Here is a 72,089-nt window from a genome sequence, read left to right as displayed (position 1 = left end):
GCCTTCCCTGGAAACAGTGCCCTGAGTCTGGGCTTCTAGCCTCCTAAACTGTGAGGAGATAAGTTTCTGTTTGTTAAAGCCATCCACTTGTGGTATTTCTGTTATAGCAGCACTAGATAACTAAAACAGTATCTAAGTTTTATGTCAGAGGTTTTCCTCAAATATGTTTTTTGTCTATCTGTTCATAATCAAGAGTAACACACTAAAGCTGACTGGAAGCTCTATGTGAAAAGAGAAAGCATGTTGACTTTAGGCCTTGGGGTAGGGTGACTGGAAGGTTACTCCATTATGTCTAGTGTCACTGAGTCTAGACATTCAACATGTGGGAACAAAGATCAGAAAGTCTAACACCTCTGTAAACAACATTCAACCAATCCCTCTGCTGTGTAATAGCCTCTTCCATCTTCCATACTACCTGGGATCATTACATCCCGGGCCTTTCTGGAGTTCTGAAGGGTGCTTCACCTGCTTCTCATCCTCACCTACCTCTACAGGCACTTACGTTTCAGCTTCCTGTGCTACCTCAGTTGCTATTCCTCCATTTACTCTCCATCTTCCAAAGTTGTGTTTCTTCTTTTGTCTACTATCTTCTCTTCTCCATTTGTTTGTCGTTAGAGTTGATATATATATTTTTTTGTTTGAGTCCCTTACTGTCATTTTAAGGATGGAGCAGAGATAAATGCACATGTTCAGCCAGTCAGTTTTATGCAGAAGTCACCCCAAAAAACAAACAGAATAATCCAGTGACTCATGAGGTTAGTTAGATCCCTATTACTTGATAGATGCTATCAGAGGAAGAGAATGCTTTTTAGGAAAGTGATATAAGGGAATTAACACCTTCACTGGGAAATTGTAGTAGAGGACACCATTGCTCAACGCCAACACTCACTATGATACTTTGTTAAACAATTGTGTGTTCCTGAGTATGTGATGGAATATTCATTTATGTTCAGTTTCTTGCAAACAACAACATATAACGTGTTCACTAGAAGACTATGGTGTCTTACTTGTCATTTGATTTTTTTTTTGAGTATGTGATGGAATATTCATTTATGTTCAGTTTCTTGCAAACAACAACATATAACGTGTTCACTAGAAGACTATGGTGTCTTACTTGTCATTTGATTTTTATGATACTCAGATTATGGTAATACTTTCGGTTCTGAGTACTTTACAAATCTTCATCTAATATGATCAAACTTAAGACATATTGGAGCTATATAAGGTAGAATCATCCACCTTCCTTTTCCTGCTTCAAGTCACTTTATTTAAGACACTATGTTCTACCTGTGCTTGATATATTTTGAGCAACTGGAAGTTTCTATAGCAGTGACTAGGCAAGATGCTTAATTTCATATAGCCACAGCTTTGTCATTTGTAATAATAATATTTCTTACTCATAGGAATAATCTTATCATGAGGCATAAATATGCCTGGCACAGGGTAAGCTGCCCTAATAAAAGGCAGCTATTATTTTCAAGGAGTCCCTAAATGGTGCAGATGGCTAATGTGTTCAGCTGCTAACCAAAAGGTTGGAGGTTAGAGTTCACCCAGAGGCATATTGGAAGAAAGGCCTGCTGATCCATTGTAGTGGTTAGATGCCGTTGAGTCAGTTCCAACTCAGAGCAACCCTGTGTACAACAGAATGAAACGCTGCCTGGTCCTGTGCCATGCTCACAATTGTTGCTGTGTTTGAATTCACTGTTGCAGCCACTGTGTCAATCCATGTCAATCCATGTCATTGAGGGTCTTGGTGATTTACTTCAGAAAAACCAGTCGCACTGACACACATGGCGTCACCATGAGTCAGAGTCAACTCCATGTAACTTGTTAATTATTTTCAATATTATTTCAAGATCGATATACTAATGACATTAGAGCATTAGCACTAATGACATTTAAGTAGATGGATTTCCATATAGAAAAACAGTAGTTTTTTTTTTTTTTATGCCTACATACGCCATTGCTCTGATTGTGTAGTCCATATTTTGTCCTGACTCTCTTTACCCTGTTACTAATAAAACATTTATCAAATTAGAGGTAATTTGTTAGATTGTTTCTATTTTTCAAAGGAGTGAAGCATTCACTTAGAGACTATTCTTCAAGTAATTTACAAAAATACTTATAGGTCAATCGTAAAGAACTTCAAATGTATCTGTTGAAGTTCTATGTCTTTACTGCTTGAAATAAGAATCTTGTGAATTGAGGTGTAGAAAATTTCAGTTTTACATAGATTCTCATGTTAATATGAAATTTTATAATAGAATTCATAAAATTTCTAGGTTAAAAAAGATCTTATATGCCATCTTATCCTGCAATTTTTGAACTAGGGCTACTCCATTTCCCGTTACAACGTTCCCGCTAAGCACTTATTTGGTTTAAGTCTGAACACCACTACCTCCCAAGACCATTCTTAGACTATTCTGACTAGAAAAAAACTGTCTGTTTATGTTGAGCCAAAAAATTGCATCTTGGTTATTTCCATACATTAGATCAAGTTTTACACTTTGTGGCACATATATAATTACTCTTCTGAATGTCATTCTTTCAAATGTGTAAAGATAGTAGTAGTCTTTAAGTAGTAGTCTTGTATCCAGGTTAATTGTTCCCAGTTCATGCATATTTCCAGTATTAGAAGGCTCTGAATAGCCTTTCACTATCTTGTTTTCTGGGGACTTACTCCCACTTGACATAAACCTCCTAAAATCCATTCCTTAGGACAGATATAACACTCTGTAGTTGTCTGACTAGCATAAAGCTATTTCTATACCTTCCATCTTAGTAAACTACACTTTAAATATTCCAGGTAACTGTACATTAAAATCTTAATTAATCAATCATATGAAATAATACTAGTAAATGTTCTGTGACTCAGCTCCATGACTTTACCTAGGCCAAAATTTAGAAGGCCAAACACTTAGAAAAAGAAAGAAGTTGCAGGAGATCAGTGATTTTAGAACTGATCCTATAAAATTGCATCTCAAAGTAGCGTATTCCTGGAAAAAACAATCTAGAGAGATTATATTGTTGTTGTTAGGTGTCTTTCTGTCAGTTCCGACTTATACGTACAGCAGAACAAAACACTGCCCGGCCCTGCACCATCCTCACAATCGTTGTTATGCTTGCTTAAACCAATTGTTGCAGCCACTGTGTCAATCCGTCTCATCGAGGGTCTTCCTCTTTTCCACTGACTTTACCAAGCGTGATATCCTTCTCTAGGGACTGATTCCTCCTGATAACATGTCTAAAGTATGTGAGATGTAGTCTCATCATCCTTGCTTCTAGGGAGCATTCTGGTCATACTTCCTCCAAGACAGATTTGTTCATCCTTTTGGCAGTCTATAGTGTATTCAATATTCTCCATCAACACCACAATTCAAAAGCATCAATTCTTCTTCAGTCTTCCTTATTCATCCTCCAGCTTTCACATGCATATGAGGCGATTGAAAACACCATGGCTTGGGTCAGGTGCACCTTAGTCCTCAAGGTGACATCTTTGCTTTTCAACACTTTAAAAAGGTCTTTTGCACAGACTTGCCCAATGCAATGCATCTTTTGATTTCTTGCCTGCTGCTTCCATGGCTACTGATTGTGGATCCAAGTAAAATGAAATCCTTGGAAACTTCAGTCTTTTCTCTGTTTATCATGATGTTGCTTATTGGTCCAGTTGTGAGGGTTTTTGTTTCCTTTATGTTGAGATACAATCCATACTGAAGGCTGTGGTCCTTGATCTTCATCGGTAAGTGCTTCAAGTCCTGTTTACTTTCAGCAAGCAAGTTTGTGTCATCTGCATAATGTAGGTTGTTAATGAGTCTTCCTCCAATCCTGATGCCCTGTCCTTCTGCATATAATCCAGCTTCTCAGATTATTTGCTCAACATATGGATTGAATAAAAAAAAAAAAAGCCAAACCCATTGCCATCGAGTTGATTCCGACTCATAGCGACCCTGTAGGACAGAGTAGAACTGCCCCGTAGAGTTTCCAAGGAGCACCTGGTGGACTGAATAGGTGTGGTGAAATAACACAATCCTGATGCACATCTTTCCTGACTTTAAACCATGCAGTGTCCCCTTGTTCTGTTCGAATAACTGCCTCTTGATCAATGACAGCTTCCTCATGAGCATGATTAAGCATTCAGGAATTTCTGTTCTTTGCAATGTTATCCATAATTTGTTATGATCCACACAGTCAAATGGAAGAGAGCTATATCTATGCCTATTCCCAAGAAAGGTGATCCAACTGAATGTGGAAACTATCAAACAATATCATTAATATCACAGGCAAGTAAAATATTGCTGAAGATCATTCGAAAGCACCAGCAGCAGTATATTGACAGGGCACTGCCAGAAATTCAAGTCTGATTCAGAAGAGGATGTGGAACCAGGGGTATCATTGTTGATGTCAGATGGATCTTGGCTGAAAGCAGAGAATACCAGAAAGATGTTTACAGAGATTATACACACACACAATTCTAATAACAAACTTAGAAAATAATGGCTATAATATATATACTTCTTGGAAATTCACAATGTTTATTGCGTATTAAGTGCATTGAGCAAATTTGTTTAACTCAGTTAAAATTTATTTGACAATGAGATCCTTTAGAGGTATTCAGTATCTACTGATGTCTCAGAACTACTGTTCCACAGAAAACTGCAGAACACTGGAACACACAATACCTACATAACATAGACAGAGTGAGTAGATCATTTCAACCTTCCACCTACCTATTTATCTTTTTTTTTATTTAAGATCGTATTTACCTAAGCAAATACGCATCCACAGTTCAAAAAAACCAAACCCGTTGCCATTGAGTCGATTCCAACTCATAGCAACCCTATAGGATGGAGTAGAACTGCCCCATAAGGCTTCCAAGCAGTGGCTGGTGGATTCGAACTGCTGACCTTTTGGTTAGCTGCCAAACACTTAACCACTGTGCCACACAGGCCCCATGATCACACAAAATACTTTAATCCAGAACTGCCTTACTTGTCAGAAAGTTTTCTACAGCTCAGTTCAGAAACAGCACCAAAGCTTTTATATGCCTAGTATTTCCTTTCTTGGAAGGAACCCTGGTGGTTCAGTGGTTAAAAGCTCTGCTGCTAACTGAAAGGTCAAGGTTTCAAACCCACCAGCCACTCCACAGGAGAAAGATGTATCTGCTTCTGTAAAGATTTTCAGCCTTGGAAACCCTATGGGGAAGTTCTACTGTGTCCTATAAAAAAATAGGGTTACTATAAGTTGGAATTGCCTTGATGGGTTTGAATATTTTTGGTTATTTCCTTTCTTACTCATTCATAGAAAAAAGAAATTTTTTTTGATCTATTTTGTCTTTACGTATTTTGCATTATCACCATCCATTGTCATCAAGTCAATTCTGACGTATAACCCCTATAGAACAGAGAAGAACTGACCCATAGGGTTTCCAAGGAGTGACTGGTAATTTCAAACTACCAACCATTTGATTAGCAGCTGAGTTCTTAACCGCTGTGCCACAGGGTTCCAGTTACCATGTATGTATTATGTATAGGTGGTAAATGAATGCACGGAAATTGTGATTTTATAAACACATTTAAAAAGCTGGTTCTCTTCATATTTTTTGACAGAGAAAAGAAAAACAGATAGTGAAGATAACTTCTGTTTCAAACACATGAATTTGAATTCCTTTTAAACCAAACAAGTCACAATAGAGAGGAAAGACTAATTCACAGAATCCTGGAGGATTACACATAAAAACTGGAAGAAAGCCTACTTCCTTCACCCTCAAAACTCTGAAAATTTATTGCATTCCTTTCACATGTAGAAATTATATACATTTCCTTACCTCTCAAAAACAGACAGCCACAACCAATACATGCTCACAATGTCCCTGTTTATTTATGATACCTAACAGGCTAAAATGAAAAACACCGCACCCTGTATGTTGTGGATGGCTGATCTCTGATCTTTGCCCTGAAGAGAGTCCTTCCTTCAGCAAATTCCTCTAAAGACATTTCCATGACCTGCTGAGCAACCATATCATTCTATTTTAAAACACTTTGCTAAACTTGTTCATTTTTAATAAAGTGTAACTGTTTCCACTTTGGACTTTTGAAGGGTCAAGAGTTCTTCCCAGGTTCTTTCTGTTCTTATATCTAATTTTACATGAAAGTAAGACAAGTTAAATGGATGAAAGCAGTAAAATTCCATGGTACTCAGAGGAATAATGCTTCAGGCAAATTAAACTTAGAGGACAGTGTTGGACATATGGCAGTTGCTAATCAGAATTGTTTGGGTCAAGTAATCAGGTTGTGGATCTGATAGATTAGAATCTGTATTCGTGAAGGGAGGAGCCTTGCTTCTCTCATTCTTGTATCTCCATTACCTAGTTTTGAACAGAACAGGCACTTGGTAAATGTTTGTGGAACTGAATTGCCTGTGTCATAAAAGTAATTACAGTGCTGAATGACAGAAACATGCCAAAGATATGACTGAGGAATGTCAGGGATGCCTTGAGTTGAAAATCATAAAAGACATTAGGTCTCTTTTTTGAAATAATAGGTAGTCACATCATCCTACTAAAAATAGATTTGCCACTTATTCAACAGTATTGTAAAAGTGTTTTATATAGAGTTCTAAAAATGTTTTACACACAGTTTACATTTAATCCTCACAAAAACCCTAAAGATAAGTAATATCATTCCCATTTTCAGGTAGAGATGCTGAAATTTAGGTTAATTGTCTGGCCCATGGGTATACTTACTCCTAGAGAATCTTGGCATCAGGATTAAAGGAAGACCTGACAGACTCCTAAATCTAGAACTTTCTCAGAGCCTTGTGCTAATTCAATGTTTTCTTGTAGCATTGAGTAACATTTCTCTTATCGTGAATTAGACTATTTCCAAAAGGGCAGCATTTTCCAAACCATGACCCAAATCTGTCCACCTAATCATACAAACAGACAAATCCCAAACACTGGGCCAGGCTGCTCTGAATTACTCTCATGGAGAACTTCAGCTTCTGAGCAGAACTGAACACACAGAAAGGGTTCAGCAGCCACCAAGTGAGAAAGAGGCAGGAGGATTTCTTCAGAAATGAGCAAGCAGGCAATTTCTAGCTCAGAAAGTGCCTTTCTTTTTATCCTTATTTATCTTTTGTCTTCCTCACTGTATAGGTGTTAGATGGGTATAAGAATTCCTGGCTTCAGTCTAGCCATTTCTGTTAAGATAGTGAGGTATTTTTCTTTCCTAAGTAAACAACCTTTTTTGTGTTATATACTGACTTCATGATCAGTTCCATTTACAGCCTCTACGATCCTGTAAGCACACCAACAGAAAAGCAAGCCATTTATTAGTAAACATATACGTATTTTGTTCTAGAAGTAATTACCATATTTACATATTCATTAAAATTGCCACTGTACAAGAAAATGGAGACAGTAGCTAATGGCATAATTTTGACTTTGTGGATGACCAGTTTTGTATAAACAAAATGAGATCATTAACATTGCTTCTATACAAGTCTAAGGAAGAAAAATAAAGCACAGGCATATTTCTTTACAAAGTTTAAGAAAACGAACTAATGGTAATGTCAAAAATCAATGTTCCAAAAATGTAAATCAAAGAAAATATTCTAATTTTAATCCCTTATTTAAAAAAAAAAAAAAAAGAGCTGAAACTAAGGGAGAAAAAAGCAAATAGGCGAATCTCTGGCAAACTTAATAAAAGAGTATAAATAAACAAAAGCTAGACATTACTAATGAGCTACAGTGTATACAAACAATTATATAAGTGACCACTGTCCAACACATTCCAAATGTTTAAAAACTGAATTAAATTTAAATTTCTAGGAAAATACATATGACCAGTTTTTCAGAAAGTAGAAGAAACTCTGAAGAGACAAAATATTTTTAACTTAACAAAGACTAATCATAAAAATTTATTTTACTGGTAAGTTCAAACTATTAAAAATAACAGCAAATTTCATCACTACATGAATTTTGGCAGAGCATATGAAAATTACCAAATCCATATCTTAATGCTAGCCAACCCTACTACCAACACCTAACAAAAATATCACAAAAAAAGATAATTATTGACCCATCTTATACACAATAATAGACTTGAAAATCTTAAACAAAATTTAATCATACATTGATAGACCATTGAGCTCTGAAAAAAAAGAGGACCTTATCCCATGAAAGTGAGAATCATTTAATATTAGGAAAAATCTACTCATATGACATTTCAAATCAATAGTTAAATAAGAAAATACTGCAGCTCAATAGATAATGGAAAAATAATGGCTAATATGCAAAATCCATTCCTCCTCACACACACACAAAAGGCCTCTTTAAAAATTATGACTACAAGGAGATTTCATTTTAATTATTTTTTAATTACCAGAGGCTCACTATAAAAATTGAACAATGCGGAAGTCTATATATTAAGAAGTGAAAGTTCCATCCCTAACCCCAGCTGCATCGTCATTTATCACCTGCCAAGAAGTGAGCACCAGAGCAGATTGGTGTGTATCCTTCTAGAACATCAGCATGTAATGTAACAACAACAAAAGGTGAGCATGTGGAGATTGCATACATATGCTATAAAGTGTTTCATTTTTTAAATAAAACTCTCTCTGTCTACCCCCACACACACATACACACATAAACCTAGAGACAAAATATTATGAATTGCACATAAAAATACCTTAGAAATAATGCCACAGCATGGAAATGTCCTTGTGCATTGTTGACAGCAAGGGCAATTACTGGTTTGGCGGAAAAAGACATTTTAGGTGTTAAATGCTTATAAATAGCCTTTCAAAAAGTTTGTATCAATTTAAACTCCCACCTGTGGTATATGAGAATTTCCGTATTCCCCCAATTCACCAATATGAATTCAGTTTGGGGAGGCAGTAAATCATGGTAGTTAAGAGTGCAGCTACAGCAGCTATAGAGAGACTGCCTGGATTCAAATGCAGGTTCTACTACTTGAGAGCTGTGTAAACTTGGGCAAGTTAGTTAACCTCTCTGTGCCTCAGTTCCTCATCTGTAATGATGATTAAAAGATTACTCATAAAAAGTCCACTTCAAATTTAATTCCTTTGTTGTTGCTGTTGTTAGGTGCCGTCCAGCCCATTCTGACTCCTAGCAACCCTATGTATGAAAGAATGAAACACTGCCCAGGCCTGCACCATCCTCACGATCATCGTTATGCTTGAGCCTGTTGTTACAGCCAGTGTCAATCCATCTTGTTGAAAGTCTTCCTCCTTTTTGCTGACCCTCTACTTTACCAAACATGATGTCTTTCTCCATGGCCTGATCCCTCCTGACAAGACGTCCAAAGTATGTAAGACGTAGTCTCGCCATCCTTGCTTCTAAGGAACATTCTGGTTGTACTTCTTCCAACACAGATTTGTTCATTCTTCTGGCACTCCATGGTATATATATTATTCTTTGCCAACATCACAATTCAAAGGTGTCAATTCTTCTTCGGTCTTCCTTATTCATTGTCCAGCTTTCCGATGCATATGACAAACAATATAACAAACTGACAGATGTATAGAAGAGTTACTTTGTGGGGCATCTTTATGTTTTTAGGATATTAACTATTTGCCTATTTTGTATTTCTTTTTTTTCCCCCCCGTAAGTAATTTTTTGTAAGTAATTTGTACTTTATTTTTAATTTATGAGGTCATTTTCCTACTACCAATTTTATATGTTTTTATAGTTGTTTCCTTTTTCCCTGCATTGCTTCTGGGTTTCATGTTTTTCTTGAGAAGACCTAAGCATACCCTAAATTATGTATATATCTAAAGCTCTCATGTTTTATTCTAATTCTTTCATAATTTCATTTGTTACATTTAAGTCTTTAATCCATTTAGTATCTTTTGTGAGTGTGATATGAGGTAGAGGTGCTGATTTTCTTTTAGATTGATAGGTCATTATTTCAACTTGGTGTATTCAGTAGTCTGTATTTTCCTGTTAATTTGGAAAGCTAACGTTTCTCTCTCTATATATATGTATATATACAAAACCAAAAAAACAAACCCATTGCCATCGAGTCAATTCCAACTCATAGCAACCCTATAGCATAGAGTAGAACTGCCCCATATGGTTTCCAAGGAGTTCCTGGTGGATTCGAACTGCCAACCTTTTGCTCAGCACCCGTAGCTCTTACCCATTACACCACCAGTGTTTCCATATATACATATAAATATATAAGAAAATGTATCTATATACATATATAGGAGAAAATATATATTACAAGCACCCACACACCTGTGTATTTGCAGACTCTGTTTTCAGGAACACTAATATATTTGCCTTTTCCTGTACCAGTGCTGCATTTTCTAAATTATTATAATTTATATGCGTTGAATCCATGCAGAGCAAGTAGCCTCTTTCTGAAGTGTCTTAACTATGAATTGTATTTAAGCACTTACTCTGCCAGATGAACTTCAGAATCTGCTTGTCGGTTTACGTGAAGGTCCTCCTGGGATTTATATTTGTAATGCATTAAATTTATATATTATTTTAAGAAGAATTATCTTTGTAATTTTAAGTTTTTTCCATTAGGAATTAGTATGTCTTTCCACTAATAAATGCCTTTTTTCGAGGCACTGACCAAAGCTTTTGTGACCTTGTTTGTATAGATCATGCACATTCCTTGTTAAGTTTATTACTAGTTAGTATGTTCACTGTCATTAATGTGATCCATTTTCCATTTTCTAATTCATCATTATTGGAACATAGAAACTTGATTTATTTATATAGGTAGCTACTTATAAGTATCTATTTCAAAGTGGTAAATATCAAATGTAAAGCAGCATACCTAAGAGTGCAATACTAGGTGCTGTTTCAATTACCAAAAATAAATAAATAAATAACCTCTATAAGAATGAGAATTCCAGAACTTATCCATTGCTACGTGGATCTATGCTTAAATGTATAAAAGACTAGCTGACTAAATTTGAAACTTCAAATTCTAGAACACTTGTGTCCGTGCAGAAGAACTTGTATATAGACCAAGAAGCAGTTGTATGAACAGAACTAGGGGATATTATGTGGTTTAAAATAAGGAAAGATGTGCATTAGGGTTGTATCCTTTCACCATACTTACTCAATCTGTATGCTGAGCAAATTATCTGAGAAACTGGACTATATGAAGAAGAATGCAGCATCAGGATTGGAGAAAGACTCATTAACAACCTGCAATATGCAGATGCACAACCTTGCTTGCTGAAAGCGAAGAGGGCTTGAAGGGATTACTGATGAAGATCAAAGACTACAGTCTTCAGTATGGATTGCATTTTAACATAAAAAAATAACCAAAAATCTTCACAACTGGATCAATAAGCAACATCATGACAAAAGGAGAAAATATTGAAGTTGTCAAGGATTTCATTTTACCTGGATCCACAAGCAATGCACATGGAAGCAGCAGTTAAGAAATCAAAGGATGCATTGCATTGGGCAAATATGCTTCAAAAGACTTCTTTAAAATGTTAAAAAGCAAAGAGTTCACTTTGAGAACTAAGACCCAAGCTATGGTATTTTCATTCACATCATATGCATGCAAAAGCTGGGCAATGAATAAGGAAGGCTGAAGAAGAATTGATCCCTTTGAATTGTGTTGGTGAAGAATATTGAATATACCATGGACTCTCAGAAGAATGAACAAATCTGTCTTGGAGGAAGTACGGCCCGAATGCTCCTTAGAAGCAAGTATGACGAGACTGTGTCTTACATACTTTGGACATATTGTCAGGAAGGCATCAGTCCCTGTAGAGGGACATCATGCTTGGCAAAGTACAGAGTCAGCAGAAAAGAGGAAGACCCTCAATGAGGGGAATTGACACAGGAGCTGCAACAATGAGTTCGAGCATAACAATGATTGTGAGGATGGCACAGGACCAGGCCGTGTTTTGTTCTGTTGTGCATAGGGTCACAATGAGCCGGAACCAACCTGACTGCACCTAATGACAGCAACAACTGATATCACCATTACCATTTAGCTTTGTTCTACAAGTTCAGATCAAAACAAAAAAAACCTGAAATAGAAATAAGTAAAATTACAGGAACCAAGTGGGACCAACCCTTACTTTTCAGCAGGTTGTTCCTTGTCTAGTTCTCCAGACCAGAGATGAATAGGAGCAAAAATGCAGCTGCTGTTCTGCTTAACAACTGTCCTCTTGGTGGGCTCCATTTGCTCTGAGAAAGGAGCACTTTTTTCTAATTTTCAAAAAGGCTCTATCCATGCACCAAGCCACCCACTCATGTGGAGGTGTTGGCCTAGAAGAAGCACTTTTTTTTTTTTTTTTCTATTTTTGGACCTAAGTCACTTAGGAATGAGAAAACAAATTATTGTTATTTTCAGATGATATAAGTGTTAACCTAGAAAATCTAAAAGAATCAGATGAAAAGGTATTAGGATTAATAAAATAATTTAAAAAGCAATAGGAAAAAGACATATAGATATTTAGATTTCCATAGAGAGATATAGATATGACCATTAGCAAAAAGTTCAAGTACATAATTTTTAAAAGGTTATTCACAGTTGCACCCCAAAGTACCAGATTGCCAGGAATATATTTAAAAAAGAACATGAGGGACTTCAGGAAATAAAGTTGTATAACACTACTAAAAAATGTAAAAGAGGATTGAAATAAACAAAAATTAACAGCTTTCTTATTTATCTGAAAAAAATTTAGAATAATTTAATGGAAAAAAAATGGATTTTCATTCTGGTAACAAAAATAAAACAAACAAAGGGCATTTCTGAATGGCCAAGGCCAAAGGGTGCTTTGCAGACAGCGCTCCATCCTCTTCTGCTCCTCGGTTCTGGAGTCTCCCAACACCCACTGTTACAAATGGGAGCTGGGAAGGGGGAAAGATTTGGGGGTTAGTGCAGGGTCAGGAGAAGAAAAATGTCGATGAAGATAATGGTCTCTGAACTGGCCCCTTGAACTCAACTTGATGTCTTATGTTTAGAGAAATGAGAGCCAAAACTATTTTTCATGGCCAACTTAGTGAAAAGTCTGAGCAATGGAGACGGTCAGAAATCAGCCTCTGAGTCTCTGGGCACAAGTACTGCTGCCTTTGCGTCCTGGTGATAATGTGCAGCACACGAAGGAGATGAGGAGGCCATTCTCATGGTGTTTGCATGGTTGCCCATCTGGCACCAGCTGTCTGTGGACCAGAAATGCCAAGAGAATGTGGATATGGCACCCTCAGCAAAAAAAAAAAAAAAATTCCATTCAGTCTCCTCCGACTCATGGCAATTTCACATGTGCCAGAGTAGAACTGTGCTCCATAGGGTTTTCAGTGGTTGATTTTTCAGAAGTAGGTTGTCAGGTCTTTCTTCTGGGGCACCTTTGGGTGGACTCCAACATCCAACCTTTCAGTTAGCAGCCAAATGCGTTAACTGTTTGCACCACCCAGGACTCCACCTTCAGTAAGGACACTGCAATTTTGATAATGAGTAGAGAAGCAGTGGAGGAGGCTCTTCCAAGCAGCTTTACCAGCTCTGGCTAGTGACCATTGGAAGGAGGTGGAGGTGGCACCCTGGGCAAGGGCATTGGTCTGCCCATAAAGAGTAAAAAAGCAATGGAGGGAGGCTCAGTGAGAAGTTCCATAGCTTAGGAATGAGATCGGAGGGAGCCACAACAGGAAAGGGAGAGTGTTGATCCTTTTCTCGGCTTTGGTACCACTGACATTTCGGTCTGGACAATTCCTTGTTGATTTCGGAAGGGGAACAGCCCTGTGCATCTTAGGATATTGAACAACATCCCTGGCTTCTACCCACTAATGCCAATAGTGTACCCCCAGCCATGACAATTGAAAATGTCTCTAGACATTGCCAAGTGTCCCATAGAAAGGCACTGGGGGGTCTGGGGGGCTGGGATGAGTGTAAAGAAGAACCACTTCCCTCATGTGGATTGATTGACTAGGACCCACACTGCCCATGACAGACTGGGGTGTATACCCCTTGGGAGGCTCTCAGAAATAAATGAAGGAGAAGCTAAGAGGAATATTAATTTTTATCTATATACATTTAAGCATAGATCCACGTAGTGGATGAGTGTATGTACCTTCCCATGTTAATAATATTGTTTAGTGTGTTAGGGTCAATGATTTTTATTATTTGAAACATTTCTTTGAATTATTTTTATGCATTTCTATATTTTTCCGTTTCTACAAATGAGCTTTCACTACATATATTCATTCAACCATTTTTTTAGGCCCCTCCTGTGCCAGGTAGACTAATGAGGGCAGAGAATGGGGCTGAAAATTCAGGGAGAGGGAGTAGCGAAGCAGGAGATAGGCCATACACAATAAGCATGATAAACAACTCTACAATAATATGTTGGAGTGATAAATACCATTAATAAAGAAAGATAGAATAGAATAAGGAGAGGGTGATGTCCTTAATAAACAAAAGTTCTTTAAAAATACCAAGAGGGTGCAGAGTTTACGTGGAGGCACTCTGTCCTCCTTCATGGACAATCTGTCACCTAGTCTTCATTTCTTGAGTGCCATTGACCTTTCTTATACAATGACCTTTATGAGAATTAAGACCATCATGCTTCTTGTTGAGCCCCTAAAGACCTCATGAGCTGAATGGAGCCTTTCACTCTAGGACGATAATCTATCTCAAACAGCTTTATCAATAGCCCTTCCAGTCATTAGAATAGACACTGACATCTATTTCCCGAAACCCTTATAGTCCTTACGGCCATTTCATTACCTAAGGCACAGATTGGCTGGAAACTCCTGCCATGATAGCTGGAGCAAAGCTGCATAATGCCCTTCAGGAAGGCTGGAGCTCGGTGTCTGATCCGGGTTGGAACGGTTAACAATCCTGTGAGTTGTGGATGCCAGCTGGTTGCGACTTAACTTGCTGCGAACAGGGGTTATTAAATGACTCATTAAGGCCTGAGCCAAACACCAAATAAATGGATAATGTATTCAAATGGTTTGAAGGAGTGGAGCGGATGATGTGTTTGTTTCTATCTTAGTGATTAGGTAAATCAGTTCTTAGGTAAATAAGGCAGCTACAGTGTGGACCTGCTATAGGAAAAACAACAACATAAAAAAAACACAAAACACCTTCTTTGCAGTGGGTATAAGAGAAGTAGCAGTAATGATTCATTTAACCAAACCGTATCACACAGAATTAGATATTCCTTTTCATTACGGCAGCAAAAGTCATGGGGTTGGGGGAATTTTGGGTTTCACAAATTATTCCGTGATTACACTTTTATGGAGAATTGACAGAAAGTCCTTTTCAGATTCTCCCCAAAGAAATACTCAACTGAAAATATTTTAAAACATTTTCTATTGCTGCCAAATGGAAAAAAAAACCTGAGGTTTAACTTCATTGTTGCCCTTGCTGAAACTTTTTTTTATTTTTCAAGTGGTTTCAAGTGCATTTGCAAACCTCAGAAAGGCCAAGTCCAGTCTGTCAGTCTTGAATGTTTTGGAGTGTAGAGCAAGGTTCTCATAAGCATGAAGATGTCTTGTTTCTAGTAAACTCCATTTTTAAAAAACCCACTGACTTTACTTTGAAGACTTCACATCAGTCTCTGGAGGCAAACAGGGCAACAGTCCAGAATTTTCTCAGCCGTCAGCACAAAGGAGGCTGCACATCAGTAACAAGGAGAAACGGCAAACTTCAGCAAAAACAAAGACCTGTCCCGGTTTTAAAAGAAAGAAAGAAAAACAGGACATATGATCACCTTAGTCTGCTGCCAAGTATATGAAGTAGCTCCAAAAAGAATGTAATGTTCCATTGTAAATGAGCAACTATAATTACAGCTAGAAAATCTGGAGAGAGAAATTCCATAGCACTGAAGAGTGCTAATTGCAGATGGGTAGCGGAGTAGAGTATAATGCCTTTGAGTGAAGACATGCCTGGAGTAACAACCAACGTGCGATACTGTCAACATCATTCTCAGACTAAACCATTTTTTGTAAGCTCTGTAAGATGGGGTGCCACATAGCACTAGAAGTCAGGGCTGCCCAGGAGCCCGAGAGCAGAAAGAGAGCCTTACATGACTGTCGGATGTCTCTGAACTGGTGTATTCAGTTTGATTTCTCCTCTAATGGTTCCTGTTGACTTTAAAAGAAGAACAAATGGCTGTTTTCCAGGTGCACTGCCAGCACCTACCACAAAGGGTCAGGAAGCCTGTCCAGGGGGTATAGAACCAGGGAAGGATGGTCCTTGAACTTGTTCTGCAGATTTGGGGGATCTGTATGTTTTGGACTAGAATCAGTTTATTCATAAACTTCTCAAACGTATTAACCAATTAACAGGTAATAAAAATTACTGTATATTTCATATTTTTGTTACATTTTCCTTTTTGCTGTCTCTTTGTTCTTGTTCTCAGCAATGAAATTAATTTTAGTGGGGGTAAAGTTGGGAACCAGAGACTTCCCCAGTTGGTTCTAATTTAAAGAAGTAGGTTGCCAAGCAAGTTGGGAAGGATGTCATTTTCATTTTCACAGCCTTGGGTAAGGTGCAGCTTCAACAGCCATCTTTACAGCCTTTTTTTTTTTTTTTTTAGGGCCTGAATGTTTAAGTTTGATATGTTTCCCTCTTCATTCACAAAAGATAATCCATCACAATGGATATTGAAAATCCCCTTTAGCATGCTCTTTCTTTATTCTGTCCTGAAAGCTAAAAAGAAAACTCTACTATGAGACTTTTTTTTTATGCTACATTAAAACATACATAAGTGTTATCATGACTATTATTATTCTGAATTATGGAAGTGCTATGAGAGTTGGATGGTTTTAATTTATGTTCCTAAAGGGACAACCTTTTTAGAGTCCTTTATGCCTAAAGTGTCTCCATCTTATCACATACAAAACAATGACAAGAAGAAACTTGGCAATCTCTGAGCACTTAAACAAAAGTAACCAAAACATGGAGTCATGGCTCAGAAAAGTAAACCAGATCACTTAATCCCTTGAAATGGGCAGTCTAGAGTAGTCTTGGAAACTGTTGATAATCTCTAGTCTAATGACTTGAATCATTAATAGAACTGTTGACAAAATTAAGAAGGAGCATAAGTAAATACCAGGAGCCATGGCTCTGCCATAAGCAAACCATGAGGAATCTTAACAGAAAACTACTGTTGCTTTAATCCTCAAAAAGGCTGTTTGGTATACAAGGTCAATGCCAGTCAGAAAATAAGGGATTTTACTGATGCTGCCTCTGTTCAACTCATACAATTTTATTGCTAACTGAAGGTGATAAAGCAAGATGAAAAAGGACAGCAAAGATTAGTCAAAACCGTTTGTCAGGCAGTGGTTAAGAGCTCGGCTGCTAACCAAAAGGTTGGCAGTTTGAATTCACCAGTCACTCTTTGAAAACCTATGGGGCAGTTCTACTCTGCCCTATAGGGTCACTATGAGTCAAAATCGCCTCAATGGCAAGAGGCTTTTTAAATTCAAAATACATAAACCACCTGAGCTAAGGTATAGTCATTCAGGAAAAAAAAAAAAAGCAGGATTTTTTTTTAGGTACTTTTGTAACCACATTGGCATTTCTGATTCAAAGCAGTTTGCTTTAATTCAACACCTAAAAACTGAGGTGACTGCATGGGGCTATGTTATAAACCAGTGTCCTTTCTCTCCGGCCCTCATCTTCCAGAGATGTGTGGCAGGTCCCTCACAGGGTCAGGTCTGAAGTTTTTAGTGAGGCACCTGGTAGATGATGTTACCATTCACTACGACATGGACCTAAGAGGAGCACATAACTGGAGAGAGAGAATGATTGATTTTGAGTTACCACCGAGACATCTGTGCAGAGCTGTCTAGCAAGAAGTCAGCCATCTCTGATTCCATTCTTCCCATTATAACTTCTGTATTTGAGTCTCTTTCTTTAACTCTTCTTCCACGGCCCATCCTGAAAATGAACAAATTTCTTCACATTAATTTTGGGCATTCCAGGTACCCTATATTTTAAGTTAAACTATCTAGAACATAGCCTATAAAATTGGTGCAAATCTTTCTTTTTTTTTTTTTAACCTATGACACACTTAAAAATAAGAAACTTTATTTTACTTATTTATATTACATGGCTGCAATGTTTGTCTTTTAGAAAGTATTCTCTATATGATCTATTCACCAACCAATGAAAATGGCAACCTCAAGCTCATGAATTACCAACAGAAAAGTTCTATTAAATTGAAAATGACTATTTTTTTGAGATACAGGCATTAGGGCATCTGTTATTATTTTCTCTCTTGTGCCCTCTCTCTCTCTCTCTATGTATCTACATGTGTATGTATGTATTTATAAAACTAATGACATATAAATTTATTTTTATAAATTCTATTATTTTATGAAATCAATCACATGCATCTTAATACCATATTTATTAACTTTTAAAAAATACTAAGATGGAAAGAAAGATGTTTCTTTTAAAGTGGGCCTTCTTAAAATGCCAGCACCCTGCTGGCACAGTAGTTAAGAGTTCAGCTGCTAACCAAAAGGTTGGCAGTTCGAATCCACCAACCCCTCCTTAGAAGCCCTATGGGGCAGTTCTACCCTATCCTCTAGGGGCACTATGAGTTGGAATTGACGCAATGGCAACGGGGTTTAGCTTCTTAAAATGACAGATGAATTTAGATCGTAGTGCTGGGATATTGAAGGCAGCAGATTTGTATTGGGGTTGAGGTTGAGTTGAATTTTTTTTTAGTTAAAACTATTTTTATTTTATGACAAAATTCCTTATTGGGTTCAATGGAGTGACCTGCAATTTCACTCCCTAGATGAGAATAGCTCAACCTTTAAAATTAACTTACAAAATATGCAGCACAAAGCACTCTCTATAATATAAGCAAATTTGAGTTATAACAAAGGCTTCATTATGTAGGCTGATTTTAGAGGATTTTTAGCTGCAGGGGACATTAGAGATTTTGAGTACTTCTAAGCTGTGTTGCATCACTGTCCTCAAATTTAATTTTACAAGAATCATAGACCTGAAAGGAATTCACTAATTTTTTTTTCTTCCAATTAGAGTAGGACGCTGGTCCTTTGTTGTCGACATTTATATCTAATCATATGAATAGTTGATAAATACACCATTTCAGAGCACTGCAGAATGAATTACCTGCTGCTTCTCCCAGAATCTTACCTGGTCTTAGCACCACTTTCCAAAACACACAAGCTCCTTTTAGTACTGTTACATCACTGTAATATCCTGCAAGTTGCAAAGGCCTCTCTACCAATGCACACATTCCTATTTTATTTTGTGTCTTAGAAAGGGCCAGTGCTGTTGTACACACCAGAGAAACAAGATAAAAACCTTAAAGCTCTCCTAGGACACCTAGTGCATACCCTTCAAGGTGCACGATTTCCCGACCACCTCTCCGGGACCCTCTAGTCTCCCTATAAATTGTTCAGCTGTTGAGACTTCCATCCATTCCCTTGGGTCTCTACCTCTGGCTCCCTTATGTAGTTTAACACACTTTACTCTTCAAAAACTTCCCCTGACATTCAACCCAAATGTTCTTCAGTCTCACTCACAATAATACTCCCCAGGACTGACCTTTGTTAGAAGTACAATAAACCATCCCTTTCTCTCCCAAGTGCTAACACTCTTTACCCTCTGTGATCCCTCTCCTAACTCTTAGATATCAGTGAAAATATTAAAGTGTGCTCAGGATACACATTTCACAGCAGCTCAGCTATTTGATGATAACAGCTCTTAACCTTCAGAAACCAATTCGATCATTGATCCATTTGTTGAACAAATAGTTTTTGAGCACCTACTGTGTCCTCAGCATTGTGTTAAGCACCCAGCCTAAGGGATGAAGGCCCATCATCTACTTCATTTATATTATTTGAAATCCACTGTTGTCTCCCAGGTCACTGTTGTAACAGGCTCAACATGGATATCATTCTTTTTTTTTTTTGCTTAAAACTTGGTAATGTCTTCATGTACCAAGTATTACATCTCAAGTTATGAATGAAAATTAGGCCATTTTAACTCATCTGGTGCAGGGCTCATTCATTCTGAATATTTTATTCCAGAGGTCAGAAATGACTTTTGTTCTCTTGTCTGACTATAAAAGGCTGCATTCTTTACTCCCAACATATGAAGACCAATTGTTTAGTGAAAATTGCATTATGAGGGAACAGAAATTCAGAAGGAATTCTTTTTAAATCGCCATCCTAATTTCTCTGTCTTTATAATAATAGATGTAATTAAAGTCCTTAAAGTGTATTACTTAAACTAAATTTCTCAAAATGAAAAAAGCACACACACACACAAAATGACTCAATAAAAAGATGCCGTTCAGACACTTTCTTTGTCATTAGGTGCTGTGGAGTTGGTTCCTATGCATAGCAATCCTCTGTATAACAGAACAAAACACTCCCTGGTCCTGTGTCATCCCCACAACAGCAGCTATGTTAGAGCCCACTGTTGCAGTCACTGTGCCAATCCATCACATTGAGGGTCTTCCTCTTTTTGTTCACCCTCTGTTTTACCAAGCATGATGTCCTTCTCCAGGGATTGGTCCCTCCTGATAACATGCCCAAAGTAAGCGAGCTGAAGTCTCTATCCTAGCTTCTGAAGCACATTTACCAATGTATTGTTTTCACTTCTACTCCCAGATCCTTCATTTCATGACCTGTAGATTCACTTTAGGAAACGGGACTTTGATAACTCTCCTCTGAGTGTGAGTAGAACTTTTTCCAAGGTTAATCCCTTCAGTTTTGCTCTTGACCCCAAGCTTCCTTGTCTTCTATGACCCTGACCCATAATAACCCCTTCTCCTGTTGTTCTAACATTACTACAAAGATGTCTCATCAACATGACCAGAGCCAATCTCCTTATCTCCTGCTTTCCCAACCTGCTGCTCCCTTTATAGTCCTTTTGGGTTTAGTGGCAGTCCCACCTACCAAGTACATACATCAAAACATCTCCACTATCTTTAACTATTTTCTTCCCTCATTTTTATCATTATCAGGTTGTACAGAATATAACCTCCACATTTCTCTTAACTCATGGCAGCCGTTCAAGTTGAGCATTTAATTATATATTGCCTTGACCACTCCAGCTATTAGTAGAATTATAGTCAGGCAAACATGAATTCTATTTTATTTACCTACTTACCAGTTGCATATGCTTTGGCAAGTTAATTAATCTCATTAAACCTCAGTTTCTTTACTCATTAAATGGGGATACTAATACTCATCTCCAGAACTTCAGTGAAGATTGAGATGCCACGTGTAATTTCACTGGCCAGTTTTTCAGAAGTAGACTACCAGGTCCTTCTTCCTAGTCTCTCTTAGTATGGAAGGTCCAGTGAAGCCTGTCCACCATGGGTAACCCTGCTGGTATTTGAAATACCAATTGCATAGCTTCCAGCATCACAGCAACATGCAAGCTACCACAATATGGCAAATTGACAGACACGTGGTGTAAGCTCTAATTAAAATTAAGAAAGAAAGGAACAGAAAATTGGGAATCCCTATGTGGTGGAAAAGGTTAATGTGCTCGGCTGCTAACCAAAAGGTTGAAGGTTCCAGTCCACCCACAGGTGCCTCAGAAGGAAGGCCTGGTGATCTACTCCAAAAAATCAGTCACGAAAATCCATACGGAACCCAGTTCTGCTCTGACGTGTACATGGGGTCAGTATGAGTTGGAACTGACTTGATGGCAACTAATTAACAGATAATTATATCCATGATAAATGCTGTGAAGAAGAAGTACAGGAGTGATGGAATCTATAGCAAGGGAGACTGAGCTACTCTGGGAAGTTGGAAAGACTTCCCTAGGAAAAGAGTCAGGCTGGGAAATGTGCAGAAACTGACTGGGGTGGGTTAGGGTTTCAAGCAGAGGCGAACCGGTGAAAGGGCTGAGGCAGGGGGTGGGCCCCACGAGGGAGCCGGAGGGAAGCCCAGTGTAATCTTTGTCCCCAGGTTAGTGTAGACCTGGCTCTGCTCTGTGCCGCAATAGTCTTCCTCCACCTTTCTTGTCTGCCCCAATCCAATTTCCACCCAGCATCTCTGATGTTCCTCTTAGAACATCGAAGCCTTCCTTTGTAACAAGAAAAACATCCAAATTCCTTACCTATGCAGCCCTGCTCAATCTGGCTCTCCCTAGCTCACCAACCTTACCTCCTGTTGTACACCTTATGTACTGTGATCTATGTCCAGTCTCCAAGCATTGGCCTGTGCATTGCCCTCTGCCAAGAAGCAGGCTTTTTCCTGCCACATTTTGATGCACTATGTTTCTATAACTCAGCATAAGCACCACACCCTCAGAGAGACCTCCCAGACATCTCTATTCAAAGTAGTGCCCAAACTGTGTAGTTTAGCTCAGCCCCTTTTCCTTTCCCTCATCATGTTTACCACCCAAAACCAAAACAAACAAACAAACCCATTGCTGTCAAGTTGATTCTGACTCACAGCAACCCTATAGGACAGAGTAGAATCGCCCCATAGGGTTTCCAAGGGGTACCTGGTGGATTCTAACTACCAACCTTTTGGTTAGCAGCCATAGCTCTTAACCACTATGCCACCATGTTTTCCATGTTTACCACAGTTTATAATTATTTAATGCATTTGTTTTCTTGGAATTTTAACCGCTTCTCTCACTTACCCACTAGAATATATTCCCCATGAGAAGAGGCAAAAGGCGGTATTTGTTACAAAAAAAAAAAAGATTCTAGCCCATTGCATAGAACAGAGGAGGTACTCAATAAATACTTGTGGATAATTGAATGGAATTTGACTAGAAGGCATAGAGGCTGAAAAAGTGAGGATGACTCACATCATGCAGGGACTTTTGGGTCAGATTAGAGTTCTAGATTTATAATTTATTGATGGGTGTTTATTTATGAAAGGCAATCATATAAACTGGTAAAAAGGGTAAAGTATAAACTGATCTTTTCTCTCTCTCCTCCTTCTTGTCTACCAATCTATCTTCCTTTTTATGGCCAGTTTTCCCTCTAAAATAAAGACATAATAATGCACATTTACAGCTTAAAAACGTTTGATAGCTATATAACATCTGTGAGAAAATATCCAAAATCTTGGAAAGGCATCCAAGAGCTTCCATCACAGGTTTTCTGTTATCATGGCAACCACATGTCTTACCTTGTTGACCCATGCCTTGAGTTTTTCAAAAAAAGATCAGTACAAATCTCCAAGAAGAGCCTTCACCCATGATGCTTTTTCACTTGAAATGCCACCTTCCAACCCTATTCACTGCCTGCAAACCATTGTGCAATCTTCTAAGGCTAGGATACTTCTTTCCTAAAGCCTTTCTCAGTCCCCTGCATATTTAGCCCCTCCAAAGTACAATGCATTCTCTAATATTTACTTCACTTTTCTTGTAGTGTACTTAATTACTTGCATATCTGTTGGCTATAAATCTGTAAATCATTGTCTAGATTATAAACTACTTTTGTGCAGGTGCTATATCTTACTCATGTTTATACCATCCATAGTCATTAACACAGAGCCTTACATAGAGTAGATATGCAGGGAAATTTTTGGTTGATTGTAGTCTTGTCTGTATGCATTCATTCATTAAATTATCCAAAACTTGTTTATTGAGCACCTAAAATTGGCAGGCACTATGCTTGACATTAAGAATAGAAAGATGAATGTTACCCTACCCTCAAGAATTTCTTAGGCTAGTAGGTGACAAACATATGTATCAATCATGAAAATAGAGTATGGTAAGTGCGACAATACAGAAAGATGAGAAAGATATTAGACACAATGGAGGAACCACTACCTCCTAGGTATCACAGAGAAGGACTTAGCTCTTTCAAGACCCAGTTGTTTTCTGCTTTGAATTTTTTGTTGATACCATGTGTTTTCATTAATAGAAGCATGCTGAATCAAATGTATCTGAATTTTTGGTAGGTAGTAAGGACTGTTTTTCTTCTTGCCCCCTCCCATAAGCCTACCCTAGGGCCCAGTGGGACACATGTTGCCCCAATAATTCTTACCGCTCCCCCCCTGCAGAGTCCACTGGAACAAACATGTCCCAAAAAATTTTCTTCAAAATTTCTGATTTTCCAACCCAAAATTCAGACACCTCATAAAAGACCCTGTAAAAACAGTGATTTGTAGTACACACCCATTTCTTCAGATTCAAATAGCCATAGAAGCCCACCCCTGCAGCAGCATGCACTGTGAGAAAGCAGCTTCCTAATAAGCCTGAGGGGCAGAAAATGTAGGTGGGCAACCATATATCCCAATGGTTATTAAAGTGTTAGGGTTTTGTGAGGATCTTGAAAGGGTGAGTAGGAATCTGCTGAAAACATTAGGGATAAAGGAGCATTCCAGGCAGAAGAAATAGCACTTGCAAAGGCATGCAGGCAGAAAACAGCATAGCAGGTTTGGAAAATTCTAAGTGCTTTGATAGAACTAGACCACATGATAAAAGAAAAGGGATAAAACATGATCTGTAGAGACAGGTATGGTCAGGTAGCAGGTGGGCTTGTATACAAGCAGGGAGTTTTAACTTGTGTGAACAAGAAGAATCATAGAAGGGTTTTAGGCGTGGAAGTAAAATTATTATAATTCACACTTACTGAATGCAATAGCTGAATGTATAAAAAAAAAAATGTATAGACCAGGTTTTTCATATCTGGGTTCTAGTTATTCCTCAAACATCAGTAATTGTTCCTTGAAAAAATCAGTTTCATGGTTGAATAAGCTAGGAAATGTTAAAAACAGGTTTCCTTTACGTGTGGAAATACCTCTTCTTTTTAGGAGCGGGATACATTCATAACAGGCTGCAATGAAAAAGGAGTTCTCAGAAATCCCAACCTTACAGCAGAGGTTAGTAGTTCCATATTTTTTCCAACATAAAAGACAAAACAAAACAAAACAACAACCCAATTTCTTAATTGTAGGGCCTTTTAATAAACAAGCATACATATAACTTTCCAGAAAGAAGGCTTATTAAGGCAGTATTTCACCAACTTCATTTGACTATGAAACATTTTCAACTTGACTGTAAAACTGAATAGGTGGATGTGGTTGAGAAAAGAAGAAAGCCCGATCTGACAAAAATGTAAACTGGGCACAGACGATCAGTGGACATTTTGCCACCCAAAAAGCCCAGACAACTTACCCCTGTCCTTACATGGAGATGTTCTGTCATTGTTTGAAGCACACATACACCCTTAGGAGAAATCTGTGCACTATTTGAATTTATCCAAAGTAAAAAATTAGACAGCAAATTTTCTTCAAGGTTGGCTAATAAGTAAAACTAATTGAATCAGATAGAGGAAAGAAAAAAAAAGGACAAAGGAAAGAGGAAGGGAAGTCAAAGTATATAAAGCATTTAGAATACTGAAATACTGTTTACCATTTAGTTAACACTGGATTTGCACTATTTAAATAAATCAAGGGAAGAAGAACTGTTTAATAAAAATATTAAAAAAAAAAAACAGGAAGGAGGAAACACAACTTTTACGCTCTGCACTTTTTTGAAGCAAAGCAGCAGATGGCCTATTGCCTTCCTCTCCTAAAAAGACAGAAGAGTGGCATTGGAGACGGTTCCTTGCACCGTCCAGTGCTTGGTAGCATTGAAGCTGTTTTTGATGAATATCCACAGTGTCTGGAATGCAAAAATATTTCATTCATGGTTTTGTAGATTTTTACTAGTATGTAGGAAGATTAAAAGAGGGAAGGAAATGTTGGAATTTTAATGAGGTACCTCATCCCCCTCTATATGGAAGGAATTAACGTTGCATCACTAACCAGATTATATATTTCTATTGTAACTTGTCCTGACCTAAAAGCAACCATCTGAGTTATAATTCTTTCTGTCTCCTGTACACAAATTCGCTTGTTTTGGTTCATTAATCAAAACCACCTGGCAACATAAAACAAATTGGACAATTAAAGAAATGCTACAAACTCATATGCATTAAGATCGGAGCACATGTTACCTAAAGATGGTCCAGCCCCTCTGCCAGTGTGCTGGGGGAACCTGCCAGTGAGAATCAAACACCATGCTTCTAGCATCCATCATCACAACACCTAATCATGCAAGCAGCACTCAGCTTCTGCAGCGGGATCAAAGAAACTGTGCCAGATAGTTTCAGAAACTGGTCTATCACACAAAAATGATAATGTTAACATTATATGCATTTCTCTGTATACATACATATTTACCAATTTCAGAGCATATGTATGTCTCTAGTGCTTAAAGAGCAAGAAAAAAGCCACTCCTCTAGAATGGGCATTTAGATATTCATAACAAAGACATGAAGAAGATTCATATAATGTTATTTACAACTCCCGACACGTGATCAATTATTTGAAATATACTTAACAGAAAACATATTGCAAATAAAATGCCATGAAAGAAAACATGTTTTCGGAGTAACTACATTTGTTTTGCAAATCATGAATTCCCTTAAGATCTGGCCAAACGATGCCAAATTATGAACTAGACAGAATGGTAAGACTGACATTGTTTCCACAAATGCAATATTCTAGAAGAGAGCAAACAGGTTCCATGAAGCAGGTTTGTGTAAATCATGTCCAGCAGCAGGAAGGTAGGCAAAGCCTGGGATCAGAGGAATCAGGATGGCTGTACCTGTGACACAGATAAGGGGCTGGCTATCATCTCCCTAACATCAAATCTTATTTTACATAAAAACCGTGACATCAGGCTGTTTACTCTTAAGCTGCCACATCAACTGAGGTTATTATCTCAGACCTCCATGTCAGAATGCTTGTCATTTGAGAAATAGCAAAAAATACTTGCAGGTTTCTGTAATTGTCTCTTAGGTTCAAGCTATAGAGATGGAACCTTCCATTCTAAGTCAGAGCCCTACCTAGCCACATGTCTCACTATTGAAATAAGCGCAATAATCAAATTGTCTGGCCCTTCTTAATAATGTTGCAGAGGGTCAAGGCTACCTAGCGTCTCTTACTGTGCTAGAGACTCTGAGCTATTTTTATTAATGTTTCAAAACGTTTTTACTTCACTTACTTATTCATAAAATATGTGTCAGGACTAGGCTAGGCACCAGGACTACAATTGCCATTAAAAAACCATTGCCATCGAGTCAATTCCAGCTCATAAGGACCCCATAGAACAGGGTAGAACTGCCCCATAGGGTTACCCAGGCAAAAAATCTTTACAGGAGCAGACTGCCACATCTTTCTCCCACGGAGCAATTGGTAGGTTCGAACCTCCAACATTTCAGTTAGCAGCCGAGTGCTTTAACCACTGTGCCACCAGTGGGGAGGAAAAGAAACAGACTAAAATCACTGCGCTTATAGGCTTTGGGGAGGGAAGGGCTTGAGGTGGGGGTAGAAAGAGGGGAGCCCAGAAAATAGGCAAAATAAATAAACTACAAATATAATATGTGCGAATATGTGCGAAGTGATGAAAAATAAAGAAGTAGAAAGGTTAAGAAGTGTGGGGAGAGTTGTAACTTTAAATAGGACAGCCAGTGAAAAAAGCAAATGCAGGAGCCCTGAGGCTGGACCACATCGGTGTGTTCAATTACCAGCAAGAAGACTCAAGGGGCTGGAGCTGGCTGAGGGGACAGTAATAGGTGATGAGGTCAGAAAGGGGAGGGGGAAGAGGGGAGGGCAAACCTGGAAGCTTGTCCTCTGCCTGGCCACTTCATCACTCTGTACATTCCTTCTTCCCTCCTACAAAATTCACCTTGATTGATGCTCATGGACTTTAAAAGTCTGTGGTTCTGCTGGCCACTGTGTGGTCTTCGCTATTTATGTATTTTCTGGGTGTAGGAAAAAAAGTTATTGTGATCCTAAGTACATTTGGAAGCACTTTGAAGAGTGTAAAATGTAAATAAAATGTCACTTGTCACCCAGTCAAGAGTTGCAGTTTGCATCCTATCCTGAAATTGCCCTGATCAGGCATAGTAAATCATCCCTAGGTCACATAAAAGTCTACCCTGAAATAGCGATTTTAATCATCTGTGCTTTAATTTAAATCTTAATGTGATTATTAAAGTTAAATCCTTCACATTGTTATTGTACCTACATATCCATATAACCAGTTTCAATTCCCAAATATTTTCTCTTGAAATTGGAAAATGGCTGCTTGACGTGGAACATCACCAACAGGTGATTCAACCAGCTAGTTTGGTCGCTGGAGATAAGCAGTTGAAGTTGAGTCTTGCAACTACCACAGCTGTGGAAAATATCCTGTGTAAACAAGGTCACACAAGACCCACACTCTTCCGCCAATACACATGACCACAGTCAATCAGTCCAAGAGCCATTTCACTCTGGCCCTTTTCCAACCCAATGATGAATCTGTTTATCAAAATCACTCTCAGGTAAGTGTGGTAAGATGTTGACCTGAGTGTTCTTTAAACTATAAGAAATGGAACACTTTGTAACATATTTTCTAATTGGAAGTCATTTATCCTCTTAGCCAACCAAGAAGGTTTATAAACCAAATGCATGCTAAGAAATATTTTGAAAAGAACCAGTTAGGGCTTAGATAGAAAGCTTCAATGTAGTAGATTGTGGGATACTCCCAATTCTACCCAAAAAAGTTTTCAGAATTTAAAGTTTATAGTCATAGTTACTCAGTTAAAAAAAAAGAAAGAAGAGCAAAGCTAAAGTACTGGAAGAGGATGCAGTAAAACTCTAGGATTTCATCCAACTATTGCTTGGAAATGAAAATTCCCTAATGGGAATAGGTCTTTGAAATGGGACATCTGGGTTTTACTAAGTGGGTAATTAAAAGTTTGAAATCTTGCCTGGAAAATGGGAAAAAAGCTCAAATTACCAAGATAGGTGAGACATTCCCCACTGTCTTTATCGTAGGAATGGCAGGTGGCCAGGCCCCAACAAAGCAAGGCATATGTGTGAGGCATTAAACCACCCAAGGACAAAGGGGACTTTGGAATCTGACTTCCAGGGAACATAGGTCAGAAATCATATTATTCCTCCCACAGCTAATGAAACATCCTGTGTTCCAAGTCCAGCATGGAGCGACTAATGCTCAGCCAGGTAGATCATCATCCTAAGACAACCTCTGCTCTTTCACAACTCACGATCATGACTTGGGTGTTCCAGGGAAATGGCCAGGCATCAGTCCAGAATGAAAAGTCACCATTTACTTGTTCACCTGGGTCACCTCCAAAGCCTAGGATGAACATCCAAAACTAGTTAAACAGTTGCCATTGAGTTAACTCTGACTCTGGGTGACCCCATGTGTGTGAGGGTAGAACTATGCTCCATAGGGTTTTCAGTGGCTGATTTTTTGGAAGTAGATAGCCAGGCTTTTCTTCCAGGGTACCTCTGGGTAGACTCGAACAACCAACTTTTTTAGTAGCACTGTTTGTACCGCACAGGGACTCCAGATGAACCCTAGAGACTTCAAAATCATGTAGAGGCAGCCTGGCTGTTTCTTTCTGAGAAAAATATTATAGGTCAAAATGTTGAACCTAGATGAGAATAGTTTAAATAATAGAGACTTTGGGTGGCCTTCCCAAATCAGCTTATATAGGACTTCTCCCCATATTATATACAGTTTATTTAATTTTTCTGCAGCATCATTTCTGTTTAAAGAACACTGCACTATGCATTAGTGGGATTGAAGGATTAGCAAGAAAAGATATAAGAGAATGCTCAAGAAAAATTGTTCCCCTTCCACCAAGTTTCAGGATATGCCTCATAATAATGACGTCCTACTCAGCAGGTTATGCCAGCCATTGGAACAGTTCATGACATCATCTGACAGTTAACAGTAATATCTTTGGGGCCTTTGCTTCTTCCAGGAAGCTCTGGAGACTTGTGGTTCAAAGCCTGAAATATTTCACTCATTACAAATTTTATAAAATAGTAGGGAAAGTATAATATTATGATAGAAATGTGAACATTGGGCCATGTTAACAAAATGTTTAGTTAGTTAGTAAGTGTAAATTAGTTTAATTTGGCACTCAAAGTAAGAATTTCCTGAGGCTAGGCACTAATACATAACATTAGTGCTTCACAATTAGAATTCAGAAATGTTTAGCCTTTGTCCTAATGTTGGAAATCTTCTCTTAGAAAAAAAAAATATTTTAGAGAATCAAGTCTATTTCAGTTGCATAGTAAATTCAGGAAAGGTTTTATTCTGTTCACTATACATAATATACATAAAATATACATAAAAGACAATGCACACAGCCTGAAAGAGTAGATTAGGAAACAGGGCCAGAGGGATTTCCAAATTTGATCTTGTCCATTCTATAGTTAGTGACACTGAGTGACATGCTGAAGCTATTTGGGCTTCACTTTTTCCTTGTACAGGAAAAATCAGATGACTACTTTGTTTTACTAGGGTTAAAACAAAAAAAAATCTTGATTAAAAAATGCTCAATATTTTATACATAAAGCAGTTAAATGAACAAACCATATTACTAAGCTAAGGCCACGATACCCTCTTCAACCATCTGCCTGCCTGCTTCTGATGCCTAAATCCCCTGTTTTAGATGTCTAGATCCTGGAGATAGTTAGGCAAGACTGAACATCTCTTTCCTTGCTTTCAGGCCTATCAGAACACCCTAAACTTACCACTAGCTAAGGCAGGTCAGTTGATCTGGTGATTCATTGTACCATCTCTGGCCCAAGGACCCCAGGGTTATTTACATGGAGAACAGAACAATAGAAAGGTGACCTGTACATCTGTTTTCCAAATGCCTAGATCGGCTATGGATAAATGAAGAGAACCACGCATTCTGAGTATACTCGTCCACCACACTGTCGTGGAAGAGGACTCTGCCATAAACTATGCTTTCATCAGAAATGCCAGGGGCATAGAGTCCTGGAGCCCAGGTCCATTACCCCTACACCACCATCACTATGACCAAAAATCCAAAACCAAACACGCTGCCGTCGAGTAGATTCTGACTCATAGTGACCCTATAGGACAGAGTAGAATTGCTCCATAGGGTTTCCAGGGAGCAGTTGGTGGATTCGAACTACTGACCTTTTTGGTTAGCAGCTGAATGCTTAATCACTACCCACCCTTAACCCCATCACACGGTGTCCTTTCTGTCTGTCTTTAAGAACCTAGAGGATCACATGGCTTTAGATCAAGAGCAGAGAGGTTGGTGACACTTGATTTAGGGTGTTGGCTGGACCAAGATAATATTCCTGTTGTGTTCTGCTTTAACTCACCTGCCTCTATGCCACACTTTCCTTAAAGATAGCCTTAACTTGCACAGGGAGCAGAAAATGAGGATTTATACTTTCTAAAAGCCCTAATTTAAGAATCTTGGTCTCACATCCTAGCAACCACCAAACTGGGTATGTAGGTTAGGATACAGCCTTATTGTGCTGCTAGAATAAAGCACTGTGGACCATCAACGAAGTACTTTTTTTGGCTTATTCTGACTTTTTGTTTCAATAAATCAATATGTGTTTTTTCCATCCATCGACTCTTGCATAATCTCTCAGATTCTGGATTTCTTCAAAATCTCTATTGTTAAGATTATTAATTTTATAATAGAATAAAAACAGTGCTAGTTTTTTTTTTCTGTCTATTGAAGGTTGCAAAGATTAGATAATAGTGTTTATTTTTAAGAAAATCAACCAAAACACCACAACTTCTTAACAGATGCTAAAAATTAACCTAACTAGGTTCTGAACATGGCATCTTTAAATATGTCAACCAATAAGGTAATATGATACATGGGAAAATTGTGAAAAAAATCAGTAGTCATAAAAAGTAATTTCTTTCATAAAATTCAGCGCAGATATCTGGGTATTCTTTTGGTGTTTAAACCCCCCCCCCAAAAAAAACCTGCTGCCATCGAGTCAGTTCCAAGTCACAGTGACCCTACAGGACAGAGTAGAACTGCCCCACAGGGTTTCCAAGAAAAGGCTGCTGGATTCAAACTGCCGACCTTTTGTTCAGCAACCGAATTAAATCATAATATAGAATGCAAGGAAAGCACAAATACTCGTAAGTGGGTGTTTTTCCCCCAAACATGGCTGATATAACAACAAAATAAAATAATCGCGAAATGTCAAAGCATGAAATATATTCCTGTCTAAATGAGGGTAGCGTCTAGGTGGCCCCTGTAATCCTACTAAGCAATTCCTGGCGAGCCATGATTGTATTCAGCTTTCCCACAATTCTCGTATCAAACGCAAAGATATACACGCCAAAAACTAGATGTGGTTCTTTGTGAGTTTCCCACATAATTTGAAGCCCTCGAGGAAATTCTAAAGAAAGGCTAAAAAAAAAAAAAGCTAGAACCCGATTATTCCTAATTCACGAATGGGCGACTTTTACTTTTCACTGCTTTTATTCATGAGAAACTCCAGAAATAGCCGTGGCACTGCCTGGCTCGAGCTGCTGGCCGCCCGCCTAATGGAGAGAGCTGCCGCCATGTCTGTAAAAGACCCCCAAGAAATTGTCTCCAGGAGAGTTTGCCTAAATTCACAAATCCTCTCTTGTGCTTCTGTAAATATCAGGAAGAGGTAAACATGAAGAAGGAAAGTAAGTCACCTGCACAGTAAAAGCATGTTAATGAGAAAAAAACAGACTGGGATTAAGAAAAGTTTTAGCCTAAGTATCAAGGGGGAAAGAAAGAACTTAATAATAACAAACCCACTGGATTACAGTATGGAATGTTTTTAAGAGTATGGAAATAATGACCTCAAAACCATTTAAAACTGGATTTTTAGGAAAAAATACAGAAGAATTTCAAATAAACCAAGGCAACAACAGCTCCTAGAGAAAAAAGTTGGTATTATATTTATATTTTCATAATTTAGCATCTTCTAGAATATTATTTTAAACTAAAAATAGCTAATATTTATATAGTCGCAATGAGTCGACGGCAGGGTTTTTTAATTTATTTACCAGTCATTGTTCTCGGCACTTTAGATACATTGGTTCATTTTATCCTCAAAACAACCCTATGAACTCATGACTATTATTCTCTCTCTTTTATAGCTGAGGAGTCGTCTCTGGATTGCACAAACAGTTAAATGCCGGACTACTAATGGAAAGGTTCGACTACTAATTGAAAGGTTGGCAGTTTGAACCCACCCAGAGGCACCTCGGGAGACAGGTCTGGTGATCTGCTTCTGACAGTTCACAGCCTTGAAACCCTGTGGAGCAGTTCTACTCTGCACAAGTGGGGACGCCACGAGTTGGGATGGACTCAATAGCAACTAACAACTACAACAACAGATAATGAGACTGAGGCAATATAGCTAAGTACCTTATCCAAAATAACTTAGCTATTGAGCATGGAAGAAGGATTCAAATCAGGGTGTATGGCTCAGGCATTGGTATCCTTCATTGTCACACAACACCTCTTGTGTAGAGATTGGCATAACAAATATCTTGGTTTAAAACAGCAAGTTTACATAGCTAATTTATCCATCAGCAATTGTTATCCTACACGAGATCAGACTGAGGCAAAATTGTGAAATTTGTTGTTTTGTTCATACTCTTCATGACCGTCTTCTGAGCCTTGTCCCTCATGAGAGCCCTCCTCCCATAGCCCTTGACAACCAGGGGTCTTGTACTTTTTTCTACCTTTCCCCCTAACCAACCCTTCAGTCAGTTGTAAAAATGATTTAATAAACATATTTCAATAAAGAGCCAGTGGCCAGAACCTCCTAGGATATAGTTGGTACACAATAAATATTTGTTGAATAAGTATTGAATACTAAGCCATTGCCTCGCCCAAAAGTATCTCACTGGCTTTCTAAAAAACAAAACCAAAAACCCGCTGCCTTCAAGTCAATTCCAACTCATAGTGTCCCTATAGGACAGAGTAGAACTTGCCCATAGGGTTTCCAAAGAGCACCTCGCAGAGTCAAACCGCCGACCTTTGGTTAACAGCCGTCGTGCTTAACCGCTAAAACACCAGGGTTTCCTACTGGCTTTCTAAGCACCAGACATTCTAGGACCAGCAGCAAATAGGCTTAAAGCCTTCACAATGCTCCTTAAATCACTGCATAACAGAAATAAGAACTAACTTCAGAGTCAAGTTACGCAGTTTACAAAGCGAATCATCTCATTCAACTATATTCAAATCAGTTGTAATTATTAAAAAAGAGACAGGAAAGGGGCGTACATGGTTTTGTGGGTGATTACAACAAATGTTTAACGTGCTCTTTGAATTGGGGAGAGTAGAGGCAGCTTCCGGTACATGGGTGGGAAGTGAAGAGTGAGGAAAGACGATTCTACACCGGACTTTCAGCACCACGGCATTGCACAGAAACCCACAACCAGCTCAGCAGGGAACATCTGGCAGTTGCTTCCAAGCGAAGGAGAATCTTTCTTCCAATGAGAAAATAGTGATGAAGGATCATCTTGGACTGGGAATCAAATTGAATTTTTACAGTGCCAGCACTGGGCTTATTTTTAAAATATTCCCTCAACATTTGTACTCGGGTGTGGGGGCAGAAAGAGAGAAGCAGAAATGCAGTTCCTCAGAATTAAAAGCATATTGGAAAAATAGTTTCATTAAACATGTGCCTAATTTAAAATACTGAAGATTTATTAGGCGGAACCATATGAAGCTGCCGTCTTTGCAGGCTAAAAGTGGTCAAGTAGAGGCAATTTCATATGGTTCAACCTAAAAGAATGTAAGTGGCACCAATTAAACTCTGGTTGTAAATCACAACAATAACTAATATTTGTCAAGTTGCATTTGGTTTATAAAATGCAAGTATATGTCATTTGATACCTCATTAATAATATTCTCCTTTTTATAGAAGAGAAAATGGAGGCTCAGAGAGACCAAGTGACGTTCTCATGGTCAAGCAGCAGCAGTAAATGGCAAGTTTTCTGACTAATGAGATCTCCTTTCATTAGCCATACGTGCCTTCCCTAGAAAAGCTTTTCATTCAGCAAATGTTTTTGAACACTTACCATGTGCCATTCATGGTGCTAAAGATATTTTTTAATGTGGAAGAATCACACACTATTTCTTGTCTAACTGCTGGCCTTCAAGCAATTAACTTGGAAACCTTTAAGTATGTTTCCAATATGAGTTGAATTAGATCAAAATTGGGGGGTGCAGGTAGGAGAGGGTATATGAAAAATGACAAAGAGGAATTGCACACCTCATACTGAAATATATCTGTTTTTTTCAAGGAAATCAGTCTGTGAAGGAAAGAACTTTAGATATGGTAGCCAGCCAAGAAAGGGCAGGGAAAGCTTTAAACAAACACATCAAATCCTGCCACAGCCTGTAGTTGCTGCTGTTTGCCTTAGAGTGGTACACTACCTATACATAAGGCCTTCCCTGGGAAGGTAAAGCCAGGGTAGAAGCCATGGTTACAGCAGGGGGCGCTGGGCCTCAGACCAGCATTAGTGGCACTTGAACACTGTTTAGAAATGCAAATAAATCATCAGCCTCCCCTCCTCCCACCCCACCTACAGCATCGGAAACTCTTGGATGGAGCCCAGCAAGCAAGTTTTAAGGAGCCCTCCTGGTGATTCGGTGCATACAGATATTTGAGGGGAATCCCTGGAAGGTGCAAACAGTTACCTTACTGGGCTGCTAACTGAAAGTTTGGAGGTTTGAGTCCACCCAGAGGCACCTGTGAAGAAAGGCCTGGAGATCTACTTCTGAAAAATCAGCCTTTGAAAAACGTCTGGAACACAGTTCTGCTCTAACACACATGGGGTTGCTATGAGTCAGAGGACACTCAATGGCAACTGGTTACTAGTAAACTTTTGAAAAATGCTGTTTGGGGGAAAATGAGAGGTCATGCCATGGATTAAGAAGGTTAAAAGGACCCCTGGTGGTGAAACGAGTAAGTACTGGACTTCTAACCAAAAGGTTGGTAGTTTGAATCCACCCAGATACTCTGGGGGAGAAAGACCTGGTGATCTGCTCCAATAAAGATTATTGCCAAAAAAAAAAAAAAACCCTATGGGGCAGTTCTACTCTGTCACATGGGGCCACTATGAGTCGAAATTGACTTGATAGGATACAACAACAACAAGAAGGTTAAGGGCATGCAGGATGCCAAAAGGTAGCCAAAAAATCCAGGTGGCCCAGTTGGAAACACAAACCCTGTTAAATTTTCATATGGAAAAGTGACTTTTTCTGTCAGCTAAAAAAAAAAAAAATAGCTAACATTGGGTGAAATGAAAAGTAGGAATATGAATAATAGTAACAACTAACACCTACTGAGGGTTTACTCCTCGCCAGGTTATTGGCTAAGTACTTTACATAGATTATTTCATTCATTCCATAAACAACCCTGATAAGCAGCTATTTAACAGATAAAGAAACTGAAAGAGGTTAAAAGTTGATGGGTTAAATAACTTCGCATTTTCACGCAGCTAACAAGTAAAAAAAAAAAATTTTTTTTTTTTAACAAGTCGTGGAATTCAATTCAAAGTGAGGCAGTCTGATTCCACGAAGCCATCTACTGCATTTCACAGGACATCCTAACGCGTAATATCTTTCATTCCCACTATGAAAATATGTCCATTCTTCATACATTTTTCAATCAAAATACTGTAGCTCCCACAACAAGGTGAGCGGGAAGAAGCAGGTATGCTCTCTTTGCTGAGTTCCTCCCCAAACCAAATACGATGGATTTAGGGAAAAGCATCAATCAGAGAATAAAGCATTTATCGCCACCTAGTGGCTAAATGTCCCCTTTATTTCAAAGGGCCTTTTAGTTGTGCAAAGAGCACAGTAATGAAAACAACCTACTCCTGACAAATCACTACAAAGCTAGCAAACCCAGCTACAGAGCAGAGACACGGTTAGAAGTGAGCTTAGCTGTATTGCTCTTAGTCAAAGACCCTGTCCTGTGAGTTTTAAGTGCAACAGCCCATTTTGAAGGAGCATAAGAAAGGACACTCCTAGCTAGAAACCCTGCTAAACCTGAAGCAGCTCCTGCCTCAGGCACATCCCCCAAATCCCAAATCTCTCTGTGCTCTGCTTCCCCCATCTGTAAATGCAATGAATGGCATCTGACTTCTCTTGGCTGCTGGTAGGAATAACAAAGAGGGATAATACTTGTAAACAGGAAACGCTAATTATGTTTTATACAAGAAACCAAGTATATACTTGGTTAAATGAGAAACACCTTTCATTCTCTGCACAGCCTTCTGAGAAAAGTATAGGAGGGCAGGCGAAGAAATGGAACACGGGAAAATGAAACAATTTGCTTTAGTTCACTTAGTCACAGGAAGATCAAAATGACAGATATTATCAGGCTTAACCCGATTCTTGATCCAGAGCATTAAGAAATGGAGCTGTTCCCCCTGGCATATGCTCCAGTGGTTGTTCAGGGAAAAATTCAATTTTCTGTGGTTCCATGATCTTCCCCCAAACAGTTAAAACTCTGAAAACCCTGGCAGCATAGTGGTCAAGTGCTACAGCTGCTAACCGAAAGGTCAGCAGTTCAAATCCACCAGGTGCTCCTTGGAAACTCTATGGGGCAGTTCTACTCTGTCCCATAGGGTCGCTTTGAGTTGGAATCCACTAGATGGCAACAGGTTTGTTTCTTTTGTGTGTGTGTGTGTGTGTAGTTTCATGATCTTCTCCCAAACAGCTAAAACTCTAATCTGCTTTTCCAAGCCACTCACAGTGGCAGCATTTCTAAAAAGAAGGGAATAGAGGTTACAAAGCAATGGGGCTCCATATCTACCCAAGCTCCAGAGACACTGCAGTAAACAAAACAAAGCCTGTTTACTGAAATCCAGAGCTGTGTGCTATTTAGATGATCAATCTCTAAAAGAAGGGTGCGGTCCATTCTAAGTCCGTCAAGTATTTGACCAAAGACCTTTTCTTTCCTTCTCTGGTGGAGTCCCCAGTAGAAGTGGGATTCAGAGGGGCAGGTTTTGGGAAACTCTGGCCTACAGTGGGCGATGTATTTATCACAAACACTGCTTTCTTCATGCACAGCTTAAAATGATGTTCCCCAAGCAGGCCTTCTGGTCAAAATGGTAATTTTTGTAATCAGGATTTAAGATATTCAAGTCTTCAAAATTAAAGTATATCTGAGGAAAGCAAAATAGCCATCGTAAACTTCTAATTATAGGTAGCTCCTTCTCATTGGCTATCTCCACCAGCTCAGGACAAAGATCTCTTTCAGGCCTTTGCAGACAAGAGGGAATATTCTCTCACTCACCTCTTCGTCACCACATATGTTTGAGTCTCGGTGTTCTGTCCTCTTCCCCAGCCATTGTTCCGGTGGCCCCTCCTTTCCCTAAGGTCGGGTTCTAAGGTTCGTTCTGCCATTCAGCAATTAAGGATGCACTCCTCATAGACTGAGAATTCAAGGAAATGCAAGACACAGTCTTTCCCCCAAGGAGTTTAGATTCTTATCATCTTTGCCGCCGCTCTTACCTGCTCAGCTGCTCACCTTTATTCTCTGACCCTAAGAACTAGGATGATTAGTGGGTTTCTCCTGCCCACTGCAGCAGCACCCACAGAGCCCTCCCTTGGCTCTGCCCAGATTTTCCCATACTTTTCTGCCCCAGCTTTTCACAGAGCAGATTTAGGGCCGCTACCTGGAGCTGCACTAGGTAATTTCTCTTGCTTGTGTTTCCCATTGCATGTCTAGCACAGACTGCTCTAGAAATGGTAAAGACAGCTTCCACTTTTCAGTCTTTTGCATGAAAAAAAAAAAAGCATAAAACCCAAAAGGAAGATGAGAGTGCAAGAGAGCAAGAACAAGAGGGAACGAGAGAGAGGGACCCAGTCACGTGCATGCTATCAGTTTCCTCTTCAGCCTTTGGAAGCCAGGAAACAAAGGTGCCATCCCCCAGCACTCCTTTTCCCACAGGCACGGTCCTGCGCCACAGGGTGAGAGAGAAGGGTTGTTCCAGGCTGACTGCAGCTCTGGGCAGTGCCCTCCCAGCCTTCCCACAGCCCAGCTCAGGCGCCATAGGCCCACCTGGAGGCTTGCTCCAGAGACCCCCTTTCAGTAAGAGTTTACGCTTATCCTTGCAGCTCTCTCTCTCCCCTCTCAGACAGAATTTTCTTATTGCTCTAATTTGAGAAAAAATGTGCCTTTTTCAAAATCACACCCAGGAGAGAAGGAAGTAAATTCTATTCTTCCTTTCCTCCCTTATGAGCCGCCTGGTCCCATTTTCCCTGGGCTCCTAGGCTCGGCCTGCCCCAGAACAGGACTACCACTTATAACTACCACTTATAACCTCACTTCCAGGAGAAAAGAGGAGGCCCGGTAGGTCAACGAACCCACCTGCTGGCTCTACAGGAGAAAGACCTAGCAACCTGTTCTCGTATATATTACAGCCTAGAAAACCTTACATACACAGCAGTTTTACTCTGTCACGTGGAGTCACTAGAAGTTGAAATCAGCTCGAAGGCACCTAAAAACAATAGGAGAAATGGCAATGTCTAGAGCACAGACCAGAGGCCTGGTGTCTCAGTGGTTAAGAGCTTGTGCTAACCAGAAGGTCAGCAGTTCTAATCTACCAGTTGCTCCCTGGAAACCCGATGGGCAGTGCTACTCCTACAGGGTTGCCAGACACCTGCTGAAAGAGAGCCTCTTCGATGATTTCAGGGATAAGTCCAAGGGCTACCCTGCCTTCTGATGTATAAACTTTAGAAATGAAAGTTTATGAGTTGAGGACCTCTTTTACTTAGGTGTTGACTGAATAATTTGCTAAGCCCATTGAAAATATGAGATCAAAGGCTGCCTGAAAGTAAACCTTGTTATATAACACTTCAAGTGATAGATAAAGGAGAAGGGCAAACTATAGTTCCCAGGCCACAGGGGGCACAGAACCCCATTGCCAGAGGGCACAGAGGCTGATCTCTGACATGATCTGACATTGTGAATAATCACCAGCTGCCCCTTATAGGATTTGGCCCATCTCACACGGTTTTACGGGCCTGTTAGGCTAGTACGGAGTGCCAGGTTAGCACCTTGCTCTGCACGGATGCTGACTCCTGTCTAAATTCCAAAGGAAAATTCCAAGGGAAATGTCTGTTTGTTTCTTCTCCTAACAGAGTATATATTTCATGGGTGACGATAAAACACTCTCCAATGAATGACAATGTCTGCCTCCCCTCCAATCCCACCAGCTGAATGACATGCACATAGAAGACAGTTATTACTTGTGAAATAAAGGAAAGAAGGAACATCAGAGTGTAAAAACATACTTGAAAGAACTCCACCACCCCACCCCACCAGCCCAGGTCTCAAGTTCTACGTACAGGTGATACAGCATAGGATCAAGACCAAAAGCTCTGGAGTCTGTCTACCTGGGTACTGGTCTCACCTCTGCCCCTTACCAGCTCTGTGACTTTGGGAAATTTACATAACCTCTCTCTTCCTCAGATTCCTTCTCCGTAAAATTAAAATTCTTGTACTTACGTAATGTCTAAGTTGCTTTATTATTATTAAGCTTTTCAACCAGGCAGGCTACTTGAGGATATAGTCTGCTTGGACTAAACAATGTATCTCTTACTGTGCCTAGCAGAGGTCTATCTCCATGGTGAATTCTTGTGAGGATTTCATTTCTTCAGACTGAGTGTAGGTGAGCACTATGCTTTCAATGACCACTCAGTACTTAGTAGAAAGCAGAAGTCCACTGATCGAGGTTGTTGAAACTGCTTTGGCATATAACTATTATTTTCATTGACAAAGCAGTGCCCATGAAATGACTTTGAAAGAGCAGAGGTCATGGGTTTTACTACAAAAATTGTTATCATGGAGTTGTGGTCACATCTTTCTTTGCCTTCCCTGACCTTTCCTTTTACCTCAAACTCAGGAACTTGGTTCACACGGGTCATCCTAAAAAGTCTCATTGGGATAGTTTCCAAAACTCACGTGGTGTGATATATATATATACATAATTTCACTTTATTTTTCTCTAACAACTTTCTTTACCAGAAAGCCCCACTGATCCTTTAAGAGGCTAACTTCTTGTTTAATCAGAAGGCTTCAAATTCTGGCATTGCAATTACCCAAACTTTGGATTACTTCCTGAATTCTAACACTGCGAGTGTCTTGATAACCCATCACATATACCCAAAATGCACAGTGTGAGGAGAAAGAAGACACAGAAGGAGAGAAGCTCAGCATTATTATATTTCCTAATTAGTTGTTTCCTGGGCAATCTGATGGAGGAGGGCTGCTCCCTAATGCTGAATGTCACCCTCACCGCCTATTACTGGACGTTTTTCCTATGCATTTAAAACAGATGGATATGCGCAGGTATATAGAGTGAAATGCAAAGCGTCACATAATTAGATAACTAGAAAAGTGGGAACACAGGATCAGGATTGGCTCTGGGTGCTCGGCTGAGCTGTTTCAAACAGGCCACCATAGGATCCATTGAAGTGCGACAACCATCTCACCTTCAGCGTGGCTGGAAGGAATAAATTGGCCATGCACTGATTGAGGATGACCCAGGATCTCAGACTTCGTCAGTAAATAAATCCTGCTAGCCTGCATCCCTCCGTATTTGATACGAGTCTTTCCAGCTGCCCCTGATAGCTCAAGCGTAACTGTGGGAACAGACTGAGCAAAGATTCACTAATCAAAATTTGCTTAAGTCCAAGTCCAGCATCTGACTCGTTCTTCCCCTCCAGTGACTGATTCTACCTAATATTACTGCAAAATAATATTTGCTTTTGTTTCTTTTTATCTCTCATTGCTTTTAAATGTTTTTGCTTACATTTCTTATACAAGTTCACGAGATAACTGATTACCCCAGATCTATGAAGGGACTCCGTTTACTATTATTATAGCCATGTCATTCTTCCAAAGCTTCACTCTGGAATGTTATGACAAAATAGCAAGGACATAATTTTAACACACATAAAAATTATTACCATGCAGCTGTGCAAGTAATTCTTTCCTGTGCTGAGGTCCACAATCAATTCTGTTTCTGCAAACTACACAAAGAGAGCAATAATTTAACACCCTTTGATTTTTTTTTTTTTTTCCTTTTCCTGAAGCCTATTCAGGAGGTGGTTAAAGGCCTCAAAAACGTAAGCTTTGTGCCAAATATCTACAACAGCCCTTCTGCAAAAACTTGGATGAAATCATTAAGAAGCTGCTTAAGCAACCATTTGCCACAAACCAGATTGAGGGATTTGAAATGTGTACAAATATTTTTAAATAACACCCCAAAGGGGAAATTCATTCTAATAAGTGAGGGCTGCTGCAGCGTGGGCTGCCGGCTCTGCATCCTGGGAGTACATGTGAGTAAATATAAACAGGTTCCAGCATTTTTCATCTTCCCTAAGATATCTGAAAGAAATACTCTGATTTTAACTGTGACAAATCTGGGGCAGAGCCTTTTCTAATAAGACTCCGTAATCTTCACAGCACAATACTCTGTATGTGAGAGCAATCCCGTGACTCATAATTCCCCAGCAGTCAGTGTGCCAGGGTGAACTTCTGAGTCTCAGATAACATTACAGCTGTGGTTTATGCCCTGATTGATAACATAGTCAATGGAGGCAACCTGTCCCAGAGAAAGAATCCAAAAAGCTTTGCATAGTGTTTACGATACAGATAACCTCCTGGCTGACATCTGTGGAGGGAAACCTTTGATGGATGAAAGAGGCTATAAGATCCTGTGCACCCAGATAGCTCTGGTGAATTTCTCGTATATCACTCTTTAGACAATTATAGCACTTTAGTCATTCTATTTAGTCACAAATGCTTAACTGATTTTTATAGCAATATGCTTTGCAGAGAGTATTTGATAAATATAATGAAATCATTTTATGCTAGATCCTGGGGGACAGGCTGGGGAAATGCTGTTAAAAGACAGTATTTCTTTGTTATACATCGTATTAGGCTCTGTACTGTTACTGGAGCCTGAGTTTAATTGGACTGTTTAAGAGCTTCCCAGACCAATAATTTCTCTAATCCCTTGCTCCTCAAAGTGTGGCCCATGGACTAGTAGCATCAGCACCACCAGGGACCTCGTTAGAAATGCAGTATCTCAGGTTTCACCCGAGACCTACTAAAGCAGAATCTGAATTTTAACAAGATCCCCAAGTGTTTCTATCACATTAAAGCCTGAGAAAAATCAGTTGCTGCTGAATCAGCCTCAACACCTGGCAACCCCTTGTGTATCTGAGTAGAACTATGCTCCACAGGGTTCTCAAGGGCTGATTTTTCAGAAGTAGATCACCAGGCCTTTCTTCCAAGGCAACTCTGGGTGGATTCAAACTTCAGCCTTTCAGTTAGCAGCCTGGATGGTTATGGTTGTGTGTCAACCTGGTAAGGCCATGATTCTCAGTGGCTTGGCAGTTATAATGTAGTTTGGCACTCATATAGTGATGTAATTACCTCCATAATGAGATCTGATATAATGTAATCACTTCCATAATGAGGTCTGCTATGAGCAGCCAATCAGTTGAAAAGGAGTTTCCTTGGGGGTGTGGCCTGCATCCAATATAGGTGGACTTTCTGCCAAAGCTTGCTGGCTTTTGCTCACTCTGGATCCTGCAGTTGACTCCTGTTCATCTGACCTCCACTTCTTAGACTTCAACTAGCAGCTTACCTTTCAATCTTGGGATTCATCAGCCTTCACAGCCTATGTGGCAGCAGCCTGCCACCTTACCTGCCCATCTTGGGATTTGTCGGCCTCTTCAGCCTGTGAGCCAGTGGGCTGCTGTCTTACCTGCCTGGTTTCTCAGCCCTGGCAGGAGTCAGGGGTCAGGAGTCAGGAGTCAGGAGTCAGGAGTCAGGAGTCAGGAGAAGCTTCCACCCTGGCCCGTGGGCTTGGGACTTTCCAGCCTCTACAACCTCATGAGCCATTTCCTTGATATAAATCTCTCTATATATTTTTACGCTTCACTGGTTTTGCTTCTCTAAAGAACCCTGTCTAAGCCACAGTCTAATGCGTTAACCATTTGTACCAATCAGGGACTCCTAAATTGAGGAGCACTGCTCTATTTCACCTTAGAGCACTTTGCAGCCACGGGCGGAAGCAGTAAAGCAATACAACTAGATGGAATGGGGCCACCAAGTAGCCAGATTCTTCTACATCTCTTTCCTCTAGCATCCATTCTGTGGTAATTTAACATTGACCAGCAGCCTCAGACTGAACTTTAAACAACTTGGCTGAGTCCTGGATTATTTGAAAACTAGTAAATACACAGAGGGTTCATGCCTTGGGGGAAAGGCAAAAAGGAAAAGAAGACACTTAAAAAAGAATGTCCGCAGTGCATGCTGAAAATTCTTGCATTGACACAGAGCAGCTTCATTAGTGTGGTGTGTGCAGAACAGAACTCTGTATACCTGAAGCCTATCAGCTTGCCAGGGTAACTTTTCCTGCACTTATACCTTTAATCTATCATGATTGACTCCATTCCTAATAGGCTTCCCTAGTCTCTTAGAGAATAGTCCAACTAAAAGAATGAATTGCTCCACACAAAGGCTAATAAGAAATATTGGAAGCAAAGAGAAAGAAAGAAAGAAAATACTCCTTGGACTTTGACTCTCTGATGCACTTGTGAAGTTTGTGGTTATAGAGAACGCGAGATTAGTTACCATGTGTATCCTGTTTAGAGATTAATCATGACTTTGAGACCCTCTTAACCGATTGAACTGAACATTAACTTTCTGAGCTACAAAAGGAACTTCCCTCGACACCTTTAAAAGATCAATAACCAGTGTAAATAGCATGCTGCCTACCAGCAACCCCTAAAATCCAAGGTAGAGGGCCCTCTGCAGAATGCTGGAGACCAAATCAACAGGCACCAGGCAGCGGGGCTTTTCAGGAAGATGCCCCAAGAGAAAGAAACTTTTGCTAAAGAGGGAGTCTTTAGCCTCCAAGTGGCAGGTTTCTGGAAGCAGCAACTACTGGATTGTTCTGTCGCTGGCTAAAGGGACTGTTCAATTGGACTGTTTCCTTGTAACAGCAAGAGAACCCAGAACTTATTAGTTTTTGTGTTTTTCAGGAAATGAAAAATAATAGAACTGGATTACTTTATTTTTGAAGTCTCGGGTCAATCAAGAACAGCTCTGCGGTCCTATCACTCTTTTGCGTTCTATCAGGACAGCTGCCGGCCAAGCTGGATACAGCACAGTGCTTCCGTGAACAGATAGAAATGTCTGACATGAACGACAGGGCTTCAGTCTTTTCAAAGCTATTGTATTCGCATACAAAGATCCTTTAGCCAAACTAGGTCACAGGACCACAGGCGAACACCCCAAAAGAAATGTTGTAGCTTTTGTTTTTCCTCTAACATTGTCGTACTTGAAGAAATTGAATTAACACCTGTGGTACATCTATATGATGTTTACACTTTACAAGTGCTGTCGTATACACTATTGCGATTAATACTCAAAATATCTCTGGAAGAAGTGTATTACCATCCCCATGTTGTGGATGAAGAAATAGCAATTGAAAGAGACACTATGTGTGCTCAATAGAGGGAAGACAATGCTCTACTTGACTGAGAAAAAGACATGTCAACAGCCTCTCCCTAATCCCACAGAAAGAAATTCAAAACTTTGCAGAAAAATATGCAAAGAAGTGATTTGTAAATGAAGATTAATGCAAGCCTCCAGGCAGTGTCTTTTCTAGATAACACTACTGTGATGAAGTCTGTTCCCTGATTTTAAAATGCAGCTCCTCTCTCCACACTTTGGAGTTCTATTCATCTTTAAGAATTCATAATGTGTCCTTCCTCCTCCTTGAAGGCTTCCTTGCACGCCCCAGCCAAAAGTCCATACTCTTTCCTTTAAAACATGCACAATAGGAATTGCCTAGACATGAACCATCATGTAATGCACTTGTGAGATGGACAGTCATGTCCACAGCTTGCCTGCCTATTTCGTGTGAAGAATCCGTATCTTATGAATGGAAAATCAAAGCCTGGTATGAAATTCATGTACTTTGAATCCCCATGTCTTCTGTTCATAGCCATGAAGCCTTCTTCGGGCCTCTCTGACACTGCTCTATATCATGATGGCTTTAATTTATGTTAAAGAATTTTGGTTTATCAGCATGACAACATGTAACTGCTGTATAGTTTAAGTTTTTACTCTAGGTGTGGTCAGCTAACATGCTCTCAAGGATGCACAGTCCAAGGGTGGTCAGTTCCCATTCTAAACAAAAGACCACATTCCAGAGCTGCCACTGCATTTCCTATTGATGTCTTGATTCACAACAGACCCTTTGCTAGTTTGTACAAAAGACATCAAAAACAGTTTTTTCCCCCTTGATGAAACTAACTTTCTGTCAACTAGTATGATAGATGAAGAAGTTGTCTCTCATTGAAATTACAGGCAGTCAAGATTTGTGGATTGACCAAAATTGTTTAGAGTCCTACACATCATTGCATGAAGAGAGAGTATAAGAATTCATTGAGGTCTGTGCCCTCAAACCCTTGGACACAGCGTCTGAGGCTTAATTCCTAACTGGTTCTCGATCCAACTGTTGCTTTAGGGGCTTCCTGACCACTTGATGCCACTAGAAGGGCATAGAACCTTGCCTCAGTCAAAGGGAAAGGTTCATATAGGGCCCAGTCAGAGCTTCTGAAACATGGACTTTATTGAGCTTGTGGACCAAGTCATGTGCACTGTTTTGTGCCTGTTTAGATAATAAATGGGGGAGACATAGGTGGTAAGGGTAATGGTGGTTCGGTGGCATAATTCATGCCTCCCAGGCAAGAGACCCAGGTTCTATTCCTGACCAATGCATCTCATGTATAGTCTCTTAGTGGAGGGTTACCAGTTGCTATGATGCTGGACAGGTTTCAACGAACTAAGGGGGACTAAGAAGAAAGACCTAGTGATCCACTTTTGAAAACTATGGATTGCAAGGGTCTGATCCCGGGGATAGACCAGGACAAGGCAGTATTTTGTTCTGTTGTGCATGGCAGCTAACAATAGTAACAACAGACAATACATGTTTGTCTAATAAATGTCTATGTCCAATTCAAGCAGCCAACAACCACATAAAAAAAATGCTATCAATAGACGTTAAAAAAAAAAAAAAGACCCAGTTGCTGTCGAGTCTATTCTGACTCATTGCAACCCTATAGGACAGAGTAGTTTGATGACAAGGACCTTCCTCCAGAGCCAATACAGAAAGCCTTCCCCTGGGGCTGACACCCTGAATTTGGACTCTAGCCTACTAGACTGTGAGAAAATAAATTTCTCTTTGGTAAAGTCATCCACTTGTAGTATTTCTGTTATAGCAGCATTAGATGACTAAGACACCAAGAATGATGTCCTTCTTCAGGAACTGATCCCTCCTGATAACATGTCCAAAGTTTCTAAGGAGCAATCTGGCTGTACTTCTTCCAAGGCAGAATTTTTCTTTCTTTTGGCAATCCATGAAAACCTTATGAATAACCATTTGTATAGAAATTGTCAAATGGTAACTTAATTTTACTTAAATTTACTGCTCAAACTTTCATCAAAAACATAGTGAAATATTATTTAAAAATGTCTATGTCCAACAAATATGTGGCAAAACTTGATCTAAGACTTCTAGAAATACTAATTCTGCACCCTTATCCACCCAAATGGGTTTGGTTTTTTTGTGTTTTTTTTTTTTTGATCCACCCAAAAGAACATAAATATTTCATAACCCACTAGGCTTTGGTCAGTTTGCCCACTTTCTTATCTGCAAACAGTGATAGGAACACATGTCTTCCAGAGGCAGTGTGTAGATGCAACTCAGATAATGAATACAACCATTCAGCAGCTCATTCAACAGAGTCCTTTCACTCTCTTACTAGATGACTAAATTATAATTTACCATCTCTTCCCCAGAGTCCAATACCTTCTGCCCCAACTCACTCTCAGCTAATAAATTCCTTGATCCACTAAGAAAATGGAAGCAACACAAACCAACTTCTGCCCGTGCTACCACCACATCTACTCCCCCAGTTGCATTTGAACACCTGGGACCTGCTTACATCTCGTTACTCTGGTTACAGGTCCATGGTCCCACCCAGTGCCAGGCCCTCCCAGACCCCATCATCTCTCTTCTACACAGGTACTTCACTCCAACAATCACCCCACTGTCTCCTCAATCATCATTCCCATCAACATGTAATCATTACAAATTTTTTTATGTTATAATTTGGACTCCAAATAATAATAAACCTTCCCTTGATCTCACATTCAATTCAAGCTATAGCTCCTCTTCTGCTCTCATTTATAACAAGAATACTCGAAAGAGTTATCTATACTCCTTGTCTCTAACCTTTTACCTCTTGATCTTGAGATCATTCGATCAGGTTTGTATCCCTAGCACTCCACCAAATGGCTCTGGCAAAGGTCCTCAATGACAACCCAAATGCTAAATTATTAGTCCTTGTTGTATGAGAATTATCAAGAGAACTTGATACAGTGTGTCAGGCCACCATTCTCTCAAGACTGTCTTTCTATCTCATTGATTACTTGTCTCCATCTCCTTCACTGGTTCTTCCACATCTCCTGGACCTTCACATGTGAAAGTGGCCAGAACTCAGTCCTCACAACTGTTCCCTATCTTCACTTACTCCCTAGCTTGATTTCATCCCATCTCATAACCTAAATAGACATTGATATGCAGACAGTCCTCCCTAATTTATAACTGTAGCTAGAACTTCTCTCAAGGACTCCAAGCTCAATTCTTCCATCTACCTTGACATCTAGTCTTGGGTATCAAATACGGAGCTCATATGTACCAGGTCCAAAAACCAAACTCCTCATCGTCTTTCCTACCCTTATATCAGTACAAACCTGCACAGGCCAAAAAACGTGGAATCATCCTTGACATTTCTCTTTCCTCACATCATACAACCCATTCATCAGCAAATCCTGGTGGTTTTTACTTCAAAATCCTGCTTTTGTCCATGTTGATCACTATCACTGTATCATCAATTCTCTCCTAGGTTATTGAAACACCTTCTAACAAATTTTCTTACTTTCTCCCTGGCCTCCATAGAATCATTTCTGTACACAGGAGGTGAGGTAATTCTGTTAAAAGCTAAATCAGACCTTGTCAACACTTCTGGTCAAAAATCCAAGTCCTATTAGTGACCCCCGAGGCCCGTTACAGTGACCCTACCACCCCCTCACCTGGTGTCTCTGAATTCATGTCCCCTTACTCAGCCCTCTCCAATTGCACTTATAGTTCTCCTGGCAGCCCAAGCACACTCACCTCAGCATCTTTGTGCTGGCAGTGCCCACTGTCTGAAAATGTCTTCTCCCAGATTTCTTCATGGCTTTATTCCTCACTTTGTCAATGAAACCAGGTTCATACGTCACAAGATAAGTGAGGCGTTCCTTAACCCTCTTATTTAAAAAACACCTCTAAGCATTCCCCACCCCTCCCTCTGTTTCTCCAAATCCTTTGTTTTTATCTGGCATGCAATATACTTACTCACTTATTATTTCTGTCTCTCATTAGAATGTAAACCTTGTGGGGCTTCCCTGCTCTATCCCCAGAAGCTAGAATTGTGCCTGGTATATAGTAGATGCTCAGTAGACATTTATTGAGTGAATGAATAGCAACTATTTTGCAACTTTCATTGTTGTCATCATCATCATCTTCATTATCCCTTAAAACTCCATCCCAAGGTCTTCCACAAGAGAAGAATGTGACGAGTCACTGCTGACGGTGTACATGTCATGAGTGCACTGTGATCAACATAAATCTCTGCTTTCTTCCAAGTGCCCATAGATTTATAACCCCGTGATTTAGTAAGAATTTAGCCCAGAGTATACTTTCTAGCAATAAAAGATCTCCTTCTACCCACTTAGTACTTATTGAGGATGATGGGGATTATGAGGATTTTTGAGACATCTCAAGTACAATGGCCCACACTGAATATCACATGGAAAAAGTGGTCTTCTAGTCCTTTAGATAGTCTGTAATAGTTACTTGACCCTAAGAATAGTGAAACTCAATTTTTTGAGAAATAGTTAATATCCTGTTTATTCTGATTCCCTTTTGACTGACTCCTGCCATATCAACCCAATGTGAAAGATAACACAACCTTTTCACCATCTTTCAACATTGATCGTATTCAGAATTTCCTGGCTTACAGCCCTTTCGAGTCATATTATGCCATCCTCTGCATTTGTTTCATTTTCATAAATCCTATTTGTAAATTCTTTGTGATCCCAAATAACCATAAATCATTAAGTACATAATAATTGTAAATTGAAAATCTACATATGGGATTAGCTCAATTACTCATTTTGTGAATAATTCAAGTCCCCAAAGACACTCGTATTCCATTGCTGTGTTATTTATTCTGGAATTGTAAATACTGCAATCCTTTATTCATATGGGCTTCACCAATTTGGAACTTGAAGACATTTAGACCAAGGTGAAAGCTGAAGGTTATCTTTGATTAAGATGTTCTTCTTTATAGGTTGAATAGCTTAATCATGCAATCAAATATAAATGAGAAAAAAAAATTGAGAATAAACAATGTTACAGAACCCTTGGAAATATTAGAAGAAAGGTTTAAAAAAAAAAAAAAAAACCTTTAAATGTCCATTCAGATACTTTGGTACCATTTAGTAAAGTATCTGGAGCCCTGGTGGCACAGCAGTTAAAAGCTACGGCTGCTAACCAAAATGTTGGCAGCTCAAATCCACCAGCCGCTCCTTGGAAACCCTATGGGGCAGTTCTATTCTGTCTTATAGGGTCACTATGAGTCAGAATCGACTCGATGGCAATGGGTTAGTAAAGTATCCAACCTAATAGCAAGGTACTTTCAACTCGAATTCACTGGTTCCTTCAACTCTTTGATTTTATTAGTTTAGTCTATTAATACCTCTAGTAGGCACTAACCCTGTAGTTCATGCCGAGTTGTTATTGTTATTATTATTGGCTTAAAAGTAATAATCCTCATCGCTACTAAAATAAATTCTATAATTCGACTTGCTTGTAATTTCAGTCTTGCTTTTCCCCAGCTAGTCTGAATTAGTAATGTTTTAATATATAATACAGTATATTTTAGTATATAATAAATATAATGCTATCTGTGCATATGAAACATTTTAAGGAAAAATAACATTTTTTGAACAAAACAATTTAGGTGCATTCTACCTTTGGTAAGATTTTGTTTCCAATTTAAAGCAAGTGCGGTTTAGTGAATTTGCTTATATGACTTTGAGATATCAAACTGTTTGCCCAGTTAAAGAAATACAAAATTAATTACACTATAAAACTACATAAAAATAGTATATTCTATATTTTGCTGTAAGAATCACTAGCATGATGTATAAAGCCAACACTCAGTATGAATTTAACGAGGACATACTTTCAAAACTGACAGCTAATTTGGAAACACTGCTTTAACCTTTATGGGTTTGAAAAACAACAACAAAAAAAAAAGCTTTGTAAAACATTTCTCCTTATTGACACTGAATATTTAGAAAGTCAGTATTTAATGGATTGTGTATTATTTTCATTATTTGAAATACTTCAAAGAGCCATTAGACCAACAGATCAGATGAATTAAAATTACCTTAGCAGACACAATGTCAGTATGTGGGGAAAAATTTTTTTTTTTTTTTTTTTGCACCTGATGCTCAACAAACTATCAGTTTGCTTTTCCAGAAGGGAAGGGAATTTCAGTGACAGGAGCCCTCTGAAACCTTCTGTGTCTGTTTCTCTGAGATTCAAATATGGCCTTGTACATTCTCTCGGAGCCTGAAGGCTTGAAAGTCATCCAAAAGCCAGGGACCAATCTAAAGTAGATTGGCTTATACCCAGATTTAATGAAACTTCCTTAGAGGAAACTGATTTCCCTCATTATCCTTTATGCAGATAATATGTGGAATTAATTCTCCTTCACTAAGTTATCATTACATCGAGCAGACAAACATAGATATAACGTTATTAAAAGTAATGGAATGAGTTCATCCACTGTTAACTTTAATGGTTTGTATCCTCTCAAGTGGCCCAGAGAAATGCCTCCGTCTCATCTCTTTAGCAGATTAAAGGTCAAGGCTAAGGTTACCAAATTTTGTGCTCACTAGGGAAGGATCTGCTCTCTCTCAGGACTTAACTCTCTTGGAGGAGGCTGGGAGGAGCAGTCATAACTCTTCTAAACTTCTTCCCTACTGTGATGGTAGCAGTCACTGCTTTGTATTACCACAAATTTATTTTGCAATGCCATTGCAGAACACAATTTTATTCTTGCAATGAAATTATAAAGAGGTACACATGTGATATTTAACTTTAACTTTTGCTATAGATTTTTCCTTCCCGGACCTTGGAATTAGTATTTCTTTTTTAATATTCAACAGTCATACTTCCACACTTACTAATATTCTGAGTGAGTAAAGGCTGGGCAGGTAACACCTTTTCATTTTCAGCATCAATCTTGTTGTTCATTTTGTTGAAGTAAAACCTAATCAACTTTTCTTTGCTGGAAAAAAAAAAAAAAAGCTTCTTTTCTAAGCATCTCTCACCTGTATAAAAAAGAGAATTACAGAATGATAGGTGCAATGTATGTAAGGGACACATATACACATGCGTACACACATTCACACACATATATAACATAAAATATATTTTATAAACATATGTATGTGAAATATACTAACAGACTATCACAAAAACATGTACCTATGCCAATTTTATTTTCATTTACTCAACAAGCATTTATTGAACACCATTTTTGTTGTTGGTGTTAGGTGCCGTTGAGTCCATACCGACTCATAACGGCCCCATGTACAACAGAATGAAATACTGACTGGTCCTGTGCCATCCTCACAATTGTTGCTGTGTTTGAACCCCTACTATGTGTTAAAGGAGCCCTGGTGGCTCAACAGCTAAGTGCATGGCTGCTCCCGGAAAGGTTGGCAGTTCGAATCACCCAGTAACTCCATGGAGAAAGACGTGGTTGTCTATTCTCATAAAGATTACAGCCTAGAAAACCCTATGGGGCAGTTCTACTCTGTCATGTGGGTCGTTATGAGTCTAAATCAACTCGACGGCACCTAACAACAATAACTATGTGTTAGGCACTGTATTAAAGTTTAGAATATAAAGAAAAACAAGAAAGATTTTCTGACCTTAAGAAGTTAATGACGGAGGAAGGAAGGCAGATTTAAATAAATACAGTTAAACTATACATGCGAACGTCCCAACACAAAAAGAAGCTGTTGGCATAAAATAAAATTAAGAAGAAATACAAGGCTTCCAGCCAAGACATAATAATCGGGACCAGATTTACCCTTTAGTTTGAAACAACTAAAAAAAAAATCGTGAAACCGTGGTTGTCAAGACATAGAAACAAAGAGAAGTGATGATTCCCAAGAGAGAGGAAACAAAGTAAGCGTTACGCAGTCCCAGCTTACTGCCTAGAGAAAGGTTCTAGGTTGTGATGCAGAGAGCGGAATTCCAGGCAAAGCCTAATGAAATGCCAGAGTTGGGGAGACAGAGCTGGAAGTCTAGGGAAGTCCAAGTGCCTGGTGCGAAAGGTGCAAAATTCAGAATTCAAAATAAACTATTCAACAAATGGCGATGGAACAATCAGATATTCATACGCAGAAAAAAAAAAAAAAAAAAGAACTTTGAGCCAGGCCTCACAATATAGACCTACATTGGAAACCTAAAATTATAAAACTTCTAGAAGAAAATCTTTGTGACTTTGAGTTAGCCAGAGATTTCTTAGATAAAAAACCAAAGCAATATCCATTAAAAAAAGAAAGAAAAAAAAAATGATAAACTGGATTTCATTAAAATTAAAAAAAAAATAGACAAAAGACTATTAAGAGACTGAGAAGATATACCATAGACTGGGAGAAAATATTTGTGAATCATGTATCTGATAAAGGACTTGTAACAATCTAGAATATATAGTAATTCTCAAATTTGGATACTATGAAAACGAATAGCTAAACAACAACCACAAAAATCAGCAAAAAGTTTAAAAAGACACTTTACCAAAGACTATATATGGATGACAAATGGGCACATGAAAAGATGCGTTACATCATAGACCATTAGGGAAATACAAATTTAAACCACACTGAGCTGCCAGAATGCAATTAATGAGAATGTTGACATACTGTAGAAAATGTAACTAATGTCACTGAACAACTTGTGTAGAAATTGTCAAATAGGAACCTAATTTGCTGTGTAAACTTTCACCATAAATGCAATAAAATATCATTTAAAAAATTAAACCTCAGCGAGGTACCACCACACACCTCTTCTAATATCTAAAATTAAAGAGACTGATCACAGCAAATGTTGATGAGAATGTGGAGCAACCAAAGCTCTCATATGCTGCTGAAGGGAATGGAAAACTGGACAGGAACTTTGAAAAATAATTTGGCAGTGTGTTAAAGAGTTATACATGCATTTACCACATAAACCAGCCATTTTGCTTCTAAATATTTACCAAAAGAAATAAAAGCAAATGTTGCTAAAGAATGACTTGTACATGACTGTTTATAGCTACTTTATTTGTAAAACAACCCAAATGTCTATTAACAGGTGAAGGAATACACAAATTGTAGCATAGCCATAAAAGAGAATTGCACTCAGCAATAAAGGTAATGAACTGTTGATACATACAATAAAATAATGAAGTTGAATGAAAGAAGTCAGGCTAAAGAGTAAAGATGGGAAGGGTACATGCTGTATAAGTTCATTTATATAAAATTTCAGAAAATAGAAACTAATTTATACTGACAGGAAACAGATCAGTGGTTGCCTGGAAGGGAGGTGAGCCAGGGAAGGGAGGAGGGACATGAGGAAGCTTTTGGTGGTGATGGATACATTCATTATCTAATTACGGTGATGCCTTCACAGGTGTATACATGTTCAAACTTATCAACTTGTACACTTTAAACATGTGTAATTGATTGCATGTCAATTATACCTCAATGAAGCTGCTAAAAAATGAAAAGGAATCTCAAGGTTAGGCAAGGAGAAGTCTGCATTTGGTAAGCCCAGTACACTGAAAGAAAAGAAATATTTAAGAAGGAAGTGGCATTCAAAATACTAAAGGCCTCAGACATGTCATTCAGGGTATGTTGGAGGAGGTCAAGTAATTTGACATTTTTGTAGATACTGGTGATTTTTAGGGGCACATTTTAATCACAGTGATGTGAAGGCATGTTAAAGTTCACTTAAGGAGTGAACTTTATAGAAGGTTATAGAAGAAGAAACTATTGAATACTTTGATAAAGGATGAAAGAGATGGAAATAGGTAGTCCATGGCTTTGAAAGAGAAGTAGAGGTACGGGAAAGTTCTTTCTGGGATGTGAGATGTTTGAAGACTGAAGGGAAGGAGCCAATGAAAAAGAGAACAAGAAGACTAGAAGGTTTAAGAAAGGAAAGAGGAAAGAGATGAAGCAGAGCATTAAATGGACAGATTGGTAGAAAAGTAAGAGTGAAAGCAGATCATGACACCTTAGAAAAGAGGAAAAACTTCCCTTACATTGAGAAACAAAAGAAGAAATAAGAAATGAAAGATAGATAGGAGCATTGGGTAAATGTCTCAAAGGAAAGAATACTTTGTAATGAGGGCTTTCCATATAGTACTAGTTTCTATCTTCTGAGTAAAAAAGAAAGTCCAGGTAATTAGCTAAGTTGTGCTAGGAGCTTAAGAAGAGGGCTAGATTTAGAAAGTTGCTGTAGCACCATCTAGAGATAAGAAAAGTTTTCCAGGTGGCACTGAAGGTTTAACCAAGTTTAAAAACATAAATTCAATTAACAGAAAGATATGATTTTCTTTATCAATATTCCAGAGGCAACAAAAACCAAACCCAATGCCGTCGAGTCGATTCCGACTCATAGTGACCCTATAGGTAGAGTAGAACTGCCCCACAGAGTTTCCAAGGAGCGCCTGGCGGATTCGAACTGCGGACCCTTTGGTTAGCAGCCATAGCACTTAACCACTATGCCACCAGGATTTCCTCCAGAAGCAAAAACAGCAAAAATAAATGGTTAGTTTGGCCAAGAGTTGGAGGTTAGCCAAGTGGGTGCAGGCAAAGGTCAACAGGGAGAGGGAAGTGGCTGCTTCTTGAAGTGTATTTGAAATGGTCGGTTACAGTTGTGACACACCCGTCCATTCACTGAAAAAATATATTTATTTAGAATCCTGTAGATCTGTGTTGTGGAGCATGCAGGGATAATTATCTCCAGTGAAGGTTAGCAGTATATAATCAGTGGGAGAATCAACACATTTATTGATTCCTCTTCTTTGCTGTGGACATTAGGCTGCCATTGAATCACAGCATCTTAGAGCCAGAAGAGATTTTCAGGGTTATAAAGGTTGACACTATCATTTCATTGATGAGAAAACAAGCATAGAAAATCCAAGGATTTTTCCAAAGGGAATAAGAAGTAGAACAAGCCCTTCCTAACTCCCAGGATTTTATCCACTCAGCAACATTCTTTTTCAAACTTTCTGATCAACACTAAGAACATACCTAGCATACCTAGCAACACCAAGACAACTGCAATATTTTCAGAATATTAGGAGAGCACTGTTCTAAGAGCAGATTTGAAAATATACCAATTTTTAAATATACCCACTGTCTACAAGGTAGTTAAAGTGAGTAAATTTTAAACTTGAGGCAATACCAATATTAACAAAAAAAACCAAACCAAACCCATTGCCGTAGATTCCGACTCATAGCGACCCTATAGGACAGAGAAGAACTGCCCCGTAGAGTTTCCAAGGAGTGCCTGGTAGATTCTAACTGCTGACCCTTTGGTTAGCAGCCGCAGCACTTAACCACTGTAACACCAGGATTTCCACAAAATACCAATATTAGACAATACTTATTCTTAGCATATTCTAGCTCTAATATTGTTCTTACGTGTTTACAATGGAAAATTTAAGACTATTTCATATAATTCCATTTTTCTTGCCTAGTGTTTTTCAATTTCTAACTATGTTCCTAATTATAAGGCAAATGGTATATCAGGAGTTGGTTTAGATTAGATGTTTTGGGATTACAGCAACCGAGAAAAACAGGAGTTATCCCCTAATGAGAATATGAGATTCTAGGCCCTTTGAAAAGACTCTAAGTGAAGGACAATGCTTGATTTGTTCACTCCTGAACTATCCAGCACTCAGAATATTACCTGCCATATAGTCAATGCTTAATAACGCTTGTTGAACAAATTTGTGAAGTGAGACAGGTAGACACAATATAATAATGCTGCCTTTCTCTGTACGGTACATATATAATATATACTCACCTAGAGAATAAAGCCTAAACTCATTATCGTGATATGCATGGTGTTCAAAGGCAAGGCAAACTCAAGCTTGGTTCATCAAGGCACTGAAGCCTGCAAGGAAGGTATAACCTAGCAGCTGTTGGAACAGGCAAAAGGGAGCTACAACATTCAGTATGATTGAGACAGCTAAGAAGTAGATGGAAGATCCAAGGGCAGGAGAGGTCAGGAGTTTATTCTATGACTCAGTAGCAGCTTATTCTATGAACTCAGCCCCGACACACAGAATATCATCTGTGTGATATGGGCATCAAGGATGAACCAGGTGAAAACCTGGTATAGTGGGAAAAGCATAGAGTTTGGAGTCAAAGACACTGGGTTTGGATTTCAATTCTCTTATTAACCAGCAGTGTGAACTGAGCGGTTTGCTTGACCCACAACTACTCTGTACCCACCTTCTTGCAAAGGGTGCCAGTGAGTACCTAATTGTCAAAACTAGTAATACTTTTCATACTTCATGCAGCTTAAACTCTGCTCTCTTGCCATTTGAACACTCACTCCTCCAAGCTCCATGCTGCTGCCTGTTACCTTTTTCCTTCTAGACTCATTTTGAGTTTCCCTTGGAAATTCACATTGGTGTTCCCAAGGATTCTGTCATTAACTCTTTTTCCTTCTCACTCTCGTATGCTCTCTCTTGTCAATCTCGTCCACCATATTGCTGTAAATACTTTATCTGTAACTTTAGTTTAGATAGCCCTTTTGGACTCAGACCCATATATCCAACTTCCTTCTAAATATCTTCATATAAATATTTCTCAGTCACTTTAAGCTGAGAAACAGTATGGCCAAAACCAAGTCCATTGTCTTCTCTCTTTCCCCCTCTCCCACCATCACTTCCAACTACTCTTTCCGTTTATCTATCTATGTTGTTTAATGGCTCTGCCTGGTCACCCAAGCCAGGACTGGTCTTACGTACTTCCATCCTCTCACCATTACATATTCAAGCAATAATTTAATCTTAGGCTTGCTATCTGTTAAATATCTTCCATGTTTTCTCTTCTTCTCTATGTTCACTGCTGTCCAGGTCAGACTCACCTCCTCCTCATCGAGAACTCCTGTGAGTAAGACTTCTACCTGTCATGCTTTCTCCATCCGTTCCCCACTCTGCATCCACAGTGATCTCCTAAAAATGCAAATCTAATCTTGATACATTCCGACTTAAAACTCTTCAATATCTCCTTAGCTAGATGACTATATGTAACAGTTTGCCTCGGAGAGTGCCAGATTATGCCTTGAATTCTGGCATAATTATTAATAATGTGTCCTTACAATATATCACATTGTAATATGTAATCACTCTACCTGTACCCTAAAGGATAAAGTCCAAACTCATTATCATGATATGCAAAAAGTCTTCCATGGTCTGAATCTTATTGCCGCTTTAGTCTCATTTATGGCCACCCTTCCTATGTTCCGGTCATATTAAATTACTTGTCATTTCTACATGTGCTCAATTTTTTGCATATTTGTGGGGAAAGCCATTTCCCACCTGAGTCACAGAATAATCCCTATTTATTCCCTTCTGTGATGCTTTGCCTGAGCTCCAAGACATAGATAGCTAGGGAGTATGGCTTACTTCTGTTTTGTACATCTACTTCTTTTATCAACAGCCACCCCATCGTCTTTCTTTCTTTTAATTATACCAGTCTTGACTACAAAATTGTTATCTGTTAGATGTCAAGAGCTATGTCTTACTTACCTTCAGTTGCTTGGCACATAGAAAGTGCTTAAAGACTGTTGAAGAATGGATGATAGAATTAATGAACATGCTAGAAAGTGATAGTGGATAAGAGAAGGGGAAATGAACAGAAGAATCCCAAGGTCAAGGTAGTGAGTCAACAGGGCAACTTTTGTGGCTTTATTTCACCCCCCAAGTCTGAGCTTTAATCTCCCAATTCAAATTCCATTTATGTGTCAAAGTCTTTGGCTTTGAAATATTACCACCAGTAAAGCTGCCCTCTGGCACCACTGGATCTCACAACAGGAGGACAGGAATCAGCTGGCTATAGTATTTTTTCCCCCTAATTTATTTTTCAATTAGAACAGTAGGGAATTACCATTTAAATACTTCTCGTTTTGCTAGAAGCGTGCGACCTGGAATGAGTCAGTCTCAAATACAAGTAAATACCATCAATAGTTTGAATTAGGAAGCTTCACTCCAAACCACATAAAACTGCTTCTTTCCTCCAGGAGAAGCCCTTGGTTTTCTTTCCCAATGATTTTCATCTCATTATTTCAAAGTTTTATAGACCTGTCCCAGGAAGATCTTTGACTCCTTAAATATACTACCTGGACCAGTCTTTAGAGACACCTCGTCCTACCCCTTCATCAGATGAAAACTGAAGCCCAGAGAATGTAGATACCCAAGGTCACACTTCTGTTAAGCCAAGCCGCTCACCTGCTTCTTAGTTCCCTTCATCACGTCCATCATATTTAGAGGCAATTAAAATCAATACAATGAAGCAATGTGTATATTAAACCCTAGGCACTAAGTCTGCAATTTTTGGAATTTCTTCATCATTAATGCTCACAGTATTCCACTAGTCATTTTTCAAGAGGCTAGTTTGAAAGAGTCATTTCCTTTACCATGTGTATTCCTAACACACCTCCTTCTCCTGCTCCCACACTCAATCCTCTCTAAAAAGAGGCCCACTTTCTGCTTCATTCTCATTTTGAACTGAGAAACAACTCAAGAAATTTTATAGCCCTTTGGTCTATAAGACACTACACTTTATATGAAATAATCACCATTCTTTTAACCTCGCCACTCTGGAATCTACCGTCCTTTTCTCCCTTTAAGGAGATAATTATAGTAATGACCTTACCATCAGGTATTTCTTGGGAATTAATGATCAACTGAGGTTAATGGCTCACAGAATAGCCATGGTCCATCAACTCTACCCAGCCTGTCATTAATCCCCAGGAAATGCCCTGCTTCTCAATTGTTATTGCTTAATTTAGACTCACTTCATTCTCATCAAGCCTTACAATATTGCTACATCTACCAAGAAGCTTTGTGTTTTATTTTATTAGTCTATGTCCTAATGGTTCAGCAAGAATGGTTTCCCTAACTGGTGATCAAATAAAACTAGAATGCACCTTATTAAAAGTTTCTTTAAAAGCCGTTAAACATCCCCAGACATTTTAATATTATATGCATCTTATAAACATTTGACTTTTTAACTAACGAAATAGGATGGTGTATTGTTTCCTTAAGAGTACAGCTCCCAAGACTCCTTCCAATTCCCCTTAGTCCACTCCTTTCTTCACCGTACAAAACAAATCTAATCACTTTATTTATTTTTACAAGTTACTCTTCCAGGCTCAAAGTAGTCTAAAACACTAAATGGTGTCATACATTGTCTACAACACTAAATGTCACATATCCCTTACAAGCAGTTTCCAGACATTATACAGCTCACAGCACTGGGCTTGCTTACCTAGGATGCTACCTCTCATTCAAAAATGCACAAAGCTTCACTGGCCCTCTTTTTGGTTCATTTCCTTCTTCAGTTTGATGAATGGAGCTACCTTGGTGTTAAGGAAAATGGGAGTGTGGAAGGCATGGAGAGGCAAGGTCTAGGGGTATCATTTAACAAGGAAGAACTCTTTCATTGCCAAAGCAAATTTAAAAAAAGGTCCCCATGCGGAGAAAGGTGACATAGTGTCACCAAATAGCATTTAATAAAAATCAAGGGAAAGTATACATGTAAAGTCATATTTCCATAAGAGCACAAAGCTTAAGAAGGAAAAGCTTGGGGAAAAAAAAAAAATGTTCTTGTAAATTCCACGATAATTATTTTAATGCAAGCAAAATGCAATAACAAATATTGAGGGATTCAAAAACATGTGCAGTAGGGCATACATAGCCCTGGCTTTGGGTAATAGGGTTCACTGCAACTGAATCAGACTTTTATTTTACGTAACTGTGTTTCAAAGGGCATCAGTTGAGCTTTTATATTTCAAGAGCACCCAGGAGATATAAGTTTTAGTCTTAGATCTGCCACTCATTAGCTATATGACCTTTGACAAGTTATTTATTGTCTCTGGATCTCAGCTTTCTTGCCTGGAAAATAAGATACTGAGCTAGATAATGTCTTAAGCTCTTTCAATAATAATATTCTATAATTTTTTGAGTCCATATAATAATCAATTGTTATAATAGAATCTAATTCTATGTGACAGGTTTTTTTTCAAATTATTTATTTTCTTCTACTCCAGTCTCATGATTTACTTACATATTTATTTATTTGTCAAATATCAGAACACATATTATCAGCTAAGTGGACTATAATATACTGGAAACACCCCCCCCCCCCAAAAAAAAATTGCTGTTGAGTTGATAGAGTAGTATGGAAAAAAAAAAACTAGCATATGAAAACCAGTATGCAATTCCTGCCCCCAACCTAAGTAGCTTACAATACAGTGAGGGAAACAGAAAATGATATTAATAATGGCAAACGGAAATAAGTAAGACATGAACAGGGTGGATAACAAAGAATAAAAGAGAGTAGAAGCAGGGAAATACTTACTCAAAAGTGATGAAGGAAGACTTCTCTGAGAATATGACATTTGAGTAGAGACTAGAAGCAAAAGAAATTATTCTTTTGTATTTAAACCTTGGATACTACAGCCATTGGGCTAGAGAACAAGGAGAAGGTGAGATTGCGAAGGCAATAAGGCTAACTCAAGGCGGACCTCATAATTTATAGTAAGGAGTTCGGAATTTATTTGAGGTGGGATGGAAAGCTACTGAAGACTGATTGTTAATAAGAAAATTAATTTTCAACCATCTAAGGAAAAGGTAAAGTTTAATTTATTCAACCAGAATATTAGTAACAAAAACTATTTCAGCTCTTTCAAAGTTCAAACACAATTTTTTAAAACCACATTAAATGTATGTGTGTGTGTGTATATCTGCATTAGATAATGGCTATGATAATTAGTTGGATTACATTCTCCATGTCAAATTTATACTTACACAAAGAAACCCCAATTTTTTTTTTTTTTTTTACTTCTAAAATGTGAAATGATTCTTATTATCAAATATTTCACAATCGTTTGGGCTGAATTCAGAATTCAGCATAAGTGGAATTGATTTACCAAGAGAAAATGGACTTAATCCATACAGATATGCAACTAATAGAAAGTCCTTAGGTAAGAACAAGAACCAGTAGTCAGTGAGGGCATTGATGAAGAAAGGAGGGGAAGAGTGTTGGGGCAGCAAAAATTCACGAGTGGCAACAATGAATGAGCTTACTTTGGGTTTCAGGTACTGTTTGGTACAGTCCAATCCACTATATGAGATATAATTTTCCAAGAGAATTGATAAAAGTCTCAGCAGTTGGGACTTTTAAACCCACACTGGATAACATATTAGGAAAGATTTGTCAAGGAATCGGTTCTGTGCTGGGAATAAACTGAGCCCATGGTACATTTCATTCTTATATTTTTCTACTGTTCAGTGAAACTTTAAGAATGGGGTGAAAGGTTTTATTAAAATTCTTTTTATCTTTGCATATACTGCATTTTATTTTCTTTCCTCTCAAGGATAACTATATTAGTACAACTAATAAAGGTGAAAATATAACTTGTATTATACCAATGTAACAATAGATGGATGATGGTGGATAGGATAACATCGAGAAAACTGATGCAATTGACTGGAATTTAAGGGGTTGTAAGTTTTTATGGACACTTAAAGCACATCATTTAACTTCTTTGAGGCTCAGATTTTTCAACTATAAAATGGGAGTACTGGGGATAGGTCTCTATATACAAGGTTTACGCATTAATCAAACTTTGATCTGTGCTTATAATGGTATAAAAAAAAGAAAAGACCCTTGTTGTTAAGTGGATTCTGATTCATAGCGACCCTATAGGGCAGCGTAGAACTGCCCCATAGGGTTTCCAAGGAGCAGCTGGTGGATTAGAACAGCTGACCATTTGGTGAGCAGCCGTAGCTTGCCATAACTCTCAACTGTTGCACCACCAAGGTTCATTATATAATGGTATAGTATAGAATAAATAGCATGTAAATTACATAAATTATAAATACAAGCATAAATAAATAAATATATGCATATTACTTACATTTCACTAGCAAACTGAAATTGGTTTAAGCAAAATATGGAACATGTTAGTTTCCATAAAATCTAGAGGGTAGATCCAAGCAGGGCTAGGAGCTCAAATGATGTTGTCCTAAGAAAACTCTGTGCATGGGTACAGGGGTTGGGATGGAGTAGTGCCGGGCAAAGGGGAAAATATACAAAGTTCTGGGCATGGAAAAACAACAAAATCCTCTGCACATTCAATCTGCTAGTAACAGAGATCCAAATAAGATAGAAGTTGACTCTCGTTTCCTAAACAATCCTATGTAGACAGCCTGGGACTGGCTTGGAAGCTTCTCCATTCTGTGGAAGCCAGGCCTCTTCCAACTTTCTGCTCTGCCAACCCTAGGGTGTGGCCCTTGGCTACATTTTCAGAATGGAGTCCTAGCCAACATACTCACATTTCAAGGAAGCAGGAGGGAAGAAAGGTGGCAATGGGACTCAACAGCTCTATTTGAAGGAAGTTTTCTGGAAGCTGCCACACTAGATTTCTGCTTATTCTTGGGCCAAGCTCACCTGCAAGCCATGCTGGCACTTGTAGTATTTATTTCAGGTAGCTATGCGTTACCTCAAATTTGGGGGTCCTAAGACGGAAGGAATACATATTGGAATTAGAAACTAATAGACTTTGTCCTAACATATATCCACAGTAGAACATAAACTCTATGAGATCAGAGATTTTTGCCTATTTTATTCCCTTAATCCCAGAATGGAAACCCTGGAGGCATAGTGGTTAAGAGCTGTCTGCTAACCAAAAGGTTGGCGATTTGAATCCACCAGGTGCTCCTTGGAAACTCTTTGGGGCAGTTCTACTCTGTCCTATAGGGTTGCTAGGAGTCGGAATCTACTCGACAGCAACAGGTTTTGGTTTGGTTAATCCCAGAATGTGAAACAGTTCTTGAAATATATTGCTGTTGTTGGTAGCTGCTCTCAAGTCGGCCCATGACTCAGGGCACACTGCTTGGTCCTGGGCCATCACCATGATCAGTTGGAGATAGGACTGTTGTGTTCCATAGAGTTTTCATTGGCTGATTTTTGGAAATAGATTGTCAAGCCTTTCTTCCCAGTCTGTCTTAGTCTGGAAGCTCTGCTGAAATCTGTTCAGCATCATAGCAACATGCAGGCCTCCACCGATAGATGGTTAATGGCTGTGCATGAGGTACATTGACTGGCTGGGAATCAAGCCCAGGTCTCCCACGTAGAAGGCAAGAATTCTACCACTGAATGACTGAAATATGTTAGGCACTCAATAAATGCCCCCTGAAATATATTAGGCACTCAATAAATATTTCCTGAGAGAATGAATCAGTGAATGCATACATATACCCATAAACACATAAAAATGTGTTAATAGTAATAAAATTCACCAGATCTCCTGTATAGATTTCAATAGCTATCATAAGGAACCCAATAATGCATAAAGCCCTTAAAGAGAATGTTTAATTACTGGAACATGACTCTGTAAATCATGGACATATTTTTCTTCTTAAATATATATACACACACATAAAATAAAGCATTTATTTCACTATGTACTAACTACAGATGTCTTACTTTGGTAGTTAAGGAGAAAAATGTAATCTGAAGAAATAGAAATAACAAACAATGGAGGAATAAGAAAAACTAACATGCTTCCTTAAAAAAAAAAGCACAAAACAAAACACAAACAAAAAGAGCCCATCTAATTTTTTAAAATCGTTATATTTTGATTTGCTTTAATAGCAATTTTAAACAGAAAAAAAAGTAGCTAACTAAGACAAATTAAGCCCGTTAAAGGTGCATTTTATCCTTCAAGAGCCATCTGAAGAAAGATCCATGGCTAAGATAATCACTAAAGGTCGAGTTTACTGGAAAAACTAACTCTGAAGTAGGTCAAGAATTCTTTCAAAGCCACAGATACACTTAAAAGCGTCCAACCTGTCAACTGCACATCAAGTAACAGTGTTGATACTGAAAAATTTCTTCACTGTCACTATGAAGTGAACTAAAAAGAACCAAGAAAATGGTCAATGCCCTGAAAACTATAAATTGCTTTAAGGATTTATATTTTTCATCCTTCTAAAAATGGCATTTAATAAAATAATCTGGCTCTTACTCCAATTCAATCATAATAAAACAGAGATTCCCAAACCCAATTTACCGTTATTTCTTTACCAAGTTTTAAGCACCCTTCATCCTTACAGCCAGAGTCTTGTTATCAGAAAAGGTATTTACCCATAAGCCCACTAAGTATCATGAATTTTTGCGGGAAAATAGCAATGACCTGCCGCTGAGATGTTTTCCTTCCTAAGCCACTTGTATGGACAGCCCATAAAATGACATCAGTCCTTGGGCATTTACTTGATCTGAGTTTGCACGGTTGTTGTTTTGTTTTGTTTTGTTTCTGAATGGAGAAAAGCAGAGAGGGAACTGATATGTTTGAGCACTTAGCCTATGCCACAACTTCACACACATTAAAACATTTTTTCCTCAGCAATCCTGGGCAAGTAGATGTTAATATTCCCATTTTGCATTTGAGGGAATTGATGCTCTAAAATTGGCAATGTGATTTACTAAAGATAACCCTATTAGGAGGTAGTAGGTCCTGATTCAGGCCTCAAGTCTATTGACTCCACACCCTTTTCTTTACTAAAAAGGAGGTAAACAATGCCTCTTTTCCAGCAGTGGTGTCACTAGAGGGGTGCAGGGGTTGTGAACCTCACCAGGTGACACTGTCAGAGGAAGTAACACCAACCAAAACGACTGTCTCAAATTTTTGTGCAGCCTTTCAGCAGAAATTTTCTTATTTTTTAATAAAAATATCCATGTAGTTAGTTATAACAACAAAAATATTTTTTGTAACCCCAGCTGTCCTAGTTATCTAGTGCTGCTATAACAGAAATACCACAAGTGAATGGCTTCAAAAAACAAACAGAATTTTATTCTCTTACAGTCTAGGAGGCTACAAGTCCAAATTCAGGGCGTCAGCTCCAGGGAAAGGCTGTCTTTCTGTTCGGTCTGGAGGAAGGTCCTTGTCATCAATCTCCACCTGGTCTAGGAGCTTCTCAGGCACAGGGACCCTGGATTCAAAGGACACACTCTGCTCCCGGTGATGCTTTCTAGGTGGTATGAGGTCTCTCATGTCTCTCTGTTCACATCTGTCTTTTATATCTCAAAAGAGATTGGCCTAAGACTCAACCTAATTTTGTAAAATGAGTCCTGACTTATTAACGTAACTGCCGCTAATCCCACCTCATTAACATCATAGAGGTAGGATTTACAACACATAGGAAAATCATATCAGATGACAAAATGGTTGACAATCACACAAAACTGGGAATCGTGGCCTAGCCAAGTTGACAGATATTTTGGTGGGACACAATTCAAGCCATGACACGAGCTGCTGTTGTTAGGTGCCGTCGAGTCGGTTCCAACTCATAGCGACCCTATGCACAACAGAACGAAACACTGCCCGGTCCTGCGCCATCCTTACAATCGTTGCTATGCTTGAGCCCATTGTTGCAGCCACTGTGTCAATCCATCTTGTTGAGGGCCTTCTTCTTTTTCGCTGACCCTCTACTTTACCAAGCATGATGCCCTTCTCCAGGGACTGATCCTTTCTGACAACATGTCCAAAGTATGTGAGACGTAGTCTCTCCATCCTTGCTTCCAAGGAGCATCCTGGTTGTACTTCATCCAAAACAGATTCGTTCTTTCGGCAGTCGATGGTATATTCATGTATCAGTAAACCTATAAGGCTAAACCTCTGTGCCAATTTAATTTTTGAAACTTCTAATGTGCTCTGGTCGGAGCTGTCATTATTACCCAGTAACAATGGCATTTCAAATCACGTGGTTTCATCTCAATGCACTATAAGCACACGCTGTTGTTCTCATTGCTGCTCATGTTTTTATAGTCACCGATTTCGTTAAATTTTCTGATATTTTAGCTACAGTATTGTGGTAATTAGTATATGTGAACATATGTCAATAACTTTTTTAAGAATAAAGTAGTAATTAAAGGAAAAGAAGACATGATATACATGAATTATGATTTACCAGTAACATAAGTAAAAAAAACATTATTAAGGATTCTGTATGATCTGGTACAGGAAAAGGTCCATGGAGGGTGGGGGGATGTGACACTATGAGTTACCACACTGGGTGACACCAACCCTAGTCATGCCACTGTTTCCCAGTGTACAAAGCTAAGGAATCCTAGAAAAAAAGACACATTTTGTCCGTAAGAAGTGGAAGGCCCTCCTCATGTCTAAGACAAGTAATTATTTTAACAAACAGCCCAGAGTAGTGAGCTGGCATAAACAATGGATTTAAAAGAGCTTTAGTCTAGCAATGCAAATTTAGGAAATAATTTGCAATCCTTCACAAATTCTTCTTGCCTGCGCTCTTATGTACCCACAGCTATGACAGATACCAAACCTAGACTCATGATCATGGGGATATTCCAGTGAGCAAATATTTACAAACTTTTCACCTTACAAAGAGGCACTAACAAGAATCAGATTTCATGTGGACAAGTCTCTTGTTTTCTATAATCACAGTACTAGTAGTAGTGCCGTTAATGGTGAGTAGCTGTTGAATTGGCTCTGAGTCATGGCGACCCCATGTACAACATAACTAAATGTTACTGGGTCCTGAGCCATCTTCTAGGGCAATATTCTTATACTTCATTGGGTAATATACTGTAGTCCACAGAATTTTCACTGGCTAATTTTCAGAAATACATCACAGGCCTTTCTTCCAGTCTGTCTTATCCTGAAGCACCTCTGAAACCTGTCCGCCATGAGTGACCCTGATGGTATTTGAAATACCAGTGGCATAGCTTCCAGCATCACAGCAACACAAAAGCTACCCCAGTACCACAAACTGACAAATGAATGGCGGTAGTAGTAGTAAAAGTAGTAGTAATGGATATAATGCAGTAGTCATAAATATAACTATAATAATAATATTTACCATTTATTAAGAGCTTACCCTAGGCTAAGGCAGTTCAATTATTATATCAATTAATCTTCAAACAACTCTCTGAGATAAGAACTATTATTTTTCCATTTCACAGGTGTGGACAACATGGCTTAAGAAATTAAACAAGCCAGTCAAGTTCTCACAGATGGTGAGTGGCAGTGTAGAGACTGAGAATCTGGTTTGTTGGACGCCCAAATCCCTGCACACAGGTGTTCTGGGCCACCACCACTACTGGGTCCTTCCACCCTCTTTCATCTCCACCCTCACACAATACCCAAGGATGAACTTATTCAGGCTAATGTGAGAGCGAGCACCACAGAATTATGGACAGGAAATTTTCTCTAATATATACACTTTATTCCTTCTTATTTATTTTTTTCTTCTTTAAGGATATTCTTTTATTGAGAAAAACTTCCCCCCTTTTATTACCTTTCCAGGCCTTACACAGTCTAAAATGTGTTCATAATATTAAAAAGTTTTGCTAAACCCAAAGGTAAGATGGAAGCTTCATTCCCAGTCTCTCTTAAGCAATATGATTCAATAACAAGAGACCCATACATGAAAGACAAAAATCTTTTCCTGTTCACTGTCTTTATTTATGTCCTTTGGAGTATTTTCTAATTCCTTTGTTAGAAGACTGTCTCAGTATCATTCCCCCTTTCATCAGAGCTTTAGCAGTTTCTCATTTATTTTCAGCCTTCTCTTGTTATCAGCACTTTTTTTTCTATCTTAAAAACAGAGTTATGAGTCTTCTGTCCCTTTAGACTTTACAAGATGGTAAAAATATAACTGTATGGAGATTTTTACCTTATTCAATGTTTTACTCAGCTTGCTTGTCTGAATCATTTCAGTGTTAATTGATTGGAAATACTGGTTTACAAGTTCACAACTAGAAATAAAATTTGATGGGTTCGGCCTTGTCCATAGGGACGCAGATCACCAAATCCTTATTGAGAGTTGTAGTTTGAGAGACGGTAACAGTAGAAATAGCCAGGTGAATTTTGTTGGTGTGTGAGTCCAATGGGTGGGTGTCAGATGTGTGGAATATATTGGCTTTTTCATAGAGGTTTGGGCACTGTTGTTCTGTGTTATGAATCTGTAAAGTAATGACGGTATCTTCTACACATTCCACTTGACAGTCTCCTTCTTGCTTTCATAGTCTCCTCTCTGTTCATCAATGGAAGTACCCACTAACATGTCCCACCACACTTTCAAATCACAACAGTGTGTAACCTCAAAAAACTGGTATGTTTTAAAGCACTTAACACAGATAAGGAAAATAAGCACAAAACATTGCTAAGAAATCTCCCTGTTCATCCTGGCAATCATCCTAATTGCTCGAGTCACTTACAGAATGACTTCCTTTTAACTGCTGAAAATATCCTCTCTAATTTGGGCTTAAAGGAGTTCCTAAATTACCTGTATTTCCTAAGCACATTCGGAGGGTAAATACTCTGTAAAAATTTAAGAACTGCGCCTTGTAAAAAATAAAATGAAGCACGTTTGAATGATCTGACATCCTTTATTTTATTATGAATATATATATACATATATTTTTTTTTACCAAGTGAAATAGAAGTGATCAGTTATATCTCTGGCACTCCTAGGAGACTGAAAACATTTACGCAGCCAAAGTGAAAAACAGTCTTAGGTGGGAGGTTTTCAAGTCCCACCTTAGAATTAAATCAACCAGAAAACCTCGTGAAATAAGACCAGGGTGTTAGCTCATTGGTTTGGAATTGTCTGGCCACAGGTTCTAATACAGAGCTTCTAGAAAGTCAAATATGGACAGCAGGTAGTTTTAGTTGTGGCAGATCCCATCTGGGAAAGAGGGGAGCTTCTGTGGTAGTCATGGATAATCTGATATTTCTGTCACTCTTGCCAGCTACAATATCCATGCTAAATCCTTGCTGTATAGAACAGACATGTTTTTAGGATTACTGAGGGAAGATGAGAGCCCTAGATGTTGACTAATTGGATTCCAAATAGTTGATCTGATATCTATGACTTTACAGCACTAACACAGAGGAAAATATCAGATCTACTTGCCCTTTTTTCCTATGAAGAAGACTTAAGAGAATTGAAGGTCAGCTTATACAACAACTTCTGCCAAATGCTTATTTATGACGACAAATTATCTCAAATTTTGTCTGCTGATGCACTAAATGGCACACTTTCCTCTCCTGCATTACTACAAGGCTCTTAGGAGGCAAGTATGCCTCAGCAACTCTTGTTTTTCACAGTCATCGGGGATAAGGGGGTCAAAACAATGTGGATGACTGCCCTTACTGATAACTTACTGTGTGTTAAGTAGGAATCTACTATCCTTCTATCAGTTTGTAGTTCTGTGGTGGTTTGTGTGTGATTGTGATACTGGAAGCTATGTCACTGGTGTTTCAAATACCAGCAGGGTCAGCCATGGAGGATAGGTTTCAGTGGTGCTTCCAGACTAATACAGACTAGGAAGAAAGGCCTGGAGATCTACTTCTGAAAGTTAACCAAGGAAAACCCTAGTGATCACAATCAGAATAGTGTCTGATACAGCGCTGGAAGATGAGTCCCCTAGGTTGTAACGGCATACTATAATGATGTAAAGGCACTCAAAATGCACAGTGGCATCAACAAGGAACTGAAGCACACCAACAATCTTGAAGACGGCAAAGGACCAGGCAATGCTTTGTTCTGTCGTATATGGGGTCACCATGAGTTGGAGCTGATTCAATGACAAATAATAACAACAAAACCCTTTTGCTGGCAGGGAGAAAGCATCCCCTGAGCAAAGCCAAGAAACCTCTAACTTGTCTCTTGCCTGATCATTACCCAACCTCATTTCTCTGCACTCTCACCTCACCTCCTGCTCTATAGCACTGGACACGCCAAAACCCGTGCATCTGTTCTTGGAACATTCTTCTCTTCTTTTGGAAAACTTTTATGTTTGCTTCAAACCTCTGCCCAAGGGTTAATCACTTACCCCAGGAAGCCTTTCCTAATCCCTTCACCAGTTTTCCCAGATAGAGGTCAATGCCCCTTGCCTATCTTTGCAGGTGCTTATGTCTTATAACCAGATTACCACGGAAGAACTCATTTCTCTCCGTCCAGGGAGCCCCTGGAGGGCAGGCAGGGACTTTGTCTTGTTCTGTGCATTCTCCATCTCTGACACAGAGCAGGAATCCTGTAAAATACTCAGCGGAAAGATTTATAAAGACAAACTTTTGGTTTGTGTCTGTAGCTGTTATTTTTGGAACCTAGCATTATTTGCAATTCTTCCTTTTACACTCTTGACTCCCTCACTGAAAATTAATACTTCATATTCCTAATACCTTCAGGCCAAGTTAGCTCTGTACTATAACTTCTCAACATTTCATAGTCAATGCCCCATCATTTGAAAATTCCCAGTAATGTGTCTTTAAGGTTTCTCTTGTCTACAGGAAAACAGCTGTAATACGCTGTTAGAAAAATTACCTAAAATTTAGAAATAAGCAAAAGAGAATACTAGGTATTCTTTTCAGAACAGTGATAGAATTGATTTTTTATTTATTGAGCTATTTTTAAACTACGTATTGAAAGAAGCTAATTTGTGGGTTTTGCTGGTAGAAATGCAAATACTTGCTGTGCAGTGAGAGAGATGACCCCAAAGGTTTCAGTTTATGGCCCTGTTGGACATGAACCAATTTTGTATCTAACTGTGCAATCTATTAAATTTTGTATGTCTCCCTAGCTTCTTAGATTTTCTTTGGACTGATTTTAACATCTCACTGGTTCCCTCATTAATTAATGAAACCCATTGACTTTGAGTCAAATTAATAAGTTATATAAAATATTTGACATACGTTCATTTTATATTTTCCTGAGATTTGTGATTTTACCATTTTGGAAATTATTCTTTATCCATG

At 38.8% G+C, this 72,089-nt stretch overlaps 1 non-coding gene across 1 annotated transcript; it reads left to right on the top strand.

Annotated features, from left to right (window-relative positions):
• The first annotated feature begins 24,704 nt into the window (after nt 1-24,704).
• Nucleotides 24,705-24,832, top strand: LOC111750469 (small nucleolar RNA U109). Its single transcript, XR_002785604.1, has one exon. It is a non-coding gene; the product is annotated as a small nucleolar RNA U109 (small nucleolar RNA).
• The last annotated feature ends 47,257 nt before the right edge of the window (nt 24,833-72,089 follow it).

Source organism: Loxodonta africana, chromosome 1, assembly GCF_030014295.1.
Source record: "Loxodonta africana isolate mLoxAfr1 chromosome 1, mLoxAfr1.hap2, whole genome shotgun sequence".
In the NCBI taxonomy this organism is placed as follows: Eukaryota; Metazoa; Chordata; class Mammalia; order Proboscidea; family Elephantidae; genus Loxodonta; species Loxodonta africana.
This window is presented reverse-complemented; position numbering and strand designations above follow the sequence as displayed.